General features: G+C 33.9%; 5 pseudogenes across 1 annotated transcript; 2 read left to right on the top strand and 3 right to left on the bottom strand.

Annotated features, from left to right (window-relative positions):
• The first annotated feature begins 7228 nt into the window (after positions 1–7228).
• LOC148877476 (protein DOG1-like 4 pseudogene) lies at positions 7229–8342 on the top strand (annotated as a pseudogene). The gene has a single exon (XR_016105748.1). The product of XR_016105748.1 is annotated as a protein DOG1-like 4 pseudogene (transcript).
• Positions 8343–42163: 33821 nt separating this feature from the next.
• On the bottom strand, positions 42164–44137 carry LOC148877475 (protein MALE DISCOVERER 1-like; annotated as a pseudogene).
• A 7619-nt stretch (positions 44138–51756) lies between these two features.
• Positions 51757–53255, top strand: LOC148877474 (phospholipase A1-IIdelta pseudogene; annotated as a pseudogene).
• A 1048-nt stretch (positions 53256–54303) lies between these two features.
• On the bottom strand, positions 54304–58298 carry LOC148877473 (protein MALE DISCOVERER 2-like; annotated as a pseudogene).
• A 381-nt stretch (positions 58299–58679) lies between these two features.
• Positions 58680–70041, bottom strand: LOC148877472 (protein MALE DISCOVERER 1-like; annotated as a pseudogene).
• Positions 70042–72089: the final 2048 nt, after the last annotated feature.

Here is a 72089-nt window from a genome sequence, read left to right as displayed (position 1 = left end):
GCTCGGACGCTTCAGATCGGCGCTTCTGTCCAGGATCCCCTACGATCCAAACTGAAAAGTTTTTTACTTCAAAATTTAGATATTTTTGCATGATCCGCGACAGAAATGCCTGGTATGGACCCCGGACTCATAACTCACAAGCTGAACATTGATCTTGTAGTTAGGCCCGTTAGAAAGAAGAAACGCAACCTAGCCTCGGAACGGTGGAAAGCGGTCGACGAGGAAGTCGAGAAGCTCCTCGCGACGGACTTCATAAGAGAAGTCCAATACCCGAGCTGGGTAGCCAACCCCATCCTGGTAAAGAAGGCCAACGGCAAGTGGCACATGTGCGTCGACTACACCGACCTAAACCGGGCTTGCCCGAAAGACTACTTCCCAGTCCCCCGAATCGACCATCTGGTGGACGCGACCTCAGGGCATGAGTTTCTCAGTTTCTTGGACGCCTATTTGGGCTATAACCAGATCAAGATGGACCCGATAGACAAAGAAAAGACTGCCTTCATCACAGAGTTCGACCTCTACTGTTATAAGGTTATGCCCTTCGGGTTGAAAAACGTAGGGGCAACCTTTCAGAGACTTGTAAATAAATTGTTTGCGCCGTTAATTGGTAGAAAAGTAGAATGCTATGTATACGACATGGTCTTCAAAACTCAATTCTCATATGAATTAATACAAGACTTGCATTCTGTTTTTGAAAGTTTGTGTAAGCTTAACATGAGATTAAATCCAAACAAGTGTGTGTTCGGCGTGACCTCAAGTAAATTCCTGGGATACATTGTTAACCGATGCAACATTGAAGCCAAATCAAATAAGGTTAAGGCCATCTTAGACATGAGACCACCCTGTAAGTTGAAGGAGGTTCAGAGGTTGAATGGCCGCATAACCGCCCTAAGCTGCTTCATGTCCAAATCGGCAGACCGCTGTTTGCCGTTCTTCAAGGCAATCAAGAGCAAAGGGTTCAAGTGGACCCGAGACTGTCAGCTTGCATTTGATGAGCTCAAGAATTACCTCTCTAGTGTGCCGATCTTAACCTAGCCCGAGGAGGGCGACGTTTTAGAACTGTACCTCTCGGCGAGCGATGAAGTGGTCAGTTCGGTACTAATAAAGGAAGGACCGACTAGTCCCCTCAAGGGGGGCATCGGAACCTCGGGCGAAGGGGAGGGAAGGACCGACTCGGCGGACCTAAACTTAGTGCTTCCCGAAGGCGGGGTTCGGTTAGGGCGCGTCCTCTTCGCTTGGCGTCTTTGGCTGCTCGAGAGAAGGCGACGCGAATCAGCACTATACATGATGGCTGCCACAAGACCACAAGGTATTAGTCCGACAATAAACAAAATGTATGTGCACACAAGTTGCAAGGCACTACGTTACCTAAAAGGCCGACCTACCCGGGCTCAAGCCTGCCTGCACGAGCTTCTCCTCGGCTAAGTAGTCCGAGCAATGGAAAACTACCGACGCCCAGGACAACATCATTTTCCGAGTCTCAGGGTCTAGCTCAACCCCGGGGTCCTAGATAGCGCCCCTCCAAGCAGTGGGGAAGGGCCATCCCTCGGGGTTACGGACCACAAAGTAGTCCCATTTCCAGCGGGAATCTTATTCGGCAGCTCGTATAGCCGCGACGGGGGGAGAGGTAATAAAAGCACATCTCCAGAGGAACCCCAGGAGCAGCATTCTTTATACAAAAGATAGAAGCAAAAATATCAAGATCTAAAGGGAGACAGTACTCGTAACACAAAGATATAGTCTCAACCATGTTTCGAATGGCGTTGGGATGAAGTTGGTCAATGGTGACATTAAAATGATTTAGCACCTCCACTATCAAGGGGTGCAAGGGGAGACGCAAGTCAGCCTCGAGCTGTTCCTGAAAGATTACTATGTCATTGGGACCATGCTCCCAAGAGAAGTTGCTAGTAGGGAGGCTATAAACCAGGTCCCCAGGGAGACGAATGTAGCGGATCAGAGACCTGAGTCTCTCCGCTGTCATTAAGGAAGGGCCAAAGGTATCAGGCTCCCTTTCCCTAGAAGTAGATGCCATATTGCCAGAGGCTTCCCGAGCCTCCGGGATACGCTCCCAGGCTCCCCCCAAGCTTGAGGGAGCATCATCATCCTGGCTATCGCTCCTGTGATAAGCATGACATGGGTACCCAGACATGACTGACGGCGATTGGGACTCACCAGAGTAAGACGAAACGAAGCAGACTAAGGAACTCGAGTAAGCTAGGTGAAGTATGCGACCTCAAAATCCAAGGGATGGCGTGGAGGAAGGTAGGGCCTGAGGGGGCCTCTATTTATAGCCCTCACTCTTTCAAACTGACGGCCCGGATCAAAGCAGATCCAATGGTCTACAGATTTCCTGATCGCATGCCTTCTGAAAACCGAAGGTGATTGGCGGCACGTCTTCCACGATTGAGGTAGTCGCAGCTGCACGACGTTCGGAATTAAAGGCCACCTCAACACTTTTTCGGAATCCAAAAAGTCAGGGAAGATAGAAGATCTCTTGATTCCCGCGAACGCATTTAATGAGGGTAGTCAATCAAGTTTGAATTTCGGTCAAATCAGCCCGTCGCACTTCATAAACTCCCCGCGTTAAGGCAATACTCTTAGCTCGAGGAGTGGGGGGCAATTGATGAAGGGTGATTTGACCCGATCTATGAAACAACGACACGTGGACACTGTCCCGACGTAAGCGACAACTCAGCATTATGGCCTGGTACAGCTAAGTAACGGGCCCCTAAAGCAGCTCGCCACGATGCAAGCTCCGGGTTCCCTGAACTACCCCCAAAAGGGATATTCCAAGGCAACTTCAGCTCGCCTGAACTCCCAAGCAGACAAGTCATCCCGAAGACTAATTCTACTAAGGGTACTCCTGAAGTATTCCTAGCTCGCTACAAAATAGCTCGCGAATGGGTCGCACGAGCATTCTACAGGAAGCTTCTATCTGACAGGCCGTACCAATCAGACTGCACCATATCCCTCACTAACGGTGCAGTCCTTGTCCTTTTGACTGTCTGCCCCACGTCTCTTAGTAGGCGGAGGCGTGCCTGTCACTTTGGAGACGTGTCACTCGCCCGGCTAAGGAGTACGTCGCAACGGCCACCTGCGCAGCCTTGGCAGGTAACGGCTGTGGCAGGGGGTCTAGTGGCGGTTATGTCCGATCTCCTAGGGAGCGCCGTTATAAAAGCCCTCAGGGCAGAGGAGAAACCTTCTTCAGAAAAAGAGGACAAAAAAATCTCTTGAGTATAGGAAAACTGCGCGACCTCCACTCTTAGCCTTCGTTTTTCCTTTCACTTCCTATACACAGTATTAACTTAAGCATCAGAGTATTCCCACTGGGTAAATCCCCGGGAATCCTTCCTTTCATCTTCTCAGGTCCCGCTCGTTGCCAGCAAGGAGCCAGTCAGCGGTCAACTAGGAGTGCCCTGATCGCGTTACATCAGTATCTATTTGTTTATGACGATGATTTTTACTTTTACCTAATGTAGAATTTACAACACTTTATTCTTTATTTAAGGCGCAGTTTGAAAAGAATACAAATAAAAATATATACAAAATAATACAAATTACAAGGTTTTACACTCTACATGTTTGTATTTATACTCTTTCTAAGTGGAGCTTAATTCTCTTTGACACAAAATGGGGGTTATGTGAATTTCTCTTTTCTTTTCTCTTTTTTTGAATGAGGCCCTAAGGCTAATTTCGTTGTACCGAAGAAGAATCTGGGTATATAGAAGTTGAAAAGTATTCCCAGAGATAACATGAACCACACAAGCAAGGGCTTGGCACCCACCAAAGACAAAGAAGAAAAGCCTTGGGTAGTGACAGCAAGTCTAGGAGGGATGCCACTAGATTGCAACTTCTGTCGGAGTGAAGAACCGACATTGAATCAAGGAGTGGAAGAATGAAACTCCAGCAGGCAAATGGATAAAAACAAGGGCATCTCCTTCAACGATAACATACCTGAGATGGGGAGGAAGAACAAATAAAGAATTGACCCTCTCGAAATCAAATTGATTCGGCAAATAGAATTCCTTCCACCTCCAATCTTAGTTGTATAATTAAGTGGGAACCACATCATTTTAATTCCATTGGTGACAAAAGGTTTTTTTTATTGGGTAAATTGTCGAAACCTCCCCTGAAGTTTCTGGTTGTTGATTAAACCTCTCCTAAAGTTTGATAATTGCAATAATTTCTTCTGAATTTTATAACACAGTTGCAAGTAGGTCCCTTTTGTTAGAATTTTTTAAAAAGAGGTATAAAAATATCTAAATTATTCATACAATTATTTTTGACCAAAATGTTTATTTTCCAAATTTTCTTTTTATATAGATCGCTAGTCCAAACCCTTTCCAATCTCTTTCTGGAATTGATTTATTTTCCAAATTTACCCTTCATATCAATCGCCTAAAGGTAAAGCTGCAACTTTAATTCTTTTGTTGTTTATAAAGTTTGTATTGTTTTTTTTCCTGTAAAAACCAGCTTCAATAGTGACTGCATGGGTATTTTAGACATTTATGTGCCTCTTATCAGAGGATTCTAATGGTGGGTGTCTACTTGCAATTGTCAAATTGTATCAGAAAGTCCATGGGAGATGATTACAATTACCAAACTCTAGGGGAGGTTTAAAAAATGGTCAGAAACTTCAGGAGAGATTTTAGCAATTTACCCATTTTTTGGTATTTGGTGTCACCGGGACTTGATCCTAGGTATCCGTTACAATGACTCATAGATCCCACCCACAAAACAAAGTCAAATCGAAAACAAAATTGAACCAGGATTTACATTTGTTCTTTTTGCACTCCTATTCATTTGCACCTGTGCAAATTACAAACAAAACAAGTCTTAGCTATAATATTTTTAATTAAATGCATTAATTGAATGTGTATGTATTTGTGTGGCGATTTTTATTTTTTAATTTTTTTGAAAAAATAAAACAATCGCCACATCAACAAAACCATGTTATCAAACATCCCCTAAACCTCGAATTCAACTGACAATGGACAAAAAAATAGGCCCCACTAGAAGAAAAAGGGGCAATAGGCAAGTCACGCCATGTTGAGGTCAACCCCGACCCAACCCTATTTGTGAATGAAGATTAGGCTAGCCAACTTTAACCTAATAAGGTTTCTACCGTTCCTAATCGGTATAATAAAATTAGGTTCAACTATGATATGGAAAAGATATGATATCTGAAAAACTTTTGCCCAATGAACCAGAATCATAAATGTGATAGCCAATCAGGTGTTATTTATCAAAATTCATGGGTGAGTTTTGATTGATCAAAACTTTTTACATACCATATCTTTTACGCATCATAGATTTTCCCAATAAAATTTGATTTGTAAATTCTTTATCTTGTAATGGTCGTACAATTTTTAATAGGTTTTATTTATGAGGCTGTGCTTGGTTTGGTAGAAAATAGGACAAATTAGGGATGGCAACTTTTACATCCCTTTTGGACCCGATTTCCCTGAACCCATGGGTTGGGGATGGGGATTGCTTTGATAGGACAGGGATGAGGATATGGGAAATATAGTCCCTATATATGTGTGCATATGTATGTATATATACATATTTGTAGAATATTTATATATGTAAAGAAAAATGTTGGGTTGCTAACGGCTTTCACCCTAATCCAATCCATTACCAAAAGAAAAAAATTCCTAATTCACTGCTAAGTCGTGTTGATTCATATATATTTTTTAACTTAGGGTTGTCAATGGGCTGGATTTACTTGATAGAACTGAATTCACCGAATAAATTATGTTGGTTCAGGTTCTGTAGTTTTGTCCCATCCCAATTAATAATTGGGCCGGAACTGGTTCTTGCTACTCCAAATCAGTTAAGACCCAATCTATTATATAGTTAGTTAATAATATATAGAGGTTTCTGGGTTTTTCTTCTAATTTTGGCTATGTTGTAGGTATAAATTTTATAAAAAAGAGCATTTAAGACAATATTGGTTAAAAATACTTTGCTTTGTCAATATATATAAATAGTTTGAGGCCGGATCTGCCTCTTAGAGAGCGCTTTTCACACCGACTTCGTAGTATATAATAGCCATACATCAAAAACATTTCTCATATTAGTATATTATTATTCATGGAAGATTTCCCTATGTGCATAGAGAAATATAAGTAGCTGTGAGGCCAGTGTGAGGAGTAGATCCCAAATCATTTAATTGATAATTATAAATGCCAAATATAATTAGAGCAAACATGATCTCCCTGATTAATAATTGGTTTGGTTCTGCGCTTTTCTATGACCCCGATTAATATATAATTGGTTCAGGATAATACACCCTGTCCTGAAACAGACCCAACCTTTTGACATCTCTGCATCAAACCCAACCAACCTAAGTTTGCACTCCTAGCTAGGTGAAACTTCCCTCCACCCTTACTCCATTTACAATTTCATATGTTAAATTCAAATTAGACTAGACAGTCCACTCGTCAGAAAAAAGAAATTAGGAACAATTAAAGATAGTAATGTTTGGATTGCCGATTCTTAAAAATAATAATTTTGTTAAATTTATCCTAACTACAAAATCGAACAAGTATCATAATCTCTAATATTTATTAATTTTCATATCTTTTATTTAAATCGAGCAGCTGGTTTCAGTTACCAACTAATTATTAATCCTATGTGCCGATAGTCTGACAACATTCGGCAAATAACCTGTAGAAGATAGAATTGGTCCTGGACAGGTGGTCGGTCAATGGGCAGGATCCATTTCTCACCCTTGAAGAGACCTGGAGTTGTTTCAGTTACCAACTAATTACAAATAGTTGGAACCGGTTTGCATTGAGAAAGCTGCACTGCACACACTCCGTGGGACAATAGACAGAGAGAGAATGAAACCCACTTCGTCCCACTACCGGAATTTCCTGACCATCAGATCTGAATACAACTGCACCCACGGGGACCCACTTCAACACGTGGGACCCATACACAAATTTGCATGCAGATGATCTGCATGTATAACACGCGTTTGAAGATTCTTGCACGTCGTCCATGTCCATCACACAGAATTAAAGCAGTTATTAGAGGCCTACTGGCTGATGCAGCCACAGCCCCTAAAAGGGGCGAGCAGCAGAGAAGGGCAGCTTGCTAGACTCAGACTCAGACTCAGAGACTCGGTCTATCCTGGCTAAAGCGCCCTCGCACGAGGAGGTGAGTGATGCGCGTAAACCATGCAAAAGCCACGCACTTCCTCAACTCAATACCTCATTCAGTCGTGGCTTGGACTCTACCTTCCACCTGTTCTCTCCTCTCTAGACCTTAATTTAACTCCCTCGAAAATTCACCCTTATAAATACAACCCCCACCTCAACCTCAATTTCCCCATCCCTCTGATCTTAATTAGTCTCTGTCTCTGAACATACTAACTTAGCCACACAGATCAGAAGACATGAAAAGCCTAGTTCAGGAGAGATTCTCAGAATTCTATGAGAAATGGCTCTTTCAACAGGAAACAAACCTTGAGGAAATATTATCTGTCGCAAGAGACCAGTCCCATGAGCCAGAACACCGAGCTCTGGTGATTAGAGTCGTGACCCAATATAAAGAATACTACCATACGAAGTGGGCTGCCGCTCATGAAGACATTCTCGGTTTCTTTTGTCCTCCATGGTTGTCTCCTCTGGAGAATGCTTGCACATGGATGACAGATTGGAGACCCTCGTTGGCATTCCGATTGGTCGACTCTCTGCGCCAGACCCAAATCCCCGGCTCGAGTCTAGTGGAAATGTCGGAGGCACAACTGAAAAAGATGAAGGAGCTCTGCAGGAGGATCAAGTTAGAAGAAGAGAAGGTAGAAATAGAAATGGAGAGGCAACAGGTGGGTTTGGCCGACAGGCCAATGGTTGAGTTGGCTCGGCTGACTACACGAGTCAGAAATGGTGAGGTGGCCAGCAAGTTCGATGGGTATGTGGATGTGGCTTTGGATACACTGCTGGGTGGGTTGGAACGAGTCATGAAAATGGCTGATTGCCTCCGTCTCAAGGCGTTGAAAGGACTTCTGGATGTGCTTACAGTCTTGCAATCCATGGATTTAATGGCTGCTATGTTGATGCAGAAAATTCAGATGAGGAGGTTTGGAAAGATGAGAGAGCTTCAATATCAGAACTAAGTGTTAGTTTGGTTACACAGTTTGCTCAAGTAGTTGTTATGGTTGCAGTTGTTTGGAATGTTTTCTGGCGTAGACTAAAAACCCATAAATCAATGTAACTGTTCACCTTTAACTAAATCTATCTCTCTCTCTTTCTCTCACAGAGGTGATGCTTGAAGTGAGTGCACTGTATAATTCATTCATTCTCGCAGAGACAAGGACACAAAATTTGAAAGAAGTCAATGGAATTCTATTTTGTTTAGGTTGTTTGAGTGGTTGAAAAATCTTCCGTTGACACTTGACACATATTAAAAAGAAATCATTATGCTGTTGACACATTTTATCTAAAAATTCAAAATATTAATGTTTGTGCCACAGCTTTATATTTGATTAATAATGGACAGATAAACGGTAGAGTCCACTAGATCGAATCGAAGGAAATTAGAACTCTAGAATCTAGTTAAAGAAATAAAGGGCGAGGGGGTCATCGTGGTATTTCTAGGCTTGCTTGGTGCCGTGGCAATATCTTTGGCTGACAAGCGTGATAGCAAGCAGTTCGAGTCTATCGGAGGTTTGGCTCGTGTTTAGTTCATTCTTCCTAAGACCTCGGATGGGCTGGACCACATTGCCTAATGGCTTTCTTTATTCTGGATTTTTTTTTCGTTCTTTTTGCTTTCTTTCTACCTTTTCTTTTAGCAAAATTGCATATAACATCTCTGTTACTTTGGGGTTGTGACTCTTAACCCCTACAACTTTGTTTTTTAAAAATAAATAAATAAGTAATAGATGATTTTTTATTAATTTATATTATATATAAAAATTTGGATGCAAAGTAATTTTTTTTGGATAAAAAGTATTTTTTATTTTTTATTTGAGAAAATATATAAAAATCATTTTATTAGGGCATTGATGTTAGTTTTAATGACTATTAAAAGGTTTATATTGTGTATTTAGTCCATCTTTAATTCTAATGGATTTTTAGATAAAAAATTTATTAATAAAGATAAAAAGTGTACAAGAAGCAGAATACAAGCAAAAAGTTAGCCAATTCCCTTCGACCAACAAAACTAAAGCCAAGACAGGTCACTAATAGAGACCACCAAACCTCCTTCCAAACAACTGAGACACACCACACTACAAACAGCTCATAGCAGCTAAAAACCCCGACCAACAAAATATGGAAGTCTTCTAGAGATCCCTACTCTGTCATTATTGGAGATAATCCTCATGGAACCTATCTTAACCGAACCAGCTTTAGAGATAATCCTCTTGGAGGTTATCCTACCAAATTAAGAACTTCAAATCAATCTAGAACCAATTTGGACTCTGAGAAAGATAAGGATAAGGGCTGTAAATCAAGATCAAGATAATCTATCCTATCCTCTATCTAGTTTTCTATGGTTATCTTGTACATGTCATTGTATGATCCAAACTCTTCATCAAAGTCTATAAATACCATTAGCTTTAGTGCTTCAATTCATTGGAGTCAATTCTTTCATATCTGTCTCTCTATTTCTTTTATTTCTTTAGTTTAAGCTTGGTATCAGAGCCATTGGATTTTTCTCAAGGGAGCAATGACAACCGAACCTATGTGGATGTTGGTTTGAATATTTTAGGATCGACATCTTCGATTCCTTTTCTTCAAAACGTGACACGCTACCTCCCCATCAAGCTAGCAATGACAACTACCTACTATGGCGTGCGTAGTTCCTTCCTATACTCTGACACCACCATTTGATTGATCTTGTTGAAGGGAAAAAGCAACCTCCACCAGAGATGATACCTGATCCAGCAGGCGAAGGGAGTATTTTGAATCCAAAACATGTCAAATGGTATGACACTGATCAACTTGTTCTAAGTTGGTTAATTTCTTCTCTTACTAAGGGCGTCATGGCCCAAGTTGTGGAATTCTCGACTTCAGCCGATGTATGGTGCTCTCTTGCTACTTCTTACTCAACCCATGCTAGATCTCTTATCCTACAACTTAGGAAATAGTTACACAGTATAAAGAAGGGGTTTTTATCTATTTCTTCTTACATTCAAAAAGCAAAATTTATAGCGAAAAATTTGTCTATTGTTGTTGAACATGTTCGTAAATCTGATTTGGTTTTATATATTCTAGCTGTGTTAGGAAATGAATATGAGCCTGTTGTGACTGCCATAACCAATAGGCCAAATGCGCATACCCTTGGTGTACATGATATTATTGGGTCTCTTCTGAACCATGAGATTTGGCTCGAAGAACAAGGACTTACCTCATCAGATTCGAGTGTTTCATCGGCTGCTAATGTAGCTGGAGCAAAACCGAAAAATAATACAGTGTTCCAAAATCAGCAAAAAAAATCTCAGAATATGTACGGCCGCAGTAAAGGCCAAGGATGAGGTCAACAACAAAATTTTTAGAATTATAATTCTCAACAAAATTACAACCAGAATTAATTCTTTAATGGTGGATGAGGTAAGGCACCTCCGATTATCTGTTAGATCTGTAACAAACTTGGACATGGTGCACTCACTTGCAGGAAGGTGAAATATATTTTTGCAAATAACAGTGATCAAAATTATGAACCTATAGCCTACAATAGTTTCACTGCACCTTCCTACACCAATGGTAATTCTTCATTTTATCCAACATGGTATCCAGAATCTGGTGCAACACATCACATGGCATTCAATGCTGATAACATCCAAAATCTATCTGAATACTAGGGTTCAGATCAGGTCAGAGTGGGTAACAACCAAGGTTTGCAAATAAAACATACATGTTCTTCATCTCTTCTCTTTAATCAGCATGCTTTCACATTGGTTGATATATGCCATGTTCCTGCAATTTGCAAAAAATTATTGTCTGTTAGTAAGTTTACAAAGGACAATGATATATATTTTGAGTTTCACCGCGACTATTGCTTTGTGAAGGATTTTACGGGAAATATCCTGCTTCGAGGAGTCAGCAGAGGAGCATTGTACTACTTCCCATCAACAACAGCCATTTCACATAGCTCGACAACTGCACCTTTTGCTCTTGTTGGTGAACGGACAAACCTTCAGAGTTGGCATCAGCGTCTTGGTCATGCAGCACTCCGTACAGTCCAGCAAGTCATCTCTCAGTATGGTTTACCATATTCTAGTCAAACTTCTAGTTTATTTATTTGTGAATCTTGTTAAACGGGTAAGAGTCGTTGATTGTCTTTACCTTTGTCTTCGTTTAGGTCTCAACGTCCATTGGAACTAATTTTTTCTAATGTGTAGGGTCTTTCCCCAGTTAAGTCTAATAAAGGGTATTCTTACTATGTGTTATTTCTTGATGATTATTCAAAATTTTATTGGATATATCCCTTAGCATGAAAATATGATGTTTTTGAGGTCTTTTTAAAATTTAAGCGTCATGTTGAATTGTTCTTCAACTCCAAAATTCATGCTTTTCAATCTGATTGGAGAGGGGAGTATTGCAAGCTCTCTTCTTATCTTGATTCACAGGGTATCTCCCATCGAGTGTCATGTCCGCACACACATGAGCAGAATGGTATAGTTGAGAGAAAAAATCATCATATTATTGAATCCACTCTTGCTCTACTGGCTACCTCTAAGCTCCCCTTCTCCTTCTGGGCTGATGCAGCTGAGACAACTGTATACTTGATTAATCGGCTCCCGTCTCCCACTTTGCAAGGTTCATCTCTTTTTCAGGTGTTGTTTCAAAAGAACCCTGGCTATTCTATGCTACATTGTTTCAGTTGTGCCTGTTATCCCCTTCTACAACCATACAATGCTCATAAGTTCCAGTACCACTCTTTGCAATGCATATTCCTTGGCTATAGTCACTGTCATAAAGGGTACAAGTGCTTTCACCCATCGATAGGTCGAGAGTTTATTGTCCACCATGTGGTATTCGATGAAGGTCTATTTCCTGGAATTCCTCCAGCTCCATCGCCCACCAGTCCAACTCAACCGAGTTTTTATCTACATGTACCTTCACATATTCTAGCATCTTAGGTATCTCCCTCTTCAGTTCAGCCACTAGATGCAACACCTCTTCCTGATAGCACCACTTCCAGTTCGACTAAGAACTCCTCTCCTGTACAAGCTCCTGTTCGCAGGCAGTAGCATTTTCGTATAATGGAGGACTTGTTATCTCAAACACCATCTATACCAGCACCCACTCAGCAGCACTCTATGGCCACTCATTCTATGGATGGCACTCTCCTTGCTCGATCACATTTCACCACTCGATATCCTATTCTATCCGCCTTGCTTAGTTCTCTCTCTTTTGAAACAGAGCCCCGCTCCTATATAGAAGTAGCCAAGTCTCCCCAATGGAGGTCGGCTATGCAGCTGGAATTCGATGCTCTTTTGAAAAATCAAACATGGGATCTCGTGCCATATCACTCTTTCGTGAACATAGTTGGTACTAAATGGGTGTATAAAATTAAGAGGAAATCAGATGGTTCTTTGGAGCGGTACAAGGCCAGGCTTGTTGCCCAAGGTTTTCATCAGGTACCTGGCGTTGATTTCACTGATACCTTCAGTCCGGTAGTCAAACTAGTAAATGTTTGTACCATCTTAACTCTTGCCACTACTCATTCGTGGTTTGTACGGAAGCTGGACATCAACAATGCTTTTCTTCATGGGCTTATAGCAGAGGACATCTATGTTCGCCAACCCAAGGGGTTTGAACATCCAAACTATCCAGACTATGTCTGCAAGCTGAAGAAGGCCCTGTATGGGCTCAAGCAAGCCCCTCATGCTTGGTATTCTCGTTTGACTTCCACTCTTCTTCATTTGGGTTTTTGCAACTCTGTGGCAGATCCCTCTTTGTTTATTTACAAGAATAAGTCTACTATTGTTTACATCTTGGTGTATGTTGATGATATCATTATTACCAGAAATTCTCCATCTGTTATTTCATCTCTCCTTCAGTAGATCTCTGCAATGTTTCCTATGAAGGATCTTGGTTGATGGTCTTGATCTCTCATAGAAACGGTACATTTTGGGCTTATTGCATCACACCAAACTTGATGGTGCAAAACCTTGCACTTCTCCGATGGCAGCATCTGCTTGGCTAAGAAAGACATTGGGCACACCTCTCTTAGATCCATCTGAATGCCGGAGTATTGTTGGTGCACTATAGTACATCACTCTCACGAGACCGGATATCTCCTTCTCTGTCAACAAGGTTTGTTAGTTTCTTTAGACCCCGACTGGTGAACATTGGTTTGCTATTAAATGCATCTTGCGTTACCTTAAGGGAACCATAGATCATAGTTTGCATTTTGCTGCATCATCTACTTCTCCTCTGCTGAATGCCTTCACAGATGCTGACTAGGCCAGCTGCCCAGATGATCGGCGGTCTACGGGTGGCTTTGCTATCTATTTGGGTCATCACCTTATAAGTTGGAGCTCTAAGAAGCAACATATTGTCTCTTGTTCAAGCACAGAGTCTGAATTTCAGTCTCTTGCCAATACTGTCACTGAGGTTTTGGGATTCAGTCTATTTTGACTGATCTCGGGTTTCTAGTTTCCAAGCCCATGGAATAGTGTGACAATCTTGGTTCTACTTACCTTGCTGCTCGTCTAGCTTTCCACGCTCGAACCAAGCATGTGGAAGTCAATTTTCACTTCCTATGAGATCTTTATGTGGCTAACAAATTATCCTTTCGGTATCTCTGCTCTAAAGATAAAGTAGGTGACATTTTCACAAAACCTCTAGCCACACCTTGGTTCAATCTTCTTTGGTCTAAACTTCACATTTGGACGTTCAGCTTGAGGGAGCATATGGGAGATTATACTCACGAAACCTATCCTAACCGAACCAGCTTTGGAGATAATCCTCTTGGAGGTTATCCTACCAGATCTAGAACTTTTAATCAATCCAGAACCAATATGGACTCTGAGAAAGATAAGGATAAGGACTATAAATCAAGATCAAGATGATCCATCCTGTACTCTATCTAGTTTCCTATAGTTATCTTATACATGTCATTGTATGATCCAAACTCTTCATCAAAGTCTATAAATACCATTAGCTTTATTGCTCCAATTCATTGAAGTCAATTCTCTCATATTTGTCTCTTTATTTATTTTATTTCTTTAGTTTAAATGTCACAACATTCCTACCTCTACTTCTTCTTCCCCTCTCTCTAGAACCCTGAACCCCACAAGAAGGGGGTTCCCGTCCACCAACTTTACATCATTACAATACACTAGAAGCTTGGGTTCCCTGCTTCCAAGGGGGAATCCCACTGGACCAGAAGAGTAGTCCGACCAATAGACTGACATTTCGCAGAGTAAATCGGATAAGAAACTCTAAGAAGCTTTCTGAGGCAAAAAGCCTTTTTTGCATGGCTTGCTGTGCTACCCTAAACACCCTCATCACCACCATAAGAATCACAACCATGACTACCAGAAGTTTCACAGGTGGGCAGAGGCCACCCGAAGAATCACCTTTGAGTGCAACGAAATGCTGCTAAATGCAAGACAAAGGAACTAAGCTGTTGGAGGATTCTACAGTACAGGGCATAGTTTTTTAATAGGATTTGACTGGCCCAAGCCCAGTTTGTGACTACTATATGGGGCGCACCATGAAACCGGGCTCACCCGAAGAGGTTGGTCTGGACCTCCAAAAGGGAAAGACCTAAAGTCGAAGTTAAAGAAATGGAAAAAAGGGAAAATTCCCAATACGTACCCTATACTTTAGGCCAAGTGTCAAAATCTAGTTTTCGAACTTTCAAAATGTGACAATATAGTACCTATTATTAACCAGCCGTTAAGTGTCATGGGAAAAGATACAAATGCCCTTCAAGTGTCGTCTAATTTACTTTATCAACCATCTACAATCTATAAACTTGTAAGTCTGCAACAACTATTAAGAGGGAGGTCGAGCACCTACAGACAGTTGAACCATTCATTGACCCAGAAATTGGTGGCCAAAATGGCTTAGTGACCTCTCCAAATAATGAAGGACTTGTCGGATCCTAGCGCCAGCGAACAATGCTGCGTCAACAATGAATGCGTGTGAAGGTTATTACTTCCTTCTTGGCTTTACGTCTCTCGCCCACCCCAATTTCTTGTGGATCCCGACGTTCGTCCACGCCCTACTCTATCGATAACTCAGTTTTCTGGGAGAATGCCGGAGGTGGACATTAGAGTTGATCTACATCTGAGCCTTGCACCCTCCTTTACTTCGTAATGAGCTAGTTGTACTACATTAAGATCGATGATGCGACAGATGAGCATCGACTCCCCGTAAGTCATTGCTTCATGTTCTGAGTTCTAACTTGGTCCGAGCATCATCAAAACTCAAACCTCTCCCAGTCTCAATGACTCAACGGAGTCGAAACCTAGTTTTTCAAGCATAATTGTATCTCCTTATTGACATGAGAGACTTTATTTTCGTTTACTTCTGTATTACCTAACTAGTATTAATCTATGCATATCTGATTTATTTTTCAATCTGAATTTCTCTTTGTTCTATTGCTTTGTGTGTGTGAGAGAGAGAGGTGAAAGGGGAAGACTTGGGGCAGAGAATGTTGGAGATGCGTTATCATTTCAATCGGTTATCAGTTGTTTTCTCGGAATTGTTGAGGTTAATTGATCAATCATCAGTCCCGGTGAGCCATGAAAAGGATGGGGATGATTTGCTTAAATTCTTAGATTATTCTTGTTTTGTAGATATTTCCCTAAGCAACAACTCCAAACTCCTGTAAATTATTAGTATCATTTTTCCTTTCCGATAAAAATTATTACACACGCCCAAATTCATGAATATTGAACAATATTGATCAGTTGAATACCAGAGAGAGATTAACCAGAAGGTACGTGAACCAGCAGACTGGAGATCACCCTGGTTCAACGACGGTGTGTAAGGGTAATTTTGGCATTTACAAATATCTTAAATCGCAATGAGGTCACATGATATACAATCCATTAACGACAGATACTATATTGTCCATTTCGAAAGTTTGAGTAATAGATTGTCATGTTTTAAAGTTAGGATACTAAATTGGCACTCAACGTATAGAATTCCTATTGGAAATTTTCCCTTAAAGAAACCCTAGTTAGCAAAATATTTTAAATTCTGGATAAACATTGAATCTCCTGCCCTCGATGAATCACTGAGAATAGGGGAGGCTGCTGCAACACCCAGATCAAAATTTGACGACGGCAAAGGGAGACCTAAGCACTCCCCACCTGCCGGCTCTTGGGACTGCGGACATCGAACTTTTTAATCTAACTCTTTCTCTGTGACCCTCTGCAGATTGGTTCCCCCTTCCTCCACCTATGATGCCTTCCACCCAAGTTTTTTATTATTTTTTTCTACATAGCTTTCCAGTGGCAGAATGAACGAAAAAAACCACCTCTAGAAGGTAGAGTGCCACCATCCCTCAGAGTGCGACCCAATTCCTTGCCTAACACTGAGGGCATAGATAGAGAAAAACTAGACTCAAGCACTGAGCAGGAAAACATGCAAATCTTCATTCGAACTTAGATTCATTGTCCTCTACTACAATCCTTAGGAGGTATCTAAAGCCCCTCATCATTAATTGTAATGATTTAGGAATATCTTTCACTGCCCTGCTCCAAATCAGTAGACGAAGTGCTTCAAGGTTTCTTCACGCCGCATTACTCGAGTCTATAGCGATAAAGCCTTCAAATGCATCTCCGATCTCCTTGAACACTACGGGACACCAAGCTGAAAGAGGAACTCTGAAGACTGTAATCCACCATTTTCTGAAACCATTTTGCTTATCTTTCCGAAAGGCCTAGTTGGGACCAACACGATAGTGAAACTTGTACACCATTTAACGAGGACAAGTCAGAAAAGAGGGACCTGCTAGCTTCTTCCTTGAAAGCAAAGACGATGAGCCCCTTATTCACTTCCAACTTTCTCACGGTTGGATTCTATAGCAAAGATGAAGAACTAGACACCTTCGAAGGAACCTCTAAGGTTCTCAAACCCCATTTTCCTCCACGAAAACCTTAATAAAACTTCACTGCACTCTTACCATTATAGATAGTGTGAGACTTAGGCTTATACCCGATTGGACCTAAGTGCAAGTGGGAACTATTAAACAGTATATTCCCTTAGCTCCAATCATATTGATGTATATAAGCATTTATTTGTAAATAAATAAAGTACATTGTTATTTCAAGTTAATATTGGTTTGTTTCTGTACATTACCCCCTTAAACTGGACATTTAAGAGACTCGTATTAGTTTAAAATATTCTCTTCCATGGATAGATTTAGGGAATTCATCCTAACAAGGTTTACACTAGCGTGCTGCCAAGGAGTTGGAGTAGCTTGTCTCAGTTGCTAGGATTAGACCCCAAGCACAACCAGTGGGTGTTTATTTGAAGCATTGAACCTAGACCAATTTCCAATTATGCCTTGGATGTTGAAAATATATTGGCAAAACTAGAAAGTTACACATAACGCCAAACTTGATTATAGTACTGTACTAAGTGTTGGACTGAATTATCTTTAATATGCTAACCAGTGAGATCCATTAAGGGTCAAATACCTGGGTATGTTGGGGTAGTCTAAGAATTCACCTGAGTGGGTGATCATATTGATAGGATCAGCCCCTTTGTCGGACAAAGTGAATATCAAGGTTTACACTCTCTAATGGAAACCCAAACTGCTACTAATGGATTTCACTTGTGCTTGTAATCTGGTTTTGTAAAAGTATATAAATGTTATACATACTACTATTTTATGAAAAATGTTTCCAAAATGTTTGAATTCCAGGATCTATCTGAGTAGAGAGTGTGACACTACATCTTAGCCAGGAGAGAGGTCCTTCCCTGTCGAGTAGTGTCTTGATCATTATGAGCCGAGAAGTTGTGTAATAGACCATTACAGGGTTGATTACCTGATGAGCTTTGTCTTACGTGAGTCCATTATCCTTGGGTCTTCATAGTGTGGTTGAATCCAATGATCATTTAGGTTTAAATGTTGGGCCCAAATTGGACCAATGTTGATTAGGTCATGGGTTCACTGCCCTAAGTAGTGAATTCGACATAGCCTTTTTAAGAGGTTGGGTTGAAACCATATGAGCTTGTGTGAGGTCACTATGGGGTCCCACACCATACAATATTGGGCCTAAAGTGGCCATGTAACACCTTGGGTCATGAGCCTTTGAAGTAAATGGGCCTAAGGCCCAAAATTTATAAGATTAATTAAGTTGGTGTCATGTGCTTTGGATAGAATCTGGTTTGGTTTTGGATATTGAACACCTATCCTCTTAAGAGGATAAGGTTTATTTCTTAATAGAATCCATAAGGAGATAAAGGAGAAGAGAGCGAACTAGTCTAGGAGACTTCACACTCTTTCTCTTTCTTCTTCTCTCTTGTCTTCCAAGAAACCTAATTTGACCTAGGCTTTTAAGAATTGAGTTTTGATCAGATTTTCTTCTAGTTTTTGCAAGAAAAAACATTGAGGAAGATCAGGTTCATTCACCCCATTCATTTCAAGCAAGTTGCATAGAAATTTTGGAGAAAAAAGTGTTGCTAAATCGGCTTCACCTATACATTGTGCCAATCTTTAATGGAGGTTCGTTTTTATGACTGATTTGGGTGTGAAGTTCCACATTGGGATCTACGCTTGTGGTATCTGTACCAGGTATAATTTCCCATTTTGATTTGGTTTCAAATCTAGTCTAGTTCAATGCAAGATCAATCCAAAAAAATGAAGCTTTTCAAACACTAGGAAATCGATTCCCATAAGGATTAAAGTATTTTTGAAAGCTTGCCCAACCATCTAGCATGGTTTGGCTATTTATAAGATGGATTCTAACACTTCCAACACTTCCTACATTCTCAAACCCCTTCTTCCTCCACGAAGACGTTGATAAAATCTCCATGTACTTGCCCCACCATGGCATCTTCCTAAAAAATGCCTAGTTTATACTTAGGGTATTAACTCCCATTTTCTCTTACTGAATCCTATATTTAAGTTATTTTTTCACTAATAAATGCTACTAATTAGATCTATGTAAATATTTTTAATAATATAAACCCATATATTTTAAAATTCACTCAAAAATAAAACCAATTTTTATCCAAGTGGTGGCTAAACAATTCAACCATTCAAATCAAATTGTTCAACCTATGAAGTCATAATTAGGTAATCAAAATTTTAAAATATAAATAAATATAGAAAATTACAAAAATGTGACACATTTATGACATTTTATTAATCAAATAAAAATATAAGTGTAATAAACAAGAATTACTTTTATTGATAATATGAAATACATAATTTAGAACTGACCCAAAATGAAATATTTTATTGTTTCGAAAAGATCAATAGTTCAACTTTTTGGTCAAGTGTGTTAATGTTTAATGCCATAAACAAATAATAAAAAATAATAAAATATAAAAATACAAAATGAAAAAAAATACATAAATTTAGCCAAAAAAATTCAGGCACATGTATAATATCATATAATTATCATATTAAAAAAAGTAAGTGTGACATATAAAAATTAGTTTTATACATAGGAATACAAAAAGTTTATAGAAAAAACTGAACACATCTATAATTCCATATTTACACTACTATTGAAAATATGAATAAGATTGTAGGTCTTTTTTTGATTAAAACACTCTTTTTTTTTTGAATTTAGTCTCTATTTAATTGTAATGTTTAAATAGTAAATTAAACTACTATTTTTCACCTCATTCAATTCCCTCTACTTAAATCTATATTTTTTTTTGATAAATGACCAAAAAATATACACAAAAAAGATAAGATATTACAAAAAGAAGAATTTAGCCAAACAAGTAAGCCTGACAATGATACTTGAAACTTCACAACTCAATCCAATTAACACATATTTGGATGAGGTGTTTGTGTAATCAAATTTGAATTTTGCAATTTACATCCAATTAATCATAAAAAACAAAAAATAAAAATACATATTTATACAAATATTTGAATACATTATTACTATCATTATCATCATCTAAAATTGGCATGTGCAAAGCCCGTGCATGCTTACTAGTTGAAACATATCTTATTAGTTTTTCAAAAATACTTAAATATACGTGTATACCTTGTGGGCTAACCCCACAGGACTTAAACATACATTCCATGAATGAAAAAGACATTTATGAGGTCATTTAAAATTTTAAAAATTCTATTTTTTCCTTCCTAGAAGAAGAAAAAGAAGAAAATGGTGGGGAGAGAAGAGAAAAAAAGATGGCCAAAGAAGAGAGAGAGTTTTAATGCTTCAGTTAGAGCCTTTTTGGGTTCTATGTGGCATTGCATTTGAATCACAAGGTCCTTAACTAAGGTGATGTTAATTATTTTGTAAATTGGAATTCAACCATTAAAACTTAATTTAAATTTTGCAAAATAAATGTGTCCTCAATTCAAGAATTTTTTTTTGGAAATGCATATTAGAAGTGTTTTGTCATATTTCCCTATTTTGCATCGTTTTTATCATTGGTTAGATCTAAAACAAAACTTCTATATAAAGAAGCTCTGGTAACAAAAGATTTCCATTAAGTAAACATGGGCTGCTTACAATCCGAAACCATCATTGTCAATCTCTTGAAGAGGAATTCTTACAAGCTGACAAACCAGATTGGTGCTCTTTTTTGACTAATTTTCTTTTCATTCTTGTAATATTTGGGCATTTAAGGTTTTCTTTTAGCTTTTTGGTGGTCTTCGGTAGTTGATGAAGCTAATGGTGAACAAGTTGAGGAAGTTCAAGAACCAACATTTAAGTTTAGTTTGACCAAACTTCGAATGGCGACCAATGCATATAAAACCAGTTATATCGTCTCAGAAATTCCTTACAAAGTAAAGCATGAGAACAATTAGTTAATTGACAACCATAACACTTAGAATCTATCATCATCATTATCATCCATGCCATACGGGATCGACTAAACGAATTCTCTTTTGCCAATTTGTTCTATTTAAAGTAAACTAGGCAATTGGGTTGGGTCAAAACACTTTGGTTTGATTTCGGGTCAAGTTGAATTTCAGATTGGATTAGCAAATGTTAGACCCTAACCCTAAATGTTGGGGTTAGGTATCCTGTACTTTGGAGGTAGTAACAAATAGGCACCCTAAACTTTTAATTGCAACACTTAAGTATCCTGAACTCTCAAAAATACACTTAAGTCCATCCATTAGTATTCTGTCAGTTAAACATTATATAATGTCAAAGATACCCTTCTCATGTATTTCTAAGGTTCTTCTCAGATAACCAAACGTCTCCCCACGATGACGTTCTCACATGGACAGCAAATAACATAGTCAAATTTTCTGACAACATCATTCTCTGATGATGATTTTACTCCATAGAATGATCTAAAAAATACACGATAAGGGTATTTTTGATATTATGTAATATCTAACTTACAAAATACTAACGGATGGACCCAAGTGTCTATTTTTGAAAGTTCAGGATATCAAGTGTTACATTTGAAAGTTCAGGGTACCTATGTGTCACTCCCCCAAAGTACAGGGTACCTATATGTAATTTACCAAAAAAATAGCATATTTTTTAGAACAAGTTCTCAAATATGGGTACAGTAAGAAATAATTTAAAAGGTTTGTTATATTCTTGGCTAAGCACTAATAAATCATTTCAGAAAATTCAATCTAACTCTTTTGTTTTTTCTTTTTATGTCCTGTCTCTTTGTTTGATAATATGTTTTGTTTCCCACCTTCACGTGGTTCAAGAACCTTCATTTCTAGCTACCTTACGCTGTTACGCTTACCTTGCATTGAAAATCTACGCCTCACACTGGCCTCACAGGTACATCCCACCATGCATTGCGAACATCTCCCATACTTATGTGTTATTATTTATAGGTAATGTTCCCAATGCACGGTGGGATGTGTCTATGAGGTCATTGTGAGGTGCCCTGTGTGAGGAGCATATTCCAATACAAAGGAGTAGTAGTCCCAGGAGTTGGACTAGCAGCCATCCCGGAAGTCCAACAAGTTGAGAAGCCTGGTGCCCCACTAGGTGGCAAAGAATCTCTTTCTCGTAAGCGGAATCACTCTCCAAGAGGAGAGAGGATTTACAATTATCATATCAAAATGAGTATCCAATGAACCTTATCTTCTCTATCCATCAGTTTCCGTTGAGTCACTACCATCTTTGTTGCTAAATAAACGATACTAAATCCTCTTTCTCCAATCACATGCAAGAAATTCACAATAGACCTTAAAACATGGTTACCATCATAGGGATGCGTCTCAGATGATGACATAGTTACCATCATATGGTTATCATCACAGGGACTAAGATTCTATACATCATGTGGTATCACGTGTGTATGGATTTTGATAGGACATTAACAGACACTAACGGCATGGCTAGAGCTAATCAATTGTCAGAAACAGTAGGAATGGTTTAAGACAATAGTTAAACAATAAGGGTATAGTTTATCAATTAGCTAAATAGTAGGGGTAATTTAAGAAAATTTTCCTTTTGATAATAATGTAAATGAATCACAAAATTTAAAACTAATCAGAAAATTGAAATTATTTTCCTATCTAGGTGGCAGATCAACAGTCCAATCTTTTGGATCAAATGGGTCCATGATATGATAATTGTAATAACAAAAAATTACTAAAGAAATAAACCCAAAATACAAAAGCACTAAAAATTTGTAGAAGACATTTTTGGCACATCATAATGTATATTCAACAAATAAAAAAATAGGCACTAAAAATAACAAACTTTTTAATTAACAATGAAAATCGAATACAAAAATCGAAATCAACCCAAAATCAAAATGGTTGTCTACACAGATAGTGGCAAATTCGACCATCTAGATTACATAGATCAACCCATGGAGTCAAGATTAACTAATAAAAGTTTAAATAGAAAAAAAAGGAAATACAATAAGATAGATCACCTTTTTGTTAACTAAATCAATAGATTTCTAAAATCAAATAGTTTGGGGGTAAATCCATCAATACACTATGTTTCCATTACTTATCTTTGTTATATGTGTTTTAGTAAGATTATTATTATTATTATTATTATTATTATTATTACTATTATTATTATTATTGTTTTATTGTTGTTGTTGTTGTTGGTTGTTGTTGTTGTTGTTGTTGTTGTTGTTGTAGGTACATACTGTTCACTCAAACCCTTAGAGAACACCCAACATCAAGATTAACACCAAAGAAGCACATGTGAGCAACTCACAATCAACCCCCACGTTGCAATGAACCCACAACACACCATCACCCTTGCGATGAACTCACAATACATATCGCAAAACCATGTTGAACCCATGGTTCATCAACTCTAGTCAGCGCATGAACCTAAAGAAACCATGGCTGAACCAAACTGAAGGTCCCAGGCCCACTTGAATGTGCAATGAAGCTATGCCCGCTAAGGTGTGCGATGAACACACAACCTGCAAATTCGCTCGTGGCGACAGGACAAAAGGGATGCTAGCCGATCCCATGACAAGGCTCGTGCATACTCGAAGGCACGTGGAGTCGGCAAAGTGCCACCCGCCAAATGAAAACGTCACCAATGCCACATAAGATTAGTTATAGTACGCAAAAAGGGAGTACCACAGGTGAGTAATAAGAGATTTTAAGGATAAGGAAAATCAATCATTGAGAAGATCCTCATGAGACGCATGGCGAAACCCCAGTAGTGCATCCAATAATTAAAAATGAATCAAATATTCCCTTCCCCGATACGGAGCAAACATCCTCATTTCCTACCTTTTAGGATCTTGGGATCTCCTCCATAAATAGAGATCCTCCTCGTATTATAATTCATTCAATCTCAACCATCTGTTACCCAGTACTCCCGAGTACAACCCAACTCTCCCATTCAACATCCTTGACCAAGAAACCTTCACTCCCCTAGTCACGAGACCTTTCTCTGTCTTTCAAAGAGACCACTCCCCAACCTAAACTTACAGTTGTTGTTGTCATCATTATTGTTTCAATTATCATGTGGAGAAATAACAACAACATCAAAAACAACAATTCAATGAAAATGAATGGGAGAGTTGGGTTTGACAATACAACATCGTATCATTATTTTGAACAAATTGGTCAAATATATTCTCCATGTGCATCACCCTTTGATATGACACATCAACTTAACTTGTTAGATTAATTAATACTACTATTAAAAGTATGAATTAATTTCGAATATTTAGAATCCTCTTAACTAAAGTATGCCCTTTTTTAAATTGACTCCTATCTATTACCAAGGTAGAAAATGTAATTTCCATTGGCACTTTTAGTTCATCTTATTCCCTTTCACTAAGACCTATATTTAAGGTATTATCTCACAATCTCTCTCATTAAATCTTATGTTTAAAGCAATTTCATTTCTTACTATTGAATTCCACTAATTTCCAATGAAAATTCACTATTTAATTAAATATGTAACCCATAATTTTAGAGATATAAAACATTTGTTTATAAAGTTACATAGAAATTAAATAGTATTTCCATATAAGTGGCAGATTGGCAATTAACCAATAAGGCCATCTAATTGTTGACCAAACTAGTAACAAAATTTGAAGCTAAATCTATAGTTTAGAAGGCAATAAATAGGCTAGTACATTTTAAAAGATAAACGAATTATTCAATTAAAATTTAATTCATGTTCAAAATTCATTCAAACAGATGTAAAAATGATTCTTGTCTTCTAATTAGATTGTGTTAGATGTTTTATTCTTTGTAATACTTTTCATTTACTTTCCCTAATTATTAGTAGATTATTAGTGCTTATTTTCTAAATTTAAAACCTAAAATAATTTTTATGCTATAAATAGGACACAATTATGCATTACATAAATATGGTGCAATTTGTTGAATTGAATTCAATGTACTGATATGTTATTTGGTAGATAGGTGGAGCGACATGATATCATCATCGATTTATCTTATTGATAATCTATATAAATACTACTATTAAAAGTACAATCGAACTTATGGAACTTTTCTTTCTGACTAAAATACGGATATCTTTTATTTTGGTCCCACTTTAATTCTGAGGGCAAAAAAATAGAACAACTATTTTTCACCTCATTCAAATCTCTAAAATTAATTATAATATTTAAGGTGTTAGTTTTCATTCTCTCCCATTAAATCAAATAGTTTTTATTACCAATAAATTCTATTAATTAAATCTATATTCAATACTATTTAATAATATAAAATTCATGTATCTTAAAATCAGCCAAAAGAAAATGAAATTGTTCTTCCTTCTAGGTGGAAAGCAAGCAATTCAACAATAAGGGTCAAATTCATTGAACCAAGGTGCCATAGCTAAAAATAATAAGTCGAATTCACATAGGTGCCCCCACAGAGCACTCCCTATACCCACCCTACAACACATATCAACCATGTATTACAAATATCTGCACATTGAGATGTGCATGTGGGGCACCAATTTGAACCCTAATAATTCAACATATTGCATTAAATGTAACAACCCCTGATGTTATAATTAAACAACATAAAGTAATAAAAAAGATAACAAACTTGAAACATTATAACAACATACACAAATTTTATAGAAAATATTTGAACATCTCCCTCAGATATTATATATTAATCATTTTAATGAAAAAGAATGAATAAAAATGAGTATTGGGCTTGTCTTCGATCTAGTCTATTGTTCTATATATAGAGCATCACCACCAACCAACCAACAAAAAACTATTCCTTTTCTGTTGACAGAACGTAGTTTCATATCAGGGTGCAATGGGTGGCCTGAAAGTTGCATTTACAATTATCTTCATATTGGGGTTCTCTTCCATGATCAGCCTTAATTTAGGCCAATCTAATGAATACTCCATTAGATTGGAACTCCAAAAGAAAGGGAAAGAGTGGGACTCGAAAAGAGAAAGAGAAAAGATTCAAGATATTTCAAAGCAACTTAGTCTATGTAACCAATTGGAACTCCAAAAGAAAGCCAGCTGATCACAGAGTGGGACTCAACCAATTTTCAGATATGAGTTTCAACAAGTTTAGTAAGATTTATCTTTCTAAACTCAACCCTGAGGAGAACATATTAGAAGCAAGAGCAGACAGCAAAGCAGGCATGTTCACATCCTTCATCAATTGCTTGGAGGAAGAAGGGTGTTGTATTGAACCCCATTGCTTCATTGGAATTGAAGTTGCAATTTTTCATTGATAGCGAGCTGTTGGGCATTCTATGCAACGGAAGCCATGGAAGGAATAAATGCCAGTCACTAAACAACTTGTAAGCCTCTCGGAACAGCAACTTATGGATTGTGATAAAAGGAACCATGGTTGTTCTCCAGGTTCCTATACAAACGTGTTTCTATGGGTCATAGATAATCAGGGTATAGCCACCGAATCTCAATACCCTTACCTTGAGTCCTTGACAGCAATACAACTTGCAGAACTAACGTTGTAAACAACATTTTAAAAGACGATTCGGAAATAGAATTGTTTTGAACATTGGTTTTTGGGTCAATGATTTGACTGTCTAGTTCGAATGGATGGCCTGTTTTGACAATAAAATTAAAAAAAATAAAAAAATCAGTAAAAAACTATTGAACAGATCGACAGTTCAACCGTCTGAATCAATGATTATTGGTTTTTTCAATAATGTTTTACCAGATTTCAGATTTGAGATAAAAAGAAACCAATTGCCTAAACGATTTTCAGACCAATGATGCAACCGTCCGAATCAACGGCGGCTTAAAAGTGTTGATCGTAAGTTCTCTTGAACTTTTTCTTTTCATTTTTTTTTAATTGAAGCTATTCGTGCCAAAGATAACTGTCTGTTGGAATTGTGGCTTGAATCCCATGCCACATATGATACACAAATCATTTTTTGACATTTTCTGACACAAAATCTACTTCATTTGCGATGGCATATAGGGTAATCAATGCAGTACTAAAATATGTTAATACCCAATAATTACGAATCTTATAATCCCAGATTTGAATGTTGAAATTTGCATTATTTTAATTAAAATATGAATGCCATAATATATATATATATAGAGAGAGAATAATTGTATATATCAATATCACATCTCGTTAGCATACAACAACAAGATCAAAATTGAACTCGAAGAAGAGCTTTAAAGAAAAAGATTAAAATGAACAGCCATCAATAATTTTTCAATAAAATCAAAATTCTGACTTCTGTTATTTGATTGATAGCCAAAAGCGGTAACAACTGACGGCTAGAAACGAGTGGCTAGACATGAGAAGTCTCTCCTTTGTGCAGTCACTCAGCAACTAGCAACTAGTCATCTCTTGTTTGTTTTTTATATAAAGTAATTAAACAAAGTAATTTGTTTTGTTGCCTCACTTGAAACATACTTATATTCAAGTAGGGATGGCAATTTCTGCATCCTATCCGGTAGGGTACCTACCTCTTAGGGTATAGTATTAGGTTAAAGTCAACCCTCCTCAATCCATATATATATATATATTTTTCAAAGCCATATAAATTTATGTATTATTACATGTTGAATTTGATAATATTTTGAATTTTATATGAAGAATATAGATAGCTTATGTGTTTTTCATATGTTTTCAATCAAGCGATTGGAAATTTTGATATTTGTTCATGTTATTTTACTTGTTTATTGTTTATATATGATAAGAAATAATACGAAATTAGATGCAAGTTTTGGACTCAATCCACCAATCTGGCCCACCCCACCCTCAAATGTGAGGAGAGTAGGGCCAGGGAGGATTTTGCAATTTCTTGTGTGGGGAGGGTTTGAATTCTAATAATCCAACCCACTATGGGTTTTAGGGAGGGTATGGGTTGGAAGGTTTGAATTTACAAAGCCCTCCCCAAAACCGCCCCATTGCCATCCCATTTCCAAGAAGAGGCTTCACTTTGTGAGATATTTAGGATTTCTCCATCTCTTCCTAGCTTATTTCCAAAACTTATTATCTATGTGTTAATCTTGCTGGATATCTTTTTTTTCCTAAACACCTTAGGCTCAATTTGGAAAAAGTATAAATGCAAATATGTACAATACATATACATACAAAATAATACAAAATATAAGGTTTTGCACTCTACATATTTGCAATTAGTTCAAGGGTAGACCAACCCAACAAGCCCCATTACCCTCCAAGCCAGTTGGTGAAGGCAAGAATCAATCCCATGTAAAGGTTGTGATTAGGTGTGCAGTGCAATGCACTCACCAACCCCCTTTACCCTTCAACATGTACCCTTTTTGTTTATCATCAAGGGCAAGGTTCTTAAAACTGAATCGGACAATGAACCGGTCAGGGGTTTGGTTCTTGGGTTGAATGGTCTAATCATTCAAACCGAACGAGCAGCTTGTTCTGACAAAAAATATAAATAAATAATAAACGGCCAAAACCGTTGAACGGTTCGACTGTCCGGATTAGTATGATTTGCTGACCAAATCAACGTTTTTTGACAAAATAACAATTTTAAGATAAAATCTGACTAATTTCCAGTTTTTCCGATCCGACCATCCGGTCCGGTCTGATTTTGAAAACCATGATCAAGGGTATGCAATGCACTCACCAATTAATATCTCTTAACATGTTCTCTCAGATTTTGAACCCCATTAACTCCACCATTTTGTTTCAACCATTAATTGATAACTCCATTTAAAGTATTTTAAGAAAATGGGATATGAGGCTAAAGTACAATGAGGACTTTACTAATAATACAAGGAATAAGCTTTTAAAAATTATTATATAGACAAGATTTTTTTAGCCCCAAAATTTACTCCAAGGGTGACTATCTTGTATTTTCTTTTTTCCAAAGAAGATTGTCTGCCCCTTTAATTTTTTTTTTTTTATTAAAGCAAATTCATTTCATCATATAAGAGCACCTCCTAATTCTTTTTTAACAAAAGAAAGGGGGAATTTATCAATGATTAAATAAGATGGCATGAAACTTTACCCTCAAAACAAAATTGGGAACCAATGCTTGAAACAGAAAGGACAAAAAGCAAAACTAGAAGAAGAAAGACTTAAAAAGAATACTAGGTCGATAGCTCTTATTTATTCTAAACAACTTTTGGTTTGGTTGTTTCTTAGGCCTTCTTGGACTTGGAATTCTATTTCTCTCTCTGGTTTCCCATTATCAGTCATTCTTGATTAGAATCATTCTTCTCTTTGGATAAATTGTCTCTAATCGGGTTCTCAACTGCGTGATCACCGTTTTTCCCAAGAGTGGCTACATGATTGGTGTCTTGTTTCAGCGAGTTTGACTGAAAAAGAACTACACATTTTCATTGATTCCAATCTCCTGATCATCCTGCACCATTGATTTGCCATGGGCCAAGGAAAATTAGGCCTTTCATCTCCACATTTTTTTAATGCCTCTTGCAATCATGTTTTTTTTTCACTGGAGCCTTCTCAAGCTCTACAGAAACATTTGGTTGGGTTGTACAGCTACCTTTTAAGTAGTTATTCCATCACCTTTTGCATTTTTGTGTCAATTTTTTTTTGGTTATTTTTCCTTTGCTTCATCTTCTTTCTCTTCATCTGTATCCATATTTTATCAAATACTGCATGTGCCATCCTCTGATGTAATTAGGGGTGTCAATTAGACTGGATTTGATCCAATGCAATCCGGTCCAATGTGAATCCATTATAAATGGATCAGGTCCAATCCAATCCAATGAATATTTTTAATCATTTTGGACCAATCCAATTCAATGTCTGGACCATCCAATCTGTTCAAATTCATTTTAATTTAGATTGGTTTCAACCCAAACCTGGTCCATTGACACCTATATTCTTATCTTATATCAAAGGACCAGATATTGGCTTAATCTTACCCAATCCAATATAAATTTATTATGGACAGACCATGTCCAATCTAATCTAATAATATTTTGAACTGAATTAGTCCAATCCAATATGTCTTATTAGTCCATCCAATCCGTCTAAATTGATTTTGGACTGAACGAGATCCAATCCAAAACCGGTCCATTGACATCCTTAAAATGCAATCACATGTTGTTCCTAGCCTTCCACAGATGTGACCAGATTTGTACTGATGATATCATCTAGTTCAGTCATTCCATGAAATCATGAAAATGGATTACCGTCCTTGTCATAAGGATGAAGCATTTTTTCCTTCAGTTAGTTGAAAAATAGTCACCAACTTTGTCGGTTTGGTTGCAACCTTGAACCTTGGGAACATTCTACCTATTTAAATTTGTGTGCACTACATTAATTGTAGGGCTTTTTTCAGGTTTTTTAGCCTTTTCTCCTCTTTCTTTTTTTTTTTCCTTCTTAATCTACAATCAGCTTCATTCGGCCCTACTTTGTTATAGAAAAAGCAATAAACCAGGAGGTTTCCATAAGCGATTGATTGCCAAAACCCATTCCTACTGGCGCTGACTAACAAACTTTGGGGGTTTTCTTTCAAAATATCTACTTTTACACAAACATGTGCCTTTGTAGTACGAGTAAGTCTATAAGTCACTGCATCAAATTTCAAAACCCTACTAGCAACTTTATGTTGGAAAATAATAAAGAAGGAAAATAGAACTTATCAATAATTGCTTTCTATATTGAGAACTTGCAGGAGTGTGATGTTACAGAACTGTAAAACTGAAAGGAGGGCTGAGTCATACCACTTGGTCACCCTCCTTAAAACCGCATTTGCCCCCTACATTGCAATCGGGTGACTGCAAATCAATCGCCAAGATAAAACAGCCCACAGACTGGTAGGCGTGCAATCACTTACTAGACTTCTGCGAACCATAGAGAGATGATGCTCAAATTTGCAGAGAAGACAGAAGACTATCGAAAATGTAAAATGGTATGTGAAAATTGGGTCGACCAACACTCCGTTTATAGAGTGTTCTCAGACCCGAATGGACACAGAGGTGTCCGTTCAGACAGGTGCCCCTTCAAAATAGTGCACTTGTTCGAAGAGATACAGAAGGGAAAGAGACATGAACCTGTTCGAAAAGACGTAGAAAGAAGAGAGACATGAATAGGAAAAGAAATCAGTTCAAAAGTAAATATGGATTTTAAAGTCAAACGGTTAAACCGGTAAAAACCAAAAACTAATTCGATGTATCACACGCACATACATGCACTCACGCCCACGTCCTGGCCTGGCCTAGCCTGGCTCGGTGCAGGCATGTAAAAAACACCCCCAACCCCCCTCACATGCATGAGATATCTATAATGCTTTCCTCCTATGGGTCCCTACCCATAGAGAGAGCAAAACTATAAATATACTCTACCTCCACTCCTTTTCCAAGTAATGCGGGACAAGGAGTCTTCCCATGCATTCAAGAGTGGAAAGAGAATAAGACAAACTCAAAAACAAGATGGGGAGGAGAGAGATTCTTGAAATTTTAAATCTCCCTCCGACACTTTAGCAATCGAATTAATGAAAGAATCATTTTAAAGATTAATAGAAAGATGATGAAAAGAAATTCAGATTGGAATTAGGGAAGGTTCATAGCTAAGGTCATATTGCTAATGACCACTTAAAAAACAATGAAAAGGAAAATCCTTAATGCAGATTAATTGGTTCCTATAGCCAAACCCTAAGGAACTCGTCCTCATCAACAAGTGAATCAAAATTGTACAAGAAACAAGAGTTGTGACTCATTTCCCAAAAGTGCATTCTTCAAAGGTTTAAACATCTTCTGAATCTCTTCCTCTGAAAACTCGACTACTAGTTCACCTTGTTTCGGTGTAGGAATCTTTTCATCAATCACAATCTTCTTAGGGATAACCAATGTGAGAATCGAAGATTATTTGAGCAAAGAAGCATAAGAAAATTTCTAAGGATCCCTAGGAGGATCAGGTGATGGCGTTGTTAGGGTTCCCATCTTTCTTCCATTCAGTGTTATTAGGATCTGGTGCCTCATTAACGAAAAATGACATTTCTATTAAACTACCAACTAACATACAAGTAGAGGTGTAAATCAAGCCATGCTAGGTTGGTATGGCATGGCCCGCATGCGGCCTGTGCAAAGTGTGGGCTGTGTCATGTTGTCACGTGGGCCAAGTCAGGTCATGCTTCCCTCACTTTAGATATTTTAGGGGGTCAATCCAAGCTTGCACGGGCCCGTTCCGAGCCACGGGCCGAGCCTTTGGCCAAGCCTTTTTTTGAAAAAATAATAAAAGTTTTAACATAAATTAAAAAATATATACAAAAAATTAAAAAAGATCTTAAAATTTTATTTTATATGATTTTTTTTTTGTATACAATTGTTTAATATGCAATAATAAAATTAAATAATATAATAAAATTAATATATATTAATATATTATATAATTATTATATAATATCTAGACATATTATATATATATATATATATATATATATATATATATATATATATATATAAGGCTATGTTGGGTTGTGCTACAGGTAAGGTCGTGCTAGCATGCAAGCCACGAGCGGCACAACCCGCTCAATCGTGCCATGTTGTGCTGTCCTATGGACCTAAAATCCCAGGCCCCGCACAGCCCATACAATCGTGTCATGCCTAGTACGGCCCGGAATCTGCATGCTGGCACGACTGATTAAATTTTCCATTTTAAATTCAAGTTTTCCTAAACCCTAGATCATCCATTCAGTTTAACTTCCCAAAATATTGACAATTGAGAATTTACTCATTGTTTAGTTGGTTGCGAGGCATCCCTTGTAATTAAGAGGCATGAATTCGAACTATGGATGGGTAATAAATTTTATTTAAACTGATAAGTGTGAGAAGATGAGTTCAAGTTTGAAAGCAGCCACTTTATACAAAAAATTCCAAAAGTCAATATACTCCCACGAAAAGAAAGACTAGCTATGAAAAACCAAATACCATATTTCTTTAGGTCATGCACCATGACCATATTTCATGAGGAGGATAAACCTGTGAACTAAGAAGATGGATTTTATAAGGCTATGTTTGATTTGAAGGAAAAGGTAGGGAAAAGAAGGGAAAGACCAATACAAGGTTTGTAAAAGTTTTCCTTCCTTTCCCTACATTTTCCTTCAAACAAAATATAGTCTAAATGTAAAAAGTGTGAAAACACAGAAAGTATGGCATCTAGCCGAACAATATTGAAAACATCTCTCCATGAATTTAACATATAAATATGACAAATATTCCCAATGTATAATTAGATGCACTTTTTTAAGGATGTTTATACAAATTTTGCTTTTAGTGGTCTTTGGACTAAGATAATTGACAAATAGTCCATTTGTATGACTCTTGAAGTTAGTTTACACTTCACCCTTTAAAATAAAAGAAATCTATACAACACTATTAATTCATTTATTAGCTTCAACCTTCCCAATGGAGAACGAAAAAATGCTTTGCAGTGGAAAATCCGTATCTACTAAAAGGGTGAACAGGATATTCATTAATACTAGAAACAGCATACAATACAATCATCTAGAGAAACAAACTGAAGATTCCTTAAACAGGTCAAAGACCCAAGAGGGGAAAAAGAATTTAACTCCCCCTTGTCCCAACAAAGGCCTCTTTGGGTAGTAAAGCAATTATTTAGGAGATTGAAAATCTCATATTAACTTCCAAAAACAAATGGCTCTAAATGATTCGAGGATAGGATAAGGTATTAGGGCTTAGTTTGGAAGGAATAAAAATACAAATACGTATGGTGAAAATACATACAAAATAATATAAAATACAATGTTTTTTACTCTACCTATTGTTAGGATACTTGGTGACTAAAGTCAATTTGACTTAGTCCATCTTAGTTGTTGCTTCTGTTAATAATTTCCTGCTTTGTAGGATTTTACTTTAGTAACAGATTGACCACATCTTTAGGCTTTGTAAACGTGGTAGCTTTGTTTTCGCAATTCGTTTTGTAAGGCTTGTATGAAGCCATAGTATCTTTCATTCAATGGTCATGCTTTTGAGCTTCCAGTTTATTTGAAGGTGGACGAGTACTTTGCTCGGACACTGACTACTGTTAATAAGATGAAAGTTCATGGAGAGAAGATGGAGCAGATCATAATCATTGAGAAGATTTTGAGATCGATGACTTCCAGATTTGATTATGTGGTATGTTCGATAGAGGATAATGATTTGAGCAAACTTACCATAGATGAGCTTCAAAGTAGCTTACTTGTTATGAACAAAGAATGAACAGTCATAATAGAGGTGATGAACAAGCTTTGAATGTCTCATATGAAGGAGGAAGAGGTAGAGGCAGAGGTGGTCGGAGTGCAGCTCGAGGTCGTGGAAGAGGTAGAGGCAAACAGGGATTTAACAAAGCTTTTGTGGAGTGCTACAAGTGCCACAACCTAGGACACTTGTAGCACTCCACAAAAGCTTTGTTAAATCCTTGTCTGCCTCTACCTCTTTCACGACCTCGAGATGCACTCTGACCACCTCTACCTCTGCCTCTTCCTCCTTCATATGAGACATTCAAAGCTTGTTCATCACCTCTATTATGAATGTTCATAATAGATGAGCTCATTCGTAAAGCTTTTGTGGAGTGTTACAAGTGCCACAACCTAGGACACTTCCAATACGAATGTCCTAATTGGGAAAAAGGAGCTCATTATACTAAGTTAGATGAAGAAATGTTGTTGATGGCTCAAATGGATCTTCACAACTCTAAGAAAGGAACAATGTGGTTCTTGGACTCAGGTTGCAGCAACCATATGACTAGAGATAGGCAGTGGTATTTCCATCTAGATGAGTCTTTTAGGCAGGTTGTGAAACCCAACAATAACACCATAATGGCAGTAATGGGGAAGGGAAGAATCAAGCTATGAGTCAATGGAACAAGTGAGGTGATTACTGAAGTATTTTATTGTCCTGAGCTTAAAAATAATCTTCTTAGTATTGGTCAACTACAGGAACGCAATCTATCTATTCTAATACTACATAGAGAATGTTAGATTTATCATCATGAACGACGGTTGATTATGCAGACTCAAATGTCTGCTAATCGGATGTTTATCCTTCTTGCTGAAATTGGAACACAAGAAGACCAAGCTCAAGTTCCTATCCCTGCATGCTTTAAGATCACATGTGAAGATCAAACTGACTTGTGGCACCGTAGATTTGGGCACTTAAATTTCAAGGGATTAAGAACCCTATCCTACAAGAAGATGGTGAAGGGCATGCCTCCTCTCAATGGTTAATTTGTAGTATGCACAGTATGTATGGTAGGCAAGCAACATCGAGAAACCATTCCTAAAAGGAGTTTGTGGAGAGCTACAAAGAAGCTGCAACTCGTACATGCCGACATCTGTGGTCCCATCACACCTGAATCAAACAGCCATAAAAGGTACATAATCACATTTATTGATGATTATAGTAGAAAGCTATGGACTTATTTTTTGAATCTCAAGTCAGAAGCATTTATTGTGTTCAAAAAATTCAAGAGTCTAGTAGAAAAAGAAACTGAAAATGTTATATGTTGTCTTCGAACTGATTGAGGTGGAGAGTTCACCTCACTTGAATTCAATGAGTATTGGTAGACAACTCACCGCAGCCTACACCCCACAACAAAACGGGGTCACAGAGCGGAAGAACCGTCTGATCATGAACATGGTACGATGCATGTTGACGGAGAAGCTTGTCCCTAAAGAATTATGGCCGGAAGCTGTCAATTGGGCTGTTCACTTGCTCAATCGATGTCCTACTCTTACTGTAAAAGATAAGACACCAGAGGAAGCATGGTCTGGCTTCAAACCTTCAGTGGAGCACTTTAAGGTGTTCGGTTGCATTGGACATGTGCATATCCCCGACAACAATAGACAAAAGCTTGATGATAAAAGTCTCCAGTGTGTCTTCTTGGGCTTAAGCCAGGAATCTAAAGCTTATAGGATGTATGATCCTATGTCAAAGAAGATAATTATAAGCAGAGATGTGGTGTTTGAAGAGGACAAGAAGTGGGAATGGAGTAAAATAACTAAAGGAGCTAGTTGTGCGGGTCTTGAATGGGGAGATGAAGATGGGCCACAAGAGCATGACACAGAACATGTACATGAAGAAGAAGAGCAGGTTGTTGATGGTGCTATTGGTTATGGTTCGTCATCAAGTGAAGAAGGTGAAAATAACCCTTCAAGTCCATTTCAAGGGAGGGTTAGAAGGGCACCAACGTGGATGGAAGATTATGTAAGCAGTGAGGGATTATCTGAAGAAGAAGAAAATAATTTAATGATGCTTACTGCCTCTAGTGATCTTATGTCTTTCAAAGAATCTATCAAAAGCCAGAAGTGGAGAGAGGCAATGGACTTGGAAATCAAAGCCATTGAGAAGAAAGGAACTTGGGAACTAACTACACTTTCAGTTGGAGCAAAAAAAATAGGAGTAAAATGGGTATTTAAGACCAAGCTAAACGAGAATGGGGAAGTAGATAAATACAAAGCAAGGCTCATGGCCAAGGGATACTCGCCGCAGTTTGGGATAGACTACACCGAAGTTTTTGCACCTATAGCTCGCTGGGATACCATTCAAATGATTTTACCCCTTGCTGCTTGCAGAGGTTGGAATGTGTACCAACTCGATGTGAAGAGCGCTTTCTTTCATGGGGACTTGAATGAAGCAGTGTTTATTGAGCAACCTCAAGGCTATGAAGTAAAGGGAGAAGAAGACAAGGTTTATAGACTCAAGAAGGCCCTATATGGGCTCAAACAAGCTCCTCGAGCTTGGTACAACAAAATTGAATCCTATTTCATGAAAGAAGGTTTTGAAAGGTGCCCAAATGAACATACCTTATTTATAAAGGCAAGAGGGAAATTGCTTATAGTATGTGTGTATGTTGATGATCTTATCTTCACAGGGAATGATGAAATAATGTTCGAAAAGTTCAAGAATTCTATGAAACAAGAGTTCAACATGTCTGATCTTGGAAAAATGAAATACTTTCTCGGTGTGGAGGTGGTGCAAGATAGTGAAGGAATTTTTATCAACCAAAAGAAATATGCTAATGAAGTGCTTGAAAGATTTGGCATGGAAAATAGTAATTCAGTAAAAAACCCAATTGTTCCAAATTTTAAACTTGTAAAAGATGAAGGTGGCGCTGGTGTTGATGTAACTACTTACAAACAAATGGTGGGTAGTCTCATGTACATGACTGCCACTAGACCCGACTTAGCTTATGTGGTGAGCTTAATCAACAGATTTATGGAAAGGCCAACTGAGTTGCATCAACAAGTTATGAAGAGGGTTCTGCATTACTTAAAGGAAACTACTGAGTTGGGAATTTTCTACAAAAGAGGTGGAGAAGAAAAGCTGGTGGCCTACTCAGATAGCGATTATGGTGGAGACGTTGAAGATCAAAAGAGTACATCAGGGTATGTGTTCTTGCTCAGTTTAGGTGCAGTAGCATGGTCCTCAAAGAAACAAATAGTGGTCACTCTCTCCACCACTGAAGCTGAGTTCATAGCAGCTGCTTCTTGTGCATGCCAAAGCGTGTGGATGCGTAGGATTCTTGAAAAGCTTGGCCATAAACAAAGTGAGTGCACTGATATTTTTTGTGACAATAGCTCTGTGATTAAATTATCAAAGAATCCGGTTATGCATGGTAGGAGTAAACACATTGATGTTAGATTTCATTTTCTTCATGATTTAACAAAGGATGGGGTTGTTAAGTTGGAGCATTGTGGTTTGAAGGATCAGTTGGCAGATATTATGACTAAGCCTTTGAGTCTCGAGGTGTTCATAAGATTGAGAGAGCTGCTTGGAGTATGTTTGGCACCAAGGTAAACTGACTGCAAATTGCGTGTCAGTTTAAGGGAGAATTTGTTAGGATACTTGGTGACTAAAGTCAAATTGACTTAGTCCATCTTAGTTGTTGCTTCTGTTAATAATTTCCTGGTTTGCAGAATTTTACTTTAGTTTAGTAACAGATTGACCACATCTTTAGGCTTTGTAAATGTGATAGCTTTGTTTTTGCAACTCTGTTTTGTAAGGCTTGTATAAAGCCATAGTATCTTTCATTCAATGATCATGCTTTTGAGCTTCCTGTTTATTTGTATTTTCTGATTAAAGCTTGAGATTACAACACCTATTTGTATTTACAAACCTTCCAAACTGAGTCTAAGGAAAATCATGCTACAGTTGTAGAGATTTTTGTGGAGGCTAAATTGGGTTTCATGTTTATCAGCACGTGACAAATATAACAAAAAGTCAAGTATAGCAGAGAGAGTTCGGATTGGCTCCCCACTCGTATAGCACGTCCCACAGAACATTACAGTTATGCATTAGGAACATCTCCGACATGTATGAGAGATATTTCCAATTCACACAATTCGAATGTGTCATGAGACATACTTGTGGAGAGCCAATGTGAATTTGTATAAAAAACGGGGAATATTTTTTTGGCTGCCAGAAGGGGGGAAAATTAACAGGCATGAGGTATTCTATTCCAAATATGACAAAGAAATATTCTTTTGGTATTTTTTTTTTATTTTAACTTGTGGCAAGCAATGATGAGGGGTTATGGCAGAGAGTTTGGATCTGCACCTAACAAAGCGTGCCTCATAAGATCCTCACAGCATACAATGAACCGAAAATGGAGGATGCTTTAAACATTATTTTAAAATTACTTCACATCATCTTATTTAAATTTAATTATCATTACAAACTTTTATTATCTAGGGAATATTTTGAAACGAGTCATATAGACTTTAATATAATACAAAGACAGATTTTTAGAAAATTTCTTTTCTGGTGTCAATATAAATATATATTAAGCTGAAATGTGTACTTGAGAAGGTTTGAGAACGAAATAAATGGAATCTAATAGTATTTTTTTAACTTTTGACAAGAATGCCACTCTCTCCTACCAATTCTCTCTTAATTTTTTTTCTTTCAAATTACAAAAATGCCAGTCTCTCTCTTTCTTACAAATTACAAGAATGACATCTCTCTCTCTCTCCTTATAAATTGCAAAAATGACACTCTCTTCAATTGAGGTAGTCAAGTTCGAGTCGAGCCGAGCTTAAGTCTCTAATTTTAATTGGCTACTAAAGGAAACCTCGACTCGACACCTTATCAACTAAGAGAAACTTTAGCTCGACACATTGCCTGCTAGGGAAACCTCAGCTTGACACTTCAATAGTTGAGGGAGACCTCGGTTTGGTACATTGGCAATTGAGGGAGATCTCAGCTCGGAACCCTAGCTCAACACATCAGGTGCTTGAAAGACCTATAATCAAAGGTAATCGAGCTCGGACTCCTAAACTTTTGACTTGAGCCAAACTCCAACTTAAGCTCAATTTTCAAATTCGATTCGATTTTGATCTTGATAATTTATGAATAACACAATGCCGTCTCCGCTAGTTAGAGGGGATTAGGGAGTTACGATCTTGTCCTAAAATAGGGTTTCAAGAACCATTGCAACCTTTGCATTGGTATGTCTTTTTCATGGTGGCAATGATTGATGGGACCCTGTGTTGGAATTACTGGGTCATTGACGATATAATACATCGAACCGAAGGCTTTTTGAATGCATCATCCATTCACTTTGCTGGTTAAAGCGGTGATTAAGGCTTAAGGGGTGCAGATAGATCAGAGTGCACATGAGCTTCTCTTATCTTACCACATAGTGAGTTTGCATCCTCTTCACCCACACACGTACGAGTAATAAATGGTCATGTCATTCTCTTTTTAAAACTCCTTAAATTTAACTGAATGGAGACCCGTTTCCTATCTGCTATCTCTCACAACGAGATCTCCTCATAGGACCCACCATGTTTGAAATGTGTGGAAACAGATCAATTTGGAATATTTTCATATCTCTCCTAATTATTTCTTCTTCTTCCGTCCTTTCTTCAACCCAAGTACCCAACATTGTCATCGCCCATGCACACGAATCCGTGTTCACCGGATACGTGAACCCACCAATCAGATTCGGCCACGGTGATTGAGCGTGGGATGAGTAATATGGACCAGAGAATACCGCCAGATGATATGCCTCTCGCCGTCAGTGGCTTCGTCGTTCACAGGGGCGCTAGTCTGGAGTGAAGGCGCCAATGAACTGCTGTAGTGTAGAATGAGTATAAAATGAAAATCAAACTTTTGTCTTTTTGTGTCCTGTTGAACATTACCCATCCTACACTCAATCGATGCGGCTGAATCTGATTGGTGGGTTCATGCATCCCGTGCACCCACAGGTGCACAGAATGCGAACTCCGTGAACACTGTCACCGGCCGCCACAACAACCTCAAATGCCGTTGCAACGCATTCATATAGGCAAGTTTTAATTTGGTTATCTATTTATCTACTTACCATGCTTGTTGATTAATTATGTCATGTCTCATGTTTATGACAAACAGAGGTAGACAATGATGATGTAGAGATTGTAGGTACAGTTTCCGATTTTACAAGGCATTCTTGATTGGTTTTACCCCCCTTTTTCCATATATCAGTTATGAGCAACTTAATTATCTTTCTGTAAAAATTGAAAATATTTTTGTTTTTTCTTTTTATTTTTGACATTAATCACTACCTGACATCCCTAATAATAATTTATCAAAAAGAGTGTATAAATATATATTTTTATTTATTGTTTTTATTATTAATCGGATCTAAATTGCAAAATCTAAATCTGAATATATAAGCATCTCATCCAAATTAATATGTGATAATTGGATGAATTGTGAAATTTTAAGTATCATTGTTAGGCCTACCTGTTTGATTAGATTATTCTTTTTGTAATGTTTTATCTTTTTGGTATATTTTTTTTTCTGTTCATTTATCAAATAAATGCAAGGTTTAAATAGAGGAATTGAATGAGATGAAAAGTAGTAGTTCAATTTACAATTTAAATCACACAATTAAATTGGGACTAAATTCAAAAATGAGTATTTAGTTAAAAAGAATGTTCAACAATATTCAAATTTTTAATAGTAGTGCAAATATACAATGATAAACGTGTTCAAATTTTTCTATATTTTTTGTATTTATGTATTTAAAAATAATTCTGATATGTCACACCTACATTTTGTTTAATATGATAATTATATGATATTATACACGTGCTTGAATTTTTTTACAAAAATTATTCATTTTTTTATTTGATGAAATTTTATTATTTATTTATGACATTAAAGGTTAAACACATTTGACCCAAAAGTTGAATTATTGCTCTTCGCCAAACAATCAAATAATTTCTTTTTTTGTCAATTCTAAATTATGTATTTTATTTCCATTATCAATAAAAATAATTCTTGTCTATTACACTATTGTTTTAATTTCATTACTAAAAAATATCATAAATGTGTCTAATTTTTCTATATTTCTATAATTTTCTATTTTTATTTCTATTTTAAATTTTTTATTCCCTAGCTATAACTTCATAAGTTGATCAATTTGATTCGGATGGTTGAATTGCTTAGCCACCACTTTGATAAAGAATGGTTTTGTTTTTGAGTTAATCTTTAAACATATGGGTTAATATTGTTCAAAATATTGACATAAATCTAATTAATAGCATTTATTATTGAAAATAAAATAAATATAGAATTTAATATGAGAAAACGGGAGTTAATACCCTAACTATAAGACTTACCTGTGATGAATGCTTTTTGCAACTGGCCACTCAATCCAGTCTTCCAAGGAGTTATGGTTGTTACTCGGCTTCGACATTTACAGAGCATGGTTGCAATGATAATAAGAAATATTCTCATCAAAGCCACAATAACATACTTCCACAGTTCTCCAAATGAATCATCATCAATTGTATAAAAAAAATTATAGACTTTTTTTCTATAAGTCTTTTCCATGCACTTTGCCCAATCTTTAGAAGATACAATTGCAGTTGATAAAACCGCAATCTCAACACCACTAGATAGAGTTCCCTTGAATATTGTATATTCTTCAAAGGTCTCAATAATATTACTAAAATAATATCTCAACACCAGAAACTTTAGGAGAGTTTCAACAATTTACCTTAAAAATAATTATTACAATGTGGTAGAGAAATAGTTAGGAAAAGAGAAAAAAAATCTCAATATAGAATTAATAATTGATAAGATATGAGTATGTTGGAAAAAGGATTTTCACAACTATCTTTATGAATATACCAGCTAGAGGTAGGGCGAGAGAGAGAGAGATAGGAGAGAAGAGAGATGAAACTTACAAAGAAAGAAGATTCAATTAGACCTCAAGTACCTTCCACAGACAATATCTCTATTTCTGCCCACCAAAGTGGAGAAAGTCTTGGAGTTGCTGCTTCAGGTGAGATAGCAATCACTTCCCTTAGTTTTGAGGTGACCTCCCTCATTGAGGGTCTTTGCCTTGGATCCTGGTTGATTAACTCCTGAGTTACCTCACAAATGATGTCAAGTTCATCTTTTTTGAAAGATTTGAGTGTGAGATCAACATCTTGTTGATATTACACTTGTCGTCTAAGTATTCAGAAGCTTAGAAATGTCATTGATTTTATCAAAATACATAATCAAAAGCAATAATAAGAAATTTAGTTAAACTAAGACTTTGCTAAATAACTAATTAAGTATTAACAAACTAGTTTGTTTACCCAATTCAAAAGGGGCCCTTCCTCAGAACATTGAAGCTTTCCTAAAATATTTTTTATTAGCAGCCTTCCAAAGCTATAGACATTTGTTTCTGGATCAACAAGTTGAGGAAGTTCGGAATGCTCTGATTCATCTTCAACAGATGTCTTTGACTTGAATTGAGCATCTATTGTGAGACATACCTCTCCAATCTGTCAATAGTAGAATAAAAATATTTAAACCTTTAAACAACAACAAAAATGCTAGTTAGAAATGAGTATTGTTGAAACTTTTGTACCTTAGCAGCATGATTATCTATCAAATAGATAGAAGAAAACTGCAAATTGGAATGTGCTAAAGGTGGACTCAAGTCGTGATGCATGTATTGAAGACAATAAGATATTCCCATAATAATTCTTATCCTTGCATTCCAATCAAGATGCTCAAATTCTTTAACAATAAAACTGAATAAAAATATTTATTTGCAAACATGAATAAAATTTTTTATCTTTTTTATTTATGAATAAATCTTATTTACTTTTGTCTTTTGTATTCCTCAATAATATATAAACAAATTATTCAAATAATTTGGGAAATTACCATGCAAATGTTCAAATAGAGTTCCATTAGGAGCATACTCAATTACCATCATTCTTGTGAAAGGCTCTTCTTTTTGTAATATCCCAAAAGATTGACAAAGTTCTTATGGTTCACTCAAGAAAGTGTGTCAATCTAATGTGGTGTCATAGAAAATGGAAAATAAAAAAGTTTTAGAATTCTATTGTTTAATGTATAAACAATATAAATCATCAATTGTATAAATAAATTTATAGACATTTTTTCTACAAGTCTTTCCCATGCACTTTGCCCACTCTTTAAAGAATACAATTGCAGTTGATAAAACCACACTCTCAACACCACTAAATAGAGTTCCCTTGAATATTGTATATTCTTCAAAGGTGTCAATAATATTACTAAAGTCTTCACAAGCTCTTTTAAGCTCTAGACGGTTCAACTTTGGCGCCCTTGTAATTTTAAGTCAATGTATTTCATTCTTTTCATACACACACACACACACATATATACACATATATATATATATATATATATATATATATATAATGAATTGTGAACAACAAACTTACCTGTGATGAATGCTTTTTGCAACTAGCCACTCAATCCAGTCTTCCAAGGAGTTATGTTTGTTACTCCTTGGCTTCGACATTTACAGAGCATGGTTGCAACGATAATAAGAAATATTGTCATCAAAGCCACAATAACATACTTCCACAGTTCTGCAAATGAACCATCATCTAATGGTTGTTGGTTATGAGGGGCTTTAACTGGAGCACTAGCAAATTGGTGTAGAGAAGGATTTGAAGGAGAGGACAATGATGAAGGTGGAGGGTATTGTTGTTTCTTTGCATTTGGTACTGCAGGGAAAGCCTCACTATTTCTTCTAATTGGAATAGTAGGAGCATCTTCAGAAATTACATTGCTGCTTGCGGGCATTGCAAGGAGGTTACTAGATTTTTGAAATAGTCTACGACGTACAAAGTTTACATTTCTTGTACATTTTGTGATATATATGGTTCCTCTAAACCTGATGGTGACAAAAACATTGTTCATTTTATTGCTCTAAAGCATGAAATAATTGGTGCTTAAAGGAATAACTATCATAGAGAGCTTGTACTCACCTGATATATCATTACAACATTTATCCCCATAGCTAGGCAAAGAGCCTTTTGCAAACTTAAAACTTAACAATAAAATAAGAATTTCATTAGTTAAAATACATCATCATCATCATCATCGTCATCATCATCATCATCATATTATTTTTATTATTACTATTGTTATTATTATTATTATTATTATTATTATTGTTATTGTTATTATTATTATTATTATGTAATTTCTTTTGGGAAGATAAAGAGATATGATATATATATATATATATATATATATATATATATATATATATATATATATATATATATATATATATATAGATATATATATTGTGTAACAGGTCATAGAAAAGTTGAAGCATCCCTTTAATTTTGAATAATAAAGAATTGGCCTTATTAAGATGTTTTAAACTACTCTCCCAAATGCTGCAAAAAAATGTCTCATCAACATATTAGTCATATAAAAAGAGTATTAAATGAATTGTTCTCTTAATAAGAAAACTCAAATATAATTAAATGAAAATAAGTCCATCTTAAGTCATTTAAATCTTGCATAAAAAATCTTATGAACTAGTTAAGATATAAGGTTAATATCCCTTTTGTGAAACAACCATATCATCATAAATAGGCATGCATAAAGAAATTCTTGTAGTGTTAGAAGAAGTTAAAAGCAATGCATAAATTCTCTTACCAGTATCCAATTTTTCTATTTAGACAACTAATTCTAGTTAGCACATCAGATTTAAGGTTTTGATCAAATTGTAGTTCAAATAGCATATTGAGATTTTCAAACTCAATTGGAATTTTGCCTTGAAAGTTTTTGTTGCAAAGCAACCTGAAACATAAAGAATTAGAAAAAGTCAATTCATGTTAGTGTAGATAGATCCTAGGATGTAAAACACATGTATAATATTGTGACAAAAAGACTCACAAACGTTTCAATGACAAAATCATTCCAATTTCTACTGGAATTGTTCCATTCAAACTGTTATCCCTTAAATCCAATAGCTCCACCCTTCTAAGACACCCAATCTCTTTGGGAATCACACCAGTTAAGTGGTTTTTATAAAGAATACTATCAAAGGCAAGAAATAACAAAATTTTATTGAGATCCTGGAATATTATTTTAATTTGAATCAATCAAAATAAAACAAGTACAACATGATTTCAATTCCAAAGCCCTTACGAGGGTTTTAACCCACACCTCCAGAAAGGGAGGGTATAGCACTAACCCTATAACCCACTAAGTCTTGCATATAGCAACTTGCCCCTTACGGGGAGCCAAAGTTGCACCATATGTGGAAAAAAAATTTTAAATGTAGGTTTGTTTTAAAGTTTATCTAAATGACAAAGACTCAATTGTAATCTAGACTTTTATTTTAGAGCAACTATTATGAAAGAAAAATTTTTTAAACATCATTCTATTACTTTAATAAATCTTACTTTTTAGATTTTAGACATCAAACCTAACAACATTTTTATTATTTGTTCCCAAAATACCCTTCATATATTTTATTCATTATTTATTATTAGTAACATACTCTTACTATATTAAACTTAATAAATGATTATACTAAAATATTAATTAAAACAATAATTATTATTTATGATAATAATAGTATTTACTAGTAAAATAATTTACTATTATTTAATTATTTTTATTATTTTATTACCATTATTTTTATTTTATTAATATTAATTTTATTTTAAAATAATGACTATTATCAATTTATTAATGTTGATTATAATTAACATAAATTTCTCTTATCATAAGAAACTATGGGGGAAAATTGTAAAGTAGCTATATTTAGCATTTAACATTCAAATTTCAAATTAACATTTTTTGCATTCAGATAACTCCGCCAATGTGAGATTGCCATACACTTCTAGTCCCAAGCCCGAAAAAAAGAAGTGTGTTGAGTTAGATAACTCCACCACTTAAGTGGGACAGAGCTTGGTAGGATTGTCACTATAAGTAACCCACCATGGAAACACCCTACAGTGGTGTCAAGGTAAGGGTTACTGCATCATTCTAGACAATCGTAGATAAAATAGCTAGTCCAATAAACATGATGTTTAATCACTTGGAATATAAGAACATTAATAAAAAAATTATGGAATTTGTCGACATTATGAAGGGAAGAAAGGTTATTATTGCATGCTTACAGTAAACTAAATTAAAAGAAAAAAAAACTAATGAAATTGATGGCTACAAATTATGATAGACGAGAGATGTGAATAATAGAAATTGTGTAGTGATAATAGTATATAAGGATTTGAAAAATTGAATTATAAATGCTAAAAGAATTGGGGATAGAATAGTTTTAATTAGACTTATTTTAGGTAAGGAAGTCAATAGCATAATTAATGCTTTTGCACCTCAACTTGGTTTAGGAGAAAACATTAAAAGGTAAGTTTAAGAAAACTTAGAAAGACTAATCCAAGAAATTTAGAATGAAGAGAGGATTTTATAGGAGAAAACTTGAATGGACATGTAGGAAAAAGTGTAGAATATGATATGGTATATGGAGGATTTATAATTGAGGAGAGGAATGAATCAAGAGGTACAATATTAGGTTTTGTAGTAACTTATGATGGTTATTTTAAATACCTTTTTTTTTCAAAAAATTGCAAAGTTATTTCAGGGGAAGCTTAACAACATGACATTAATTAGTTGTAGTAGATGTGCAGATTAGGAAATAGAAGAGAAAGTAGGAAAGGAAATAGGTGCCCAAGAATTAGGTGGGAAAACCTAAAAGGAGAAAAGCTAGTTCAATTAGAAATAGGGTGATAATAAAAGGGAATTAAAATTTAAGTAGAAAGATTAATGATATTTTTCTTGAAATGCCAAATAATATAAAAAGGTATCAAATGAGGTTTTAAGAGAACTTAAAAGGAAATGGAAAAGTATTAAAGAAACTTAAAGGTGGAATGAAGAGGTTCAAAATATAATTAGATTAAAACAAGTATGTTACAAAGAATGACATAAAGCTAAAAGTACAAAAAATTGAAAAAAAAAAGTATAAAATTGTAAAAAAAAAGAAATAAAAAATAAAGTGAATGAAGCTAAATGTAGGGATTATGATGAGCTTTGTTGCATTAAATGTGAAGATCAAAGAGTTTTGGTAAAATATGAGAAAATCAAAGAAAGATGAAAAAGGTATTTTTGAAAATTATTAAATGAACAATATGGATATGGTGCTAATGATGGAGAAGCTAATAATACTAATAATATTAAAAATAATGCATACTTTGATAGAGTTAGGCCCATTGAAGTAAAAAAGGCGTTAAGTAAGACGAGGAAGGGAAAGACATACTAATTATTATAATTAATATAACAAATAATATTTGATAATAATATTATCAAATATTTGATAATAATTACTATAACAATCATAATAATATTTAATAAGTAATTAATAATTAATTTATTACTCATACTAATTATTATAATTAATAATTCATAATTGTTAATTATTAAATATACTGATTAATATAATAGTTAATAATTATTAACAATTAATAATTAATATTTAATGTTTAATTTAAATTATAACTAATACTAATTATTATAATAATTAATAATAACTAATTAAATATTAAACATTAATTATAATAATAATTATTAATTTATTAATTAATAATAATTAGTAATTATTTAATAAGTAATAATGATGATGATTAATAGATGAATAATGAATAATGATTAATTATTATAATAATAAGTATTTATTTATTATCAAATAGTTATTAATTAATTTTTAAATAATAATAATAATTATCCCAGAGAGCTCTAGCTCCCCTTATTAGTATTCTAAATAAAATTATTTATGGTTAATGGTTTGTTAATTGTTTCTTCCAATGCTCAACTTACAACAAAAAATTATTAACAAAATCGAAAACAGCGAGGGCAAAAACTGCCTAAAAAGCCCTGGCGCCTCTCGATCTAGAGCGTTAGCGCACTGTAGTTGTTTAGCTTGTTGCTCCGACTTAAGAGCTAGGAAGTGAGAAAACTATAGCATAACAAGCAACGGATTAAGCGCTAGCGCTCAAGACGTTGCGCTAACGCACAACCAAGCAAGCAATGGCTGGATTCAGCACTCTAGCGCATGCATCCATTATTATTGTTATTATTATTATTATTATTATTATTGCATATGAGGCCCTTGAGTTATAAGGAAGGAGAAGTATTTTGTGTTTTGGGGTATTATTAGAAAACAAAAAAATATAAAATTCCATTTTAAGAGATAAAGAGATAAAGAAGAAACCAACAACTATTTTCTTCTTAAATTTGCAAGATATAGAGATAAAAGTTGAGAGGAAGCAGCTTCATTGACAATGTTAATGTACAAAGCCCCTTTCATTCTACAAATATCCAAATATGTCATGGGCCAATCATAATAAGTCACATCATGGGCAACCGGCAAATCCAAACACGTCAGCATTTGCAACATCACATCAATTATTAAATGCTGGTATGCTGCCATTAAAATCCCGTTGAGGTCGAATTTAGTCGAGTAAAATGCGACCACACCAGCCACCACATATTGGCCTCCGACCGTGGTCCCATGGTATGCCACCTCAATTCAGTCACACTAAGTGACCCACCATGGCAACACCGTACAGTGGTGTCAAGGTAAGGGTTACCGCATCATTCTAGACGATCGTAGATAAAGAAGCTAGTCCAATAAACACGAATTTGTTTAATCACTTGGAATATAAGAACATTAAAAAATTATAAAATTTGTAGACATAATGAAGGGAAGAAAGGTTAATATTGCATGCCTACAAGAAACTAAATGAAAAGAAAAAAAAAAGCTAACAAAATTGATGGTTACGAATTATGATAGACGGGAGATGTGAATAATAGAAATCGTGTAGTGATAATAGTATATAAGGATTTGAAAAATTGAATTATAAATGCTAAAAGAATTGGGGATAGAATAGTTTTAATTAGACTTATTTTAGGTAAGGAAATCAATAGCATAATTAGTGCTTATGCACCTCAACTAGGTTTAGGAGAAAACATTAGAAGGTAAGTTTAAGAAAACTTAGAAAGGCTAATCCAAGAAACTTAGAATGAAGAGAGGATTTTATTGGAGAAAACTTGAATTGGCATTTTAGTTAACATTAAAGTTGTAATGAATGACTTTTATATCGTTTCTCAAACAAAGAAATAGAGGGTATCTTTGTCCAAAAAAAATCTCACTCTACACCCACACTTTTATATATAGTATTAGTACAACATCTCATCAATAGCCTCAAGTAATCACACAATTCTTTTCTTAGAGAGACGATAATAACGGGATTTGAAACCACACCACCGCAAGGAAAACTCATCCAATGCACCAATTGGGCTACCCCTTAGTTACATCTCCATTTTTTCAATATATATATATATATATGATGTTTTGGGGGGGAAAAGGAAAGGTTTTGAATTTGTATAAAAAAAAAAGAGTTCTCTTTGTAAAATTCAAGATTTATTTGCTCTACATTGCATACTATTGAAGAGCAAGCAAGCTTAAATTGTTTATTTATAGATTATTTAAGCGAAAAATCTTCTTGATGAAATTGTTTCTAGTTATTTGTAGTAGAGACTACGCATTGTAATATCAAATGGCAACTCACTCTTGAAATACCCATAAAATCAAGATTGTTGTTGCTATAAGGATTAAATAGATTCTTTGTGAAAAGGAAATGAATTTTAAGATATAATTGAGCATTGAGACTTCGAGTCTCTTCGTTTGCTCTGATGTCTAACATCTGAAAGTGTAATAATTACATTAAGAGTAACATTGATATTGGTAAACTTTTCTTTCCTCGGAACTCTGTATGCAAAGAATGTTGTCTTGTACTATGAAAATTGTCAAATGTCCATTTTAAACCCCATATATGAGATATTTTGTTTGTCTATGTAATTAAATAGAAAATAATATTAAAAACTATTATAATGATTAATAATTAATTAAAAAATTATTAATTATTAATAAATAATTTATGTTAATTGATAATTAATTATAATCATTATTATTATTTCATAATTAATAATAATTATTCATTATTTATTAATATAATAGTTAATAATTAATTAACAACTAATCATTTATATTTAAATAAAAGTTAATTTATAACTAATAATTATTATAATAGTTAAATAAAAATAATTACTAAATTAATTAAATATTAATTATTAATTGTTAAGAATGAATCATAATAATGTCTATAAATTAATATTTGATAACAATTACTATAATAATCATAATATTATTTAATAATTAATTTATTACTCAGACTAATTATTATAATTATTAATTCATAATTGTTAATTATTAAATATACTAATTAATATAATAGTTAATAATTATTAACAATTAATAATTAATGCTTAATGTTTAATTTAAATTATAACTAATACTAATGATTATAATAATTAATAATAACTAATTAAATATTAAATATTAATTATAATAACTTTATTTTATTAATTAATTAATAATAATTAGTATTTATTAATTATTATTTAATAAGTAAAAATGATGATGATTAATAGATGAATAATGAATAATGATTAATTATTATAATAATAAGTATTTATTAATTATTAATTACTTATTAATTAACTTTTAAATAATAAAAATAATAATAATATTTATCCCAGAGAGCTCTAGCTCCCCTTATTAGTATTCTAAATAATATTATTTATGGTTAATGGTCTGTTAATTGTTTCTTCCAATGCTCAACTTACGACAAAAAATTATTAACAAAATCGAAAACAGCTTGGGCAAAATCTGCCTGGAAAGCCCTGGCGCCTCTCGAACTAGCGCGTTAGCGCACTGTAGTTTTTCAGCTTGTTGCTCCGACTTAAGAGCCAGGAAGTGAGAAAACTACATCATAACAAGCAAAGGATTAAGCGCTAGCACTCAAGCCGTTGCGCTAACGCGCAGCCAAGCAAGCAACGACTGGATTCAGCGCGCTAGCGCATGCATCCATTATTATTATTATTATTATTATTATCATTGTTATTATTATTATTATTCTTATTATTATTATTGCATATGAGGCCCTTGAATTATAAGGAAGGAGAAGTATTTTGTGTTTTGTGGTATTATTAGAAAATAAAAAAATATAAAATTTCATTTTAGGAGATAAAGAGACGAAGAAGAAACCAACAAATTATAAGGAAGGAGAAGTATTTTCTTCTTAAATTTGCAAGATAAAAAGATAAAGGTTAAGAGAAAACAGACAGCTTCATCAGCAATCGGCAAATCCAAACACGTCAGCATTTTAAATATCACGTCAATTATTAAATGCTGGTATGCTGTCATTAAAATCCCGTTGAGGTAAAATTCAGTTATTGAAATGCAATCACACCAGAGAGTTGAGTTGAACTTCTTTTTAACGGACGTTGGTGTTTTCAGAAAAATAATTCTTCAAAATTTAGTTTTAAAACAAATTGTTCACTCTGTCCTTGTCCTTGGCTAATTCCTCACCAATTATATTTTATCCTCAATAGCTGCCTAAAGCCCAGACCAATTCATTTTATACGATCCTTCCTCCATTAAATCCCGTCGAGTTTTGTTCGCATTCACTCATACGAAGCTTCTCTCTCTCTCCTTCTCCTCGACTCCCTCTAGCCAAATCTGTCATGGAGACGGGCAAGCCACAACCAACATGGGCGGAATTGCTTGGGAGCAAACACTGGGAAGGTCTACTCGACCCACTGGACCTGAGCCTCCGGCAACTCATCCTCCAATGTGGGGATATCTGCTAGTGCACCTACGACGCATTCAACAGCGATCCACGCTCTAAGTACTGTGGCAGCAGCCGCTACGGCAAGCGTACCTTCTTCGACAAGGTAAGATTCTATCCCCCTCCTAACAACGGATTAGAAGTTGCTGCTTTCCTCTATGCCACCTCCCGCGTCGACGCCCCACAAGCCATCCTCCTCCACTCCCTCTCCAGAGAAGCCTGGGGCCGCGCGTCCAATTGGATTGGATACATCGCCGTCACCTCCGACCAAGCCAGTAAGTCTCTGGGTAGACGCGAGATATATGTGGCATGGCGGGGAACCATTCGAAATTATGAATGGATCAACGGCGTAGATGCACAGCTTCAGTCCATCAAGACTCTGTCGAAACCAGAAACCCAGAACCAGGACCAAGAGCAACACTACAATTGGCTCGATGGTCTCCTCAGCAAAATACACAACAAAGCCAATGGCAATGGCAGCAGCGACAGTGAAGATGACGACGAAAATGCGCCCATGGTCATGAAAGGTTGGTTCACCATCTACACTTCTGACGACCCAAGATCCCCCTTCACCAAACTAAGTGCCAGAACTCAGTTTCTAACCAAGACCAAAGAGCTAGTGGAGCAATACAAAGGTGAGGAGCTAAGTCTAACAATAACAGGCCATAGCCTCGGCGCTTGTCTGGCCATCTTGAGTGCTTTCGATGTGGTTGAAAATGGGCATATGACGATCCCTGTGGCTGCTATTATGTTCGGTAGCCCACAAGTGGGAAACAAGGCATTCAGTGACAGGCATTCAATGACAGGCTCAAGGCATTTCCAAACCTCCGAGTGCTGCACGTGAGGAATGAAATAGATCTGATTCCACAGTACCCAACCCAGATACTGGGCTACCAGTACACAGCTACTGAGCTCGTGATCGACAATCGGAAATCGTCGAGCTTGAGAGACTCGAAGAATCCCAGTGACTGGCATAACCTTCAAGGAATGCTACATGTGGTCGTAGGGTGGAATGGAGCGGACAGAGACTTTGAGTTGAAGGTGAAGAGGAGTATTGCTCCGGTTAATAAGTCCTGTGATTATCTAAAAGAAGAGTTGTTGGTTCCTCCGTCATGGTGGGTCGAGAAGAACAAAGGCATGGAGCTTGATGAAAATGGGGAGTGGGTTTTTACCCCGCCATTTGATGATGATAATATCCCAGTTCCTGAGTTTTGAGCTATGTACTAATATGGCAAAATTCTCTGTAAATTTCATTTAGCAATTACGATTAGGTAATCTACTATTGGTTAATTCAACCCAAATGACGATCTGCTCGTATGGATGTTATGGCCTTTGACTTGGCCCTAGTCGACCCAATTGGATATTTATTAGATCTCTTTCAGCCATTCAGGTACCATAGTTTCAGACATTCAGTGGACTGTTTCAGAATTCAGATGTTCCTTTCAATTCCAAGAAACAGATACATCCGATACCAAAACGTCTACAAATACACGGGCTTCTCGGTATGAGCCAATAGCCTGCACATGTAAATAGGTTAATGCACTAATGTTCATTATAAATAGTTAAGAACCTTAGGCTTTAGCATGGCGGCCCTCTCATATTTAAAGGTCTCTAGGTATTAGCAAGAACAAGTACAATTTATTCGGAGAAAATCATGAAAAAAATAGATTGAATTTTGCAAAGTTTTTGCATTGCTACCCCAAACCCTTCATATTTGCATTAGCAAGAACAAGTACAATTTATTTTCCATATTTTTTCTTCATATGAATTGCTACCCCAAACCCTTCCAATCTCTTTATCTGAAATTGATTTATTTTTCAAATTATCCCTTCATATCAATCACTCAAAGGTAAAGCTACAAATTCAAATTTTCTTTTTTTTTTTAATTGTTCAAAAATTTGTATTCTTTTTTCCTCTAGAAACCAGACTAAATGGTAATTACAAGTGTATTTTGGACATTTTGTGCCTCTTGTTAAAAGATTTTAATAGAGGGGGTCTACTTGCAACAACTATGTTACAAAGTTTAGGAAAGGTTATTAAAATTATCAAGCTTCAAAGAAGATTTCAACGACAACCAGAAACTTTAGGAGAGTTTTCAACAATTTTAACTTAAAAATAATTATTACAATGTGGTAGAGAAATAGTCAGGAAAAGAGAAAAAAAATCTCATTATAGTATTAATAATTGATAAGATATGATTATGTTGGAAAAAGGATTTTCACAACTATCTTTATGAATATACCACCTAGAGGTAGGGAGAGAGAGAGAGAGAAAGAGAGAGAAAGAGAGAGAGAGAGAGAGGAGAGAATAAAGATGAAACTTACAAATAAAGAATATTCAATTAGACCTCAAGTTCCTTCTACGGACAATATCTCTAGTTCTGCCCACCAAAGTGGAGAAAGTCTTGGAGTTGCTGCTTCTGGTGAGATAGCAATCACTTCCCTTAGTTTTGAGGTGACCTCCCACATTGTGGGTCTTAGCCTTGGATCCTGGTTGATGCACTTTTGAATTACCTCACAAATGATGTCAAGTTCATCATTTTTGAAAGATTTGAGTGTGGGATCAACCATCTTGTAGATATTACACTTATCGTCCAAGTATTCAGAAGCCTAGAAATGTCATTAATTTTATCAAAATGCATAATCAAAAGCAATAATAAAAAATTTACTTAAACTAAGACTGCTAAATAACTAATTAAATATTAACAAATTAGTTTGTTTACCCAGTTCAAAAGGGGCCCTTCCTTAGAACATTGAAACTTTCATGAAATAATTTCTATTAGCAGCATTCCAAAGCTATAGACATTTGTTTCGGGATCAACAAGTGGAGGAAATTCGGAATGCTCTAATTCATCTTAAACAAAGGTCTTTGACTTGAATCGAGCATCTATTGTGAGGCATACCTCTCCAATCTGTCAATAATAAAATAAAAATATTTGAAGCTTTAAACAACAACAAAAATGCTAGTTAGAAATGAGTATTGTTGAAACTTTTGTACCTTAGCAGCATGATCATCTGTCAAATAGATAGAAGAAAACTACAAATTGGAATGTGCTGTAGGTGGATTCAAGTCGTGATGCATGTATTGAAGATAATAAGATATTCCCATAATAATTCTCATCCTAGCATTGAGATGCTCAAATTCTTTAATTGTAAAAATGAATAAAAATATTTATTTGCAAACATGAATAAAAAATTTTATCTTTTTTATTTATGAATAAATCTTATTTACTTTTGTCTTTTGTATTCCTCAATAATATATAAACAAATTATTCAAATATATTGGGAAATTACCATGAAAATGTTCAAATAGAGTTCCATTAGGAGCATACTCAAATACCATCATTCTTGTGAAAGGCTCTTCTTCTTCGCAATATCCCAAAAGATTGACAAAGTTCTTCTGGTTCACTCATGAAAGAGTATCAATCTAATGTGAGGTCATAGAAAATAGAAAATAAAAAAGTATTAGAATTCTAGTGTCTAATGTATAAACAAGATAAATCATCAATTGTATATAAAAATTTATAGACCTTTTTTCTATAAGTCTTTTCCTTGCACTTTGCCCGATATTTAGAGAATACAATTGCAGTTGATAAAACCTCAATCTCAACACCACTAGATAAAGTTCCCTTGAATATTGTATATTCTTGAAAGGTCTCAATAATATTACTAAAATAATATCTCAACACCAAAAACTTTAGGAGAGTTTTCAACAATTTACCTTAAAATAATTATTATAATGTGGTAGAAAAATAATATATAAACAAATTATTCAAATAATTTGGGAAATTACCATGTAAATGTTCAAATAGAGTTCCATTAGGAGCATATTCAAATATCATTATTCTTATGAAAGGATCTTCTTCTTCGCAATATCCCAAAACATTGACAAAATTCTTATGGTTCACTCGTTAAAGAGTATCAATCTAATGTGAGGTCATAGAAAATAGAAAACAACAAAAGTATTAGAATTCTAGTGTCTAATGTATAAACAAGATAAATCATCAATTGTATAAAAAAATTTATAAACCTTTTTTCTATTAGTCTTTTCCATGCACTTTCCCCAATCTTTTGAAGATAAAATTGTAGTTGATAAAACCGCAATCTCAACACCACTAGATAGAGTTCCCTTGAATATTGTATATTATTCAAAGGTCTCAATAATATTACCAAAATAATATCTCAACACCAGAGTTTCAACAATTTACCTTAAAAATAATTATTACAAAGTGGTAGAGAAATAGTCAGGAAAAGAGAAAAAAATCTCAATATAGAATTAATAATTGAAAAGATATGAGTATGTTGGAAAAAAGATTTTCACAACTATCTTTATGAATATACCAGCAAGATGTAGGGCGAGAGAGAGAGAGAGATAGGAGAGAAGAGAGATGAAACTTTCAAAAAAAGAAGATTCAATTAGACCCAAGTATCTTCCACAGACAATATCTCTATTTCTGCCCACCAAAGTGGAGAAAGTCTTGGAGTTGTTGCTTCTGGTGAGATATCAATCACTTCCCTCTGGTTGATGCACTCCTGAATTACCCCACAAATGATGTCAAGTTCATCATTTTTGAAAGATTTGAGTGTGGGATCAACATCTTGTTGATATTACACTTGTCGTCTAAGTATTCAGAAGCTTAGAAATGTCATTAATTTTATCAAAATACATAAACAAATAATATATAAACAAATAATTCAAATAATTTGGGAAATTACCATGCAAATGTTCAAATAAAGTTCCATTAGGAGCATACTCAAGTACCATCATTCTTGTGAAAGGCTCTTCTTCTTTGCAATATCCCAAAAGATTGACAAAATTCTTATAGTTCACTCGTGAAAGAATGTCAATCTAATGTAATGTAATAGAAAATAGAAAATAAAAAAGTTTTAGAATTCTAGTGTTTAATGTATAAACAATATAAATCATCAATTGTATAAAAAAATTTATAGACCTTTTTTCTATAATTCTTTTCCTTGCACTTTGCCCAATCTTTAAAGGATACTATTGTAGTTGATAAAACCGTAATCTCAACACCACTAAATAGAGTTCCCTTGAATATTGTAAACTTTTCAAAGGTCTAAATAATATTATTAAAATCTTCACAAGTTGTTTCAAACTCTGGACGGTTCAACTTTGGCACCTCTGTATTTTTAAGTCAATGTATTTCATTCTTTTCATACATATATATATATAATGAATTGTGAACAACTTTAATGTGATGAATGCTTTTTGCAATTGGCCACTCAATCCAGTCTTCCAAGGAGTTATGGTTGTTACTCCTTGGCTTCCACATTTATAGAGCTTGGTTGCAACGATAATAAGGAATATTGTCATCAAAGCCACAATAACATACTTCCACGGTTCTCCAAATGAACCATCATCTAATGGTTGTTGATTATGAGGGGCTTTAACTGGAGCACTAGAAGATTAGTGTAGAAGAGGATTTGAAGGAGAGGACAACGATGAAGGTGGAGGGTATTGTTGTTTCTTTGCATTTGGTACTGGAGGGAAAGCCCCACTACTTCTTGTAATTGGAATATTAGGAACAAATTTAACAAAACTAAGACTCTGCTAAATAACTAATTAAATATTAACAAACTAGTTTGTTTACCCAGTTCAAAAGGGTCCCCTCCTCAGAACATTGAATTTTCTTGAAATAATTTCTATTATCAGCATTCCAAAGCTATAGACATTTGTTTCAGGATCAACAAGTGGAGGAAGTTCAAAATGCTCTAATTCATCTTCAACAAATGTCTTTGACTTGAATCGAGCATCTATTGTGAGGCATACCTCTCCAATTTGTCAAATAGATAGAAGAATACTGAAATGGGAATGTGCTACAGGTGGATTCAAGTCATGATGAATGTATTGAAGACAATAAGATATTCCCATAATAATTCTCATCCTAACATTCCAATCGAGATGCTCAAATTCTTTAACTGTAAAAATGAATAAAAATATTTATTTGCATACATGAATAAAAAATTTTATCCCTTTTAATTTTGAATAAATCTTATTTACTTATGTCTTTTATATTCCTCAATAATGTATAAACAAATTATTCAAATAATTTGGGAAATTACCATGCAAATGATCAAATAGAGTTCCATTAGGAGCATACTCAAATATCCTCATTCTTGTGAAAGGCTCTTCTTCTTTGCAATATCCCAAAAGATTGACAAAGTTCTTATGGTTCACTCTTGAAAGAGGATCAATCTAATGTGAAGACATAGAAAATAGAAAATAAAAATTATTAGAATTCTAGTGTCTAATGTATAAACCAGATAAATCATCAATTGTATAAAAAAAAATTATAGACCTTTTTTCTATAAGTCTTTTCCATGCACGTTGCACAATTTTTAGAGGATACAATTGTAGTTGATAAAATCGCAATCTCAACACCACTAGATAGAGTTCCCTTGAATCTTGTATATTATTCAAAAGTCTCAATAATATTACCAAAATAATATCTCAACACCAAGAACTTTAGGAGATTTTCAACAATTTACCTTAAAAATAATTATTACAATGTGGTAGAGAAATAGTCAGGAAAAGAGAAAAAAATCTCAATATATAATTAATAATTGATAAGATATGAGTATGTTGGAAAAAGGATTTTCACAACTATCTTTATGAATATATCAACAAGAGGTAGGGCGAGAGAGAGAGATAAATAGGAGAGAAGATAGATGAAACTTACAAAGAAAGAAGATTCAATTAGACCTCAAGTACCTTCCACAGACAATATCTCTATTTCTGCCCACCAAAATGGAGAAAGTCTTGGAGTTGTTGCTTCTAGTGAGATATCAATCACTTCCCTTAGTTTTGAGGTGACCTCCCTCATTGTGGGTCTTTGCCATGGATCCTGGTTGATGCACTCCTGAATTAACTCACAAATGATGTCAAGTTCATCATTTTTGAAAGATTTGAGTGTCAGATCAACATCTTGTTGATATTACACTTGTCGTCCAAGTATTCAGAAGCCTAGAAATGTCATTAATTTTATCAAAATACATAATCAAAAGCAATAATAAAAAATTTAGTTAAACTAAGACTCTGCTAAATAACTAATTAAATATTAACAAACTAGTTTGTTTACCCAGTTCAAAAGGGGCCCTTCCTCAGAACATTGAAACTTCCTGAAATAATTATTAGCAGCCTTCCAAAGCTATAGACATTTGTTTCGGGATCAACAAGTGGAGAAAGTTCGGAATGCTCTGATTCATCTTCAACAGATGTCTTTGACTTGAATCGAGCATCTATTGTGAGGAATACCTCTCCAATCTATCAATAGTAGAATAAAAATATTTGAACATTTAAACAACAACAAAAATGCTAGTTAGAAATGAGTATTGTAGAAACTTGTGTACCTTAGCAACATGATTATCTGTCAAATAGACAAAAGAAAACTGCAAATTGGAATGTGCTACAGGTGAATACAAGTCATGATGCTTGATTTGAAGACAATAAGATATTCCGTTAATAATTCTCATCCTAGCAATCCAATCGAGATGCTCAAATTCTTTAACTATAAAACTGAATAAAATTATTTATTTGCAAACATGAATAAATTGTTGTCTTTTTTATTTATGAATAAATGTTATTTACTTTTGTCTTTTGTATTCCTCAATAATGTATAAACAAATAATTTGGAAAATTACCATGCAAACGTTCAAATAAAGTTCCATTAGGAGCATACTCAAATACCATCATTCTTATGAAAGGTTCTTATTCTTCGCAATATCCCAAAAGATTGACAAAATTCTTATGGTTCACTTGTGAAAGAGTGTCAATCTAATGTGATGTAATATAAAATAGAAAATAAAAAAGTTTTAGAATTCTAGTGTTTAATGTATAAACAATATAAATCATCAATTGTATAAAAAAATTTATAGACATTTTTTCTATAAGTCTTTTCCTTGCACTTTGCTTAATCTTTAAAGGAGACTATTGTAGTTGATAAAACCGCAATCTCAACACCACTAAATAGAGTTCCCTTGAATATTGTAAATTTTTCAATGGTCCGAATAATATTACTAAAATCCTCACGGTCCGAATAATTTTTTATCTTTTTTATTTATGAATAAATCTTATTTACTTTTGTATTTTGTATTCCTCAAAAATATGTAAAAGAAATTATTCAAATAATTTGGGAAATTACCATGCAAGTGTTCAAATAGAGTTCCGTTAGGAGCATACTCAAATACCATCATTCTTGTGAAAGACTCTTTTTCTTCGCAATATCCCAAAAGATTGACAAAGTTCTTATGGTTCACGCGTGAAAGAATGTCAATCTAATGTGATGTCATAGAAAATAGAAAATAAAAAAGTTTTAAATTCTAGTGTTTAATGTATAAACAATATAAATCATCAATTGTATAAAAAATTTTATAGACCTTTTTTTTATAAGTCTTTTCCTTGCACCAAGCTGTTTCAAGCTCTTCTGTCAAATAGACAGAAGAAAACTACAAATTGGAATGTGCAACAGGTGGATCCAAGTCGTGATGCATGTATTGAAGACAATAAGATATTCCCATAATAATTCTCATCCTAGCAATCCATTCAAGATGCTCAAATTCTTTAACTATAAAAATGAATAAAAATATTTATTTGCAAACATGAATAAAATTTTTTATCTTTTTTATTTATGAATAAATCTTATTTACTTTTGTCTTTTGTATTCCTCAATAATATGTAAACAAATTATTCAAATAATTTGGGAAATTACCATGCAAATGTTCAAATAAAATTCCATTAGGAGAATACTCAAATACCATCATTCTTGTGAAAGGCTCTTTTTCTTTGCAATATCCCAAAAGATTGACTAAGTTCTTATGGTTCACTCATGAAAGAGTGTCAATCTAATGTGATGTCATAGAAAATAGAAAATAAAAAGTTTTAGAATTCTAGTGTTTAATGTATAACTTTATAAATCATCAATTGTATAAAAAAATTTGTAGACCTTTTTTCTATGTCTTTTCCTTGCACTTTGCCCAATCTTTAAAGGATACAATTGCAGTTGATAAAACCGCAATCTCAACACCATTAAATATAGTTCCCTTAAATATTTTATATTCTTCAAGGGTCTCAATAATATTACTAAAATCTTCACAAGCTATTTCAAGTTCTTGACGGTTCAACTTTGGCGCCCCTGTATTTTTAAGTCAATGTATTTTATTCTTTTCATACATATATATTAATGAATTGTGAACAACAAACTTACCTATGATAAATGCTTTTTGCAACTGGCAACTCAATCCAGTCTTCCAAGGAGTTATGGTTGTTACTCCTTGACTTCGACATTTACAGAGCATGATTGCAACGATAATAAGAAATATCGTCATCAAAGCCACAATAACATACTTTCACAGTTCTCCAAATGAACCATCATCTAATGGTTGTTGGTTATGAGGGGCTTTAACTGGACCACTAGCAGATTGGTGTAGAAGAGGGTTTAAAGGAGAGGACAACGATGAAGGTGGAGGGTATTGTTTTTTCTTTGCATTTGGTACTGTAGGGAAAGCCCCACTACTTCTTGTAATTGGAATAGTAGGAACATCTTCAGAAATTACATTGCCACTTGTAAGCATTGCAAGGAGGTTACTAGATTCTTAAAATAGTCTACGATGTACAAAGTTTACTATTTCTTGTACATTTTGTGATATATATGGTTTCTCTAAACCTTATGTTGACAAAAACATTGTTCATTTTATTGCTCTAAAGCATGACATAATTGGTGCTTAAAGGTATAACTATCGTAGAGAGCTTGTACTCACCCGATGTATCATTACAACATTTCTCCCCATAGTTAGGCAAAGAGCCTTTTGCAAACTTAAAACATAACAATAAAATAAGAATTTCATTAGTTAAAGTACATTGTTGTCATCATCATCATATTATTATTATTATTATTATTATTATTATTATTATTATTATTATGTAATTTCTATTGAGAAGATAAAGAGATATGATATATATATATATATATATATATAGATAGAGAGAGAGAGAGAGAGAGAGAGATAATACTTACCGTGTAACATGTCATAGAAAAGTAGAAGCATCCCTTTAATTCTGAATAATAAAGAATCGGCCTTATTAAGATGTTTTAAACTACTTTCCCAAATGCTGCAAAGAAATGTCTCATCAACATATTATTTATATAAAAAGAGTATTAACTGAATTGTTCTCTTAATAAGAAAACTCAAATATAATTAAATGAAAATGAGTCCATCCTAAGTAATTTAAGTCTTGCATAAAAAATCTTATGAACTAATTAAGATATAAGGTTAATATCCCTTTTGGGAAACACCCATATCATCATAAATAGTCATGCATAAAGAAATTCTTGTAGTGTTAGAAGAAGTTAAAAGCAATGCATAAATTCTCTTACCAGTATCCAATTTTTGTATTTAGAGAACTAATTCCAATTAGCACATCAGATTTAAGGTTTTGATCAAATTGTAGTTCATATAGCATATTGAGATTTTCAAACTCAATTAGAATTCTGCCTTGAAAATTATTGTTGCAAAGCAACTTGAAATATAAAAGAATTAGAAAAAGTCAATTCATGTCAGTGTAGATGGATCCTAGGATGTAAAACACATGTATAATTTTGAGATAAAAAGACTCACAAACGTTTCAATGACAAAATCATTCCAATTTCTTCTGGAATTGTTCCATTCAAACTGTTACTCCTTAAATCCAATAGCTCCAGCCTTCTAAGACTTCCAATCTCTTTGGGAATGACACCAGTGAAGTGGTTTTATAAAGAAAACTATCAAATGCAAAAAATAAAAAAAATTATTGAGATCCTGGAATATTATTTTAATTTGAATCAATCAAAATAAAACAACTACAACAGGATTTCAATTCCAAAGCCCTTCCGAGGGTTTTAACCCAAACCTCCACAAAGGGAGGGTATAGCACTAACCCTATAACCCACTAATTTTTGCATATAGCAACTTGTCCCATACGGGGAGCCAAAGTTGCACCATATGTGGAAAAAAAAATCTTAAAATGTAGGTTTGTTTTAAAGTTTATCTCAATGACAAAGACTCAATTGTAATGTAGGCTTTTATTTTAGAGCAACTATTATGATAGAAAAAATTTTTAAACTTCATTCTATTAGTTTAATAAATCTTACTTTTTAGATTTTAGACATCAAACCTAACAATATTTTTATTATTTGTTCCCAAAATACCCTTCATGTATTTTATTCATTATTTATTATTAGTAATATACTCTTACTGTATTAAACTTAATAAATGATGATACTAAAATATTAATTAAAACTACAATTATTATTTATGATAATAATAGTATTTACTAGTAAAATAATAATTTACTATTATTTAATTATTTTTATTATTTTATTATCATTATTTTTATTTTATTAATATTAATTTTATTTTAAAATAATGACTTTTAGCAATTTATTAATGTTGATTATAATTAACATAAATTTCTCTTATCATAAGAAACTATGGGGGAAAATTGTATAGTAGCTATATTTAGCATTTAACATTCAAATTTCAACTTAACATTTTTTTGCATTCAGGTAACTCCGCCAATGTGAGATCGCCTTACACTTCCAATCCCAAGCCCGAATAAAGGAAGTGTGTTGAGTTAGATAACTCCACCACTAAAGTGGGCATGAATTTGGTAGGATTGTCTCTATAAGTGATCCACCATGGCAATGGCAACACCCTACAGTGGTATCAAGGTAAGGGTTACCGCATCGTTCTAGATGATTGTAGATAAAGAAGCTAGTCCAATAAACGCAATTTTGTTTAATCAATTGGAATATAAGAACATTAATAAAACATTATGAAATTTGTAGACATTATGAAGGGAAGAAAGGTTAATATTGCATGTCTACAAGAAACTAAATGAAAAGAAAAAACAAACTAATGAAATTGATGGCTACAAATTATGATAGATGGGAGATGTGAATAATAGAAATCGTGTAGTGATAATAGTATATAAGGATTTGAAAATTTGAATTATAAATGCTAAAAGAATTGGGGATAGAATTGTTTTAAATAGACTTATTTTAGGTAAGGAAATCAATAGCATAATTAATGCTTATGCATCTCAACTGGGTTTAGGAGAAAACATTAAAAGGTAAGTTTAAGAAAACTTAGAAAGACTAATCCAAGAAATTTAGAATGAAGAGAGGATTTTATAGGAGCAAACTTGAATGGACATGTAGGTAAAAGTGTAGAATATGATATGGTATATGGAGGATTTATGATTGAGGAGAGGAATGAATCAAGAGGTACAATATTAGGTTGTGCAGCAACTTATGATGGCTATTTTAATCACCTTTTCTTTCAAAAGAAGATGAATACTCAACAACATTTAAAAGCATATAAAACATAATTCAAAATTATTTTTTTCTTACTTCAAGTAAAGAACGAATGATGTGTAAAAATTGTAAAGTTATTTCAGGGGAAGCTTAAAAATACGACATTAATTAGTTGTAGTAGATGTGCAAATTAGGAAATAGAAGAGAAAGTAGGAAAGGAAATAGGTGTCCAAGAATTAAGTGGGAAAACCTAAAAGGAGAAAAGCTAGTTCAACTAGAAATAGGTTGATAATAAAAGGGAATTAAAATTTAAGTAGAAAGATTATTGATATTTGCCTTGAAATTCCAAATAATATAGAAAAGTATCAAATGAGGTCTTAAGAGAACTTAAAAGGAAATGGAAAAGTATTAAAGAAATTTAAAGGTGGAATGAAGAGGTTCAAAATATAATCAGATTAAAAAAAGTATGTTACAAAGAATGACATAAAGCTAAAAGTACAAAAAAATTGAAAAAAAGTGTAAAATTGTAAAAAAAAAAAAAGAAATAAAAAATAAAGTGAATGAAGCTAAATGTAGGGATTATGATGAGTTTTGGTGCATTAAATATGAAGATCAAAGAGTTTTGGTAAAATATGAGAAAATCGAAGAAAGATGAAAAAGGTATTATTGAAAATTATTAAATGAACAAAATGGATATGGTGCTAATGAAGGAGAAGCTAATAATACTAATAATGTTAAAAATAATGCATACTTTGATAGAGTTAGTTCTATTGAAGTAAACAAATTTGATAATAATTACTATAACAATCATAAAAATATTTAATATTTAATTAATAATTAATTTATTACTCATACTAATTATTATAATTGCTAATTCATAATTTTTAATTATTAAATATATTGATTAATATAATATTTAATAATTATTAACAACTAATAATTAATATTTAAGGTTTAATTTAAATTATAACTAATACTAATTATTATAATAATTAATAATAACTAATTAAATATTAAAAATTAATTATAATAATTATTTTAATTAAATAATTAATAATAATTAGTAATTATTAATTATTATTTAATAAGTAATAATGATGATGATTAATAGGTGAATAATGAATAATTATTAATTATTATAATAATAAGTATTTATTAATTATTAATTAGTTATTAATAACTTTGAAATAATAATAATAATTATTATAAATATCCTAGAGATCTCTAGCTCCCCTTATTAGTATTCTAAATAATATTATTTATGGTTAATGGTCTGTTAATTGTTTCTTCCAATGCTCAACTTACGACAAAAAATTATTAACAAAATCGAAAACGGCTAGGGCAAAAACTGCTTGAAAAGCCCTGGCGCCTCTCGATCTAGCGCGTTAGCGCACTATAGTTTTTCAGCTTGTTGCTCCGACTTAAGAGCCAGGAAGGGAGAAAACTACAGCATAACAAGCAACGGATTAAGCGCTTGCGCTAAATCCATTGTGCTAACGCGCAGCCAAGCAAGCAACGACTGGATTCAGCGCACTAGCGCGTGCATCCATTGATATTGTTGTTATTATTATTATTATTATTGTTATTGTTATTATTATTATTATTATTATTATTATAATTATTATTATTATTATTATTGCATATGAGGCCCTTGAGTTATAAGGAAGGAGAAGTATTGTGTGTTTTTGGGTATTATTAGAAAACAAAAAAATATAAAATTCCATTTTAAGAGATAAAGAGAAAAAGAAGAAACTAACAACTATTTTCTTCTTAAATTTGCAAGATATAGAGATAAAAGTTAAGAGGAAACAGACAACTTCATTGACAATGTTAATGTATGAAGCCCCTTTCATTCTACAAATATCCAAATACGTCATGGGCCAATCATAATAAGTCACGTCATGGGCAATCGGCAAATCCAAACACGTCAGCATTTGCAACATCACGTCAATTATTAAATACTGGTATGCTGCCATTAAAATCCCATTGAGGTTGAATTCAGTCGAGTGAAATGCGACCACACCAGCTGCCACATATTGGCCTCTGACCGTGGTCCCATGGTATGCCAGCTCAATTCAGTCACACTATGTGACCCACCATGGCAACACCATACAGTGGTGTCAAGGTAAGGGTTACCGCATCATTCTAGACGATCGTAGATAAAGAAGCTAGTCCAATGAACACGATTTTGTTTAATCACTTGGAATATAAGAACATTAAAAAAAATTATGAAATTTGTAGACATTATGAAGAGAAGAAGGGTTAATATTGCATGCCTACAAGAAACTAAATGGAAAGAAAAAAAAAGCTAACAAAATTGATGGTTACGAATTATGATAGACGGGAGATGTGAATAATAGAAATCGTGTAGTGATAATAGTATATAAGGATTTGAAAAATTGAATTATAAATGCTAAAAGAATTGGGGATAGAATAGTTTTAATTAGACTTATTTTAGGTAAGGAAATCAATAGCATAATTAGTGCTTATGCACCTCAACTAGGTTTAGGAGAAAACATTAGAAGGTAAGTTTAAGAAAACTTAGAAAGGCTAATCCAAGAAATTTAGAATGAAGAGAGGATTTTATAGGAGCAAACTTGAATGGACATGTAAGGAAAACTTGAATGGGCATTTTAGTTACATTAAAATTGTAATGAATGACTTTTATATCGTTTCTCAAGCAAAGAAATAGAGGGTATCTTTGGTAAAAAGAAATCCCACTCTACACCCACACTTTTATAAATAGTATTAGTACAACATCTCATCTATAGCCTCAAGTAATCACACAATTCTTTTCTGACAGAGACAATAATAGCGCAATTTGAAACCACATCACCGCAAAGGAAAATCATCCAATGCACCAATTGGGCTACCCCTTAGTTACATCTCCGTTTTTTCAATATATATATATATATATACATATATATATGATGTTTTGGGGGGGAAAAGGAAAGGTTTTGAATTTGTATATAAAAAAAAGAGTTCTCTTTGTAAAATTCAAGATTTATTTGCTCTACATTGCATACTAGTGAAGAGCAAGCAAACTAAAATTGTTTATTCATAGATTATTTATGCAAAAAATCTTCTTGATGAAATTGTTTCTAGTTATTTGTAGTAGAGACTACACATTGTAATATCAAATGGCAACTCACTCTTGAAATCCCAATAGATCAAGATTGTTGTTGCCATAAGGATTAAATGGATTCTTTGTGAAAAGGAAATGAATTTTAAGATATAATTGAGCATTAAGACTTCGAGTGTGTTCATTTGCTCTTATGTCTAACATCTGAAAGTGTAATAATTATATTAAGAGGAATATTGATACTGGTAAACTTTTCTTTTCTCGGAACTCTATATGCAAAGAATGTTGTCTTGTACTATGAAAATTGTCAAATATCCATTTTAACCCCCATATATGAGATATTTTGTTTGTCTATGTAATTCAATAAAAAATAATATTAAAAAATATTATAATGATTAATAAATAATTAAAAAATTAATAATTATTAATAAATAATATATGTTAATTAATAATTAAATATAATCATTATTATTGTTTCATAATTAATAATAATTATTCATTATTAATTAATATAATAGTTAATAAATTAATTAACAACTAATCATTAATATTTAATTAAAAGTTAATTTATAACTAATAATTATTATAATAGTTAATTAAGAAATAATTACTAAATTAATTAAATATTAATTATTAATTTTTAAGAATGAATCGTAATAATATTTATAAATTAATATTTGATAATATATACTATAACAATCATAATAATATATAATAATTAATTAATAATTAATTTATTACTCATACTAATTATTATAATTATTAATTCATAATTGTTAATTATTAAATATACTAATTAATATAATAGTTAATAATTATTAACAACTAATAATTAATATTTAATGTTTAATATAAATTATAACTAATACTAATTATTACAATAATTATTTATAACTAATTAAATATTATTTATTAATTATAATAATTATATTTAATTGATTAATTAATAATAATTATATTTAACTAATTAAATAATAATAATTATATTTAACTAATTAAATAATAATAATTAGTAATTATTAATTATTCTTTAATAAGTAATAACAATGATGATTAATAGATGAATAATGAATAATTGATTAATTATTATAATAATAAGTATTTATTAATTATTAATTAGTTATTAATTAACTTTTAAATAATAAAAATAATAATAATAATTGATGAAGGATGATTTGACCCGACCTATGAAATGGCAACACGTGGACACTGGCTCAGTGTAAGTGACAACTCAGCACTATGGCCCAGTACAACCAAGTAATGGGCCCATAAAGCAGCTCGCTACGTCGTAGCGCGCAAAGGGAGGAACTCGCCACAATGTGAGATTCGTATTCCCTGAGCTACTAGATACTGAAATAGATCCGAGTGCTGCACGTGAGGAAATGAAATAGATCTGATTCCACAGTACCCAACCCAGATACTGGGCTACCAGTACACAGGTATTGAGCTCATGATCGACAATCAGAAATCGTCGAGCTTGAGAGACTCGAAGAATCCCAGTGACTGGCATAACCGTCAAGGAATGCTACATGTGATCGTAGGGTGGCATAACCTTCAAAATAGATTGAATTTTGCAAAGTTTTTGCAAGATTTTAAATAACTTACGATCCCCAACAATTTTATATATAAGAAACATTTTACAAGTTGAAGTGACAACCGATGAAAGGCTGAGATTTCAATACTTTGTTATCATTTTTAACATCAGTCTCTCATCTAAAAGTTAAGTACAGATCAAGAGGAGTTACCCTCGTGTGAAACCTTCAATGCATTGGCTACTGGAAAAATAGAAAGGAATCAAATAAAAATAAGGGTAAATTGTGTAAACCTCCCCAAAAGTTTCAGGTTCTTGTTGAAACCTCCCTTGAAGTTCGGTAATTACAATTACCACCCCTGAACTTTCTAACATAGTTGTAAGTAGACCCGCCCCCCTCCTTTAGAATCTTCTAAAAAGATGCATAAAATGTCCAAAATATCCATAGACAAATGTTTATTTTCCATATTTTCTCTTCATATGAATTGCTACCCCAAACCCTTCCAATCTCTTTATCTGAAATTGATTTATTTTTCAAAATTTCCCTTCATATCAATCACTCAAAGGTAAAGCTACAACTTCAAATTTTCTTTTTTCTTTTAGTTGTTCAAAAGGTTTGTATTCTTTTTTTCTGTAGAAACCAGCCTAAATGGTAATTACATGTGTATTTTGGACATTTTGGGCCACTTTTTAAAAGATTCTAATAGAGGGGGTCTATTTGCAACAACTATGTTACAAAGTTTAGGAAAGGTTTTTAAAATTACCAAGCTTCAAGGAAGATTTCAATGACAACCAGAAACTTTAGGAGAGTTTTCAACAATTTACCTTAAAAATAATTATTACAATGTGGTAGAGAAATAATCCGGAAAAGAGAAAAAAATAATCTCATTGTAGAATTAATAATTGATAAGATATGAGTATGTTGGAAAAAAGGATTTTCACAACTATCTTTATGAATATACCAGCTAGAGGTTGGGCAAGAGGGAGAGAGAGATAGGAGAGAAGAGAGATAAACTTACAAAAAAAGAAGATTCAATTAGGCCTCAAGTACCTTCCACGGACAATATCTCTAGTTCTACCCACCAAAGTGGAGAAAGTCTTGGAGTTGCTGCTTCTGGTGAGATAGCAATCACTTCCCTTAGTTTTGAGGTGACCTCCCTCATTGTGGGTCTTTGCCTTGGATCCTGTTTGATGCACCCTGAATTACCTCACAAATGATGTCAAGTTCATCATGTTTGAAAGATTTGAGTGTGGGATCAACCATTTTGTTGATATTACATTTATCGTCCAAGTATTCAGAAGCCTAGAAATGTCATTAATTTTATCAAAATACATAATCAAAAGTAATAATAAGAAATTTAGTTAAACTAAAACTCTGCTAAATAACTAATTAAATATTAACAAACTAGTTTTTTACCCAGTTCAAAAGGGGTCCTTCCTCAGAACATTGAAGCTTTCCTAAAATAATTTCTATTAGCAGCATTCCAAAGTTATGGACATTTGTTTCGGGATCAACAAGTGGAGGAAGTTCGGAATGCTCTGATTCATACAGATGTCTTTGACTTGGATCAAGCATCTATTGTGAGGCATACCTCTCCAATCTATTGTGAGGCATACCTCTCCAAAGTTATTATTATTATTATTATTATTATTATTATTATTATTATTATTATTATTATTATTATTATTATTACTACTATTATTATTATTATTATTATTATTATTATTATTATTATTATTATTATTATGTAATTGCTATTGAGAAGAGAAAGAGATATGAAATAAATATAATACATACCGTGTAAACATGTCATAGAAAAGTAGAAGCCTCCCTTTAATTCTGAATAATAGACAATTGGCCTTATTAAGATGTTTTAAACTACTCTTCCAAATGCTGCAAAAAAATGTCTCATCAAAATATTAGTCATATAAAAAGAGTATTAAATGAATTGTCCTCTTAATAAGAAAGCTCAAATATAGTTAAATGAAAATGAGTCCATTTTAAGTCATTTAAGTCTTGCATAAAAAATCTTATGAACTAGTTAAGATATAAGGTTAATAACCCTTTTGTGAAACAACCATATCATCATAAACAACCACATCTCAAAGTGTAATTATTACATTAAGAGGAATATTGATATTGGACAACTTTTCTTTCCTCGGAACTCTGTATGCAAAGAATGTTGTCTTGTACTATGAAAATTATCAAATGTCCATTTTAACCCCCATATATGAGATATTTTGTCTGTCTATGTAATTCAATAAAAAATAATATTAAAAATTATTATAATGAATAATAATTAAATAAAAATTTAATAAATAATTTATGTTAATTAATAATTAATTATAATCATTATTATTATTTAATAATTATTATTTTTATAATAGTTAATTAAAAATTAATTACTAAATTAATTAAATATTAATTATTGATTGTTAATATTGAATCGTAATAATGTTTATAAATTAATATTTGATAAAAATTACTATAACAATCATAATAATATTTAATATTTAATTAAAAATTAATGTATTACTCATACTAATTATTATAATTATTAATTCATAATTTTTAATTATTAAATATACTAATTAATATAATAGTTAATAATTTTTAAGAACTAATAATTAATATTTAATGATTAATTTAAATTATAATTAATACTAATTATTATAATAATTAAAAATAACTAAATAAATATTAATTATTAATTATAAAATAATTATTAATTAATTAATTAATAATAATTAGTAATTATTAATTATTATTTAATAAGTAATAATGATGATGATTAATAGATGAATAATGATTAATGATTAATTATTGTAATAATAAGTATTTATTAATTATTAATTAATTATTAATAAACTTTTAAATATTAAAAATAATAATAATAATTATCCTAGAGAGCTCGAGCTCCCCTTATTAGTATTCTAAATAATATTCTTTATGGTTAATGGTCTGTTAATTGTTTCTTCCAATGATCAAATTAAGACAAAAAATTATTAACAAAATCGAAAACGGCTAGGGCAAAAACTACCTGAAAAGCCCTGGCGCCTCTCGATCTAGTGCGTTAGCGCGCATAGTTTTTCAGATTAAGCACTAGCGCTCAAGCCGTTGCGCTAACGCGCAGCTAAGCAAGCAATGGTTGGATTCAGCATACTAGCACGTGCATCCATTATTATTGTTATTATTATTATTATTATTATT

This window comes from Nelumbo lutea, chromosome 1 (genome assembly GCF_056320005.1).
Source record: "Nelumbo lutea isolate HS-2025 chromosome 1, American lotus-T2T, whole genome shotgun sequence".
NCBI lineage: Eukaryota > Viridiplantae > Streptophyta > Magnoliopsida > Proteales > Nelumbonaceae > Nelumbo > Nelumbo lutea.
The sequence above is the reverse complement of the archived record's forward strand: the minus strand, read 5'-3'. Positions and strand labels throughout refer to the sequence as shown.